We start from the raw sequence: 72,089 nt of genomic DNA, 5'->3' as shown, positions 1-72,089 counted from the left end.
GGTAGGTAATTCATATCTGAGTAGTTAACACATTGTTAGCTAAGAACATAAAAGTTTTCCATCAGTAGAACAATTGACTGGTGGTGGACACCATACATAAATAATGTAAAAGAAAATACAAAATGAAACTGCTTCTTCAACCTTCCTCCTTTTCAGTCTAATGAAAAATGTCAAATGAACAGCATGTGCCCTTCAAATTTAGTATTTTTTTGCCATTCTTTTCTTCATTAAAGTGTGTGTCACAAATTTTCACTTTCCAATCTCTGTGTTAACCTTTTCTGTGATATCAACTCTTTTTCTTTTTCTTTTCCCTTATATTGACCAGCATGCTGACTTGATGTTCTAGTTTATGTGGTATGGCTTAATTTTAATTTTCAAAATGTTCATTACTGCTTCATTATTGTAAATATGATAGTATCTCGATATACCATAGGTGGAAAGTATCAGTAAATCTATCTTATTTTGTTTGGTTTAAACTCCCACACAACATTTTACTTTCTTTTTGACTCATTTATTGAAATATGTATATATGTATATGACAATCTCATTTATAAATTTTTTAGAAGCAGATGGAATTTAAAAATGAAGTTGAGGCTTAAATGATGAGAGTATCTAAGTTTTCTCAGTATTCTAGCATTTAATCAATATTGGTACTACTGCCATTTCTCTTCTGTTTTGTAATTTACTGTTAATTTCTGTCTCTTGGTGATATTTGGTGATAACTTTTACCTTCCCTTGTGATGTACTTCACATTTTTATTTATTAAATCTTTGTAAACTCTTGTTCACTGTGTGTCAGAGTTCTCTAAGCTCTTCCTTAACTTTAAAAAATATATTTAATATATTAACATATCATGTTACAAATAGTTTCTAATTTCTACTATATGTGTAGACAGATTCTTCTTAAGAAGTCAATAATTAGGCAATAAAAATTATCATTTTCTTTTGGTACTGGGTATCGAACCCAGGACCCTATGCTTGTGAAGCAGGCACAGTGCCACTGAACTAAATCCCTGGGCTCTAAAATTGATCACAATTTTGTTTCAGATCTTTTTTATTTTCCTTCTTCATTCTGTCTCTGTGCTTCAATATGTCTCATCATCAAAAATTTGGGCAATAAAATTCTTTTTCCAGGAAACAATTACTAATTTCTAATTATGTTGAAATGAATATAATTTAAGTCAAGTCATCATGGGCTTTAGATTTCAGTCAAGAAAATATGGATAAATGAATAAATGGAGCAGAAATATAATGGATATATACATGAAACTGAATGGTGAAAGTCAATCACTTAAATATCCACCTATTAAACAATACATGAAAGGATTTTCCGAGAAGAAGGAGCAAAATAATTTTAAGGAAAATGGATTATCTAAATTACTTTTCCATCAAAGGGACAAAATACCCAACACTTACAACTTAAAGGAGGAAAAATTTATATTGTCTTGTGATTTCAATCCATGGTCAGCTGGCTCTAAAGCAGAAACACCACGATGGAAGAGCATGGCAGAAGAAAGCTATTCAATCCAAGTCAGCCCAGAGTCAGAAGTGGAAGGGAGGAGCCTACAACAAGAATACAGTTGTAAGGTCGTGCCCCCATTGACCACCTCTGACCAAGGTCCACTTCCTAACAGCACATTCAGGCAATTATCTAATCAATGGATGAATCCACTGATGAGTATAGTAAGTATCTTATGATCCAATCAAATTCCAAGCACATGAGATTTTTAGGGGACGTTTTAGATGTAAATCATAACATGCATTAGTAAATACATTAGTCTATAGTATAAGACTAGTCTATAGTAAAAGGAAAGGAAGTGTGTATGTAATGTGGCACACAGGTTAGGTCTGCTGTTTCATGACTATAAGCTCATATTTTATAAAAGGACAGAGGAAGTTTTTGAAGAGTATAAATCTGAGACAAAGGCAGATCACATCTAGGTTTTATCAGATTAAATTTTATTTCTCTACTTTTAATTTAAGAAGGTATTCCATTTTGTCCATTTTTACTCTTTTTTGACTTTGATGTCACTGAATAAAATAGCTTTACTGTGCACAGCCACTTTAAATGCCGTGATACTGTTCTGGCATTTGCTGTCGTTTATTATTAACATACTATTATTTCTTTTCTAAACTTAAGATGAACATCTTTTCTGGTTTTCCTAAGCCTTTAAGAAAATCTTGAATACACTTTAATTATTTGATTTTCAGTCTTATAACATTTCAATTTTCAATATATTTCACACATGATCTCCATCTCTATCTCTCTCTTCTCCTCTCTCATTGCCCTTGTTTCCTGTCCTCGCTTTTCTGACTTTGTACCTCATTGACAAATGCTAAAGTTTAGGGCTGGACACATTACCTCTCTCGTGTTTGTTTCTCAGTAACATCTTGAATTTTCAACCACCTGTTGTAAATTGATTTTAACTGATAGTGGTTTATTTAAAAAAGTATAATGTATTAGATCAGTTTGATTCAAGGGCAATTGATTTATATACAGCTCAGATTTTAAGTTTTATTTTTCAGTGGTACATTAGCAATTACATTAATTGCCACCAGAGATAATTTTTCTAAATAATGTAGATTTCAACTTTAGATCATTTAAAGTAGATACCTTAAAAAATCTTGTATGATATAATTAGTGGGAATATATCCCCCTTATTATCTGAATTTTCAGAATTATGGTATTAATAATACTTTCAGATTTAATTCATAGTATTAAATCAATCACATATTTATTCATAAAATGACTCGTGAAATGTACTTTTATTCTAAGAAAAGCCAGAGTATATAAATAAATTTTTATTTCTTTTATAATTAGATAGCTAAGTTGGGAGATTTTTTATACTTTATTTCTTGAGCAAAGGATTTACCATGTTAGGTAAAAAGTGTAAAACAGAATCTGGGTGTAATTTTAGTGTTCCTGAGGATAAGAAACATATTGCAGCTAAGATAACACCTTTAAAAATCTTTATCTACTAAACATCCTAGAAAAATGACAGGTAAAGCAGGTTCTTTATCCTATGCCGAATTGTTACTTGAAGTGAAATTAGAGTAGAACTCTTTTAGTAGTCATGTAGTGTGAAAAAAACAATTTGGGTATTTTAATATACATGTACTTTGATACCTCGATGCTATGCAAATAAGGCAAACAAATACGAAGAAGTAATTAGTATAATATATTGCAAAGAAGTTCAGGGTTGATTATGAAAATCATTATCCTTACTTATTCATCATGTAATGTACAGTATTGTCCTAAGATGAAAAACTACCCATTGTAGTTTGCAGCTCAATGTGTTTCATGTCAAGGACCTTGAATTTGATACACTATGATCAAGTATGAACATAAGTCACTAATTATAATGGTATGAAGTAGATCATATGTTTCAAAATAGATGTATTGATCAAGGTGTATACATGGTGAAGAGTCAGAATTCCTTATATAATAATTGGTAGATTTACATGTTATTTTGAAATATGAAACATTTTTATGATAAGCTGATGACAAGCTACCATTTTGAAAAATTGTGTAATATTCAGTAAATTCTTGAATATAATGAAGATCAACATATGATAAGTTACTGGAAGCTTATTTTACTGGAAGGTATAAAAAAGCATCACTGAAATTTGTCTTGAGTAAAATATGAAAACAATGATTAAAAATTTTTAAAAAATTATTAATGGGGTATGATATATTTTCAAAATTATATTAATTTAATTGTTTAATAAGTAATTTGATGCTTCATTAGTATTGGAGATGAATATAAGGAAAAAAGAGAAAAAATTTAAAAGTGAAAATTCTAAAATATGTACTGTGTGGATGTCATTTTGAAACAGGGAGAGAGGAGACCTAAAATAAATTGTAACATTACTGTTTTTTTACTGGGTTCTCAGTTGTTTCTTTGAGATAAAGATATAAGCATTAACATTGAAATTACAAGTTACTGGAAGAGTTTTCGTAATCTATTTAAGAGTTGTGGCATGAAGAAAATCCAAGTAATCAGAAGCAGGAGATTAAGAACTTTTGAACACATATTTTAATTTCTTCTGAAAGACTCTTGGATACAACAGAAGAGTCTTTACATTGTAGAAATTTGCACCAGCAGGCAGTATATCTTCAAATAAAAAACAAAATACAGAAAACAACACATGGACAAAGGAAAATAATAAACATGAAAATTAGAAAAATATGCATTTAAAACTTCAACAGACAATTGTCTAAGTACATCAGATATAACTGTGAAAGACAGATACACAGGTAGGTGTATTGATAGTTCATTTAGATCACAATGATGGACATGTATATATTCTCAAAGGAATATCTATAAGACTACAGAAATATTACAAAATATAATGTTAGTGACCAAGCATCCATATTATTGAATTTAAAAGAAATAACACCTACCATTCTTGAGTTGATACTTGAAAAAATTAATTATCATTTTTCAGATGAATAAATTACAGATTCTTGGAAATTGTTTAACCATATTGAGATAAAAATCTATGTTGATAATGAGTACAATGTTATTTTACTAATATGAGAAAAATGTGACATATGCAAAGCACTTCTATGGGACATGACAACAGATAAAAATGATTTCAAGATGTTTGTAAAAATTGCCATCTTATGGTTGGTGTACATGTGCTGTGGCCAAAATTCAAGCTTGTGTGTTCCAATTTTACACATATCACCAAATCAATAATCTTATAACCAAGTTCAAAGGTTTCTTACATCATTTACATTAAGAACATGCCTATATATATATATATATATATATATATATATATAAAGAGAACATGCCTATATGCTTTGAGTTCAGTGAAGTATAATCAGCCAGAAAATCCCTTTTAGAAATAATATATGTAATTGGAATTTTGCAGGGTTATTCTATTTTGTTGTTTAGTTTCAGTTGATGCTCTGTATATTTGAATAAGATTTGCTTAATTATTACTCTTTTCAATATTATTTTTCTAAGGATTTGATTACTGAAGTACATTGTTATGTACAGAATTGTATCTACCCAAAATATGTATGTTGAAACCAAATACTTTAGAATGTGACCACATTAAGAGACAGAGTCTGTAAAGATTTAATTTAGGTAAATGAGGTCGAACGGGTGGGTGCTAAGCCAATATGACGGGTGTCCTCAAAGCGAGAACAATTGAGAGTCACATGCACAGAGAGAAAACCATTTAAAGAGTGAGAAGTCAGCTGTCTATAGGACCAGAGGAGAGTCCCCAGAAGAAATCCACCTTGCAACCTGTTGACCTAACACTTCTGTCCTCCAGACTTGTGGCAAAAGAAATTTCTGTTGTTTAAGCCATCCAATCTGTGAATTTTTTTATGCCAGCCATAGAGAACTAATACAGACGTCTGACTTGTTGAAAAACCACAGTTTGGTTTTTCTTATTTTTTTAAATTTATGTTTATTTATTTTTTTTTTATTGAGGCAAGGTCTCATTATGTAGTGCAGGCTGCCCTTAAACTCACTGTGTAGCCCAAGCTGGCCTCAAATTCATGCCAATCCTCCTCCCTCAGCCTCCCTAGTGCTGGGATGACAAGTGTGTGCTACCATAGCCGGGGAAAAGAATAAGAAAATATAATTGTGTCACTTTCTATGTGATCTTAAGAAATACGAACCACTTTAATTTTCTTTCTTTCACAAATATTTTATTTTGTGCTTGGATACTGTGAGCATTATTTTTCCCCCTTCAATCTTTAAAGTCAAATCATTTTGCTAAAAACACTGGGGCATGTTTCCTGGGCAATTTCCCCTGGTAACAAAAGATTGTTTCCATATGAAGATTCTTGTCTCTTATCTTTTTTTTTTTCTAGAGAAGTATTTTGAATTAAAATTCTAAATGTTCTGTTTCTTTGTTTTAACTTTTTGCTCTATAGATATTAATTATTCATATCCTAGGAGTTCTTTGTGTATGTTTCACTTTAACTATTTTTTCCTTGACCCATTTTTCATTTTCTTTGATCTCTTTTTGATATATTAGCTAGCTGGCTTCCTGCTTTTCATTAAAGCCCTTGAACATATTGTTACTTCAATTTATTCTCTCTGCAAATTTTTAAAATTTAAGTTTCATTAAAAATATTAAAAATTCAAACGTGTTCATTTCTATCCTGGTTTCAGTCAACTTTTGTTTTAGTTGGTCTTTACTTGTTTTGTCGGTTTCTCTAAATTTTATTAATTCTTACTTCAGGAGTCATTCTCACTATTCCTGTCTCCAAGTGCTTGTTTAAATAGATTTGATACAGTTTGAACTGTTACGATTTAGTTTCTTCAACTTCATGTTCTGCATCTTAATAAAAATTTCATCAGATGAAATGGAATGATTATTGTTTTCTACTTTGGTTCCATAGTTTTAGTTTTTGTAGTAATACTTTAATACAAAAATGGCTTTTATCTTTTCCTATTCCTTTTGCATGCACAGTTCTTAGATGATGTATTCTGTTCTGCCAATTTCTATGTAATTTTTCGGGAGAATCTATTGGTGATGGGGAATGACATAGATAGTTAGCATGTCATATCTCCTTTGGTTTTACTGTGATGTCTCCAAAATTTGTGTTTCCTAAATCAAATATTCAATTCTTCTTTCAATATAATGCTTATACTACTCACAGTGTTACTTACATATTCCTTCCCCTGTGAGTCAAATGCAGACTTTTTCACTCTTAATAATCTTACTGTTTGGGGGAAGTTATATGGGAGATATTTGAAATTCAGGACCCATTATTGTCTTGCAAATTACACTCATTCAGAATTTTAAAAAATTATTTTTGTACACTCTAGTTATTTTATAGTTTGTGTCACCAGAATGACATGTTTGTTTTGCTATCTGTGTTCAGTAGTTCTAATATTCATTTCTGTGATTTTCTTTTCCTGCTGTTTTTACAGTATACTACATAAATTTTTTTTGTGCCTGGTTGTCTTTGACAAAATCTCATAGTTACCATTGAAATTTCACTTGTGAAAAATTTTTTAAAAACCCAAAGATGAAGGATTCCTGTTCTCAATTACTGCCCACATCTACTTTTATTTGATAATTTAGGACACTATCACTTTAATATAAACTAACAGCATTTTATTTTCTTATGACCTTGTCATTTATTCAGGGTCTACAGTTTGTATAAGGACCAATCTATTGTCATTAATTCTGAATATGTGTTAAGTGGTATCTATTATTACTATTATTTATCTTTTCTTGTTGTCCTGTTTGATCAGTGCCAGAGAAAAATTTGCCCAAATCTTTAAAAAATTGTAAGGATCAGGGATTTTGGAGGTGAATTTACCTCTAATTTACCTTATCACAAGGTGTTGCCCTTTATGTCCCAGCTTAATATAAGAAGGATTTCTTTTACAATTCCTCACCTTAACTTGGCCTAAATTTAAATAATATTTCTCTTTGTAGACTTATGAATTAAAGTCTAAGTCTTCTGGTTTGATATGTCTTGCAAGATAAAATAAACATTTGTACACTCAATTATGTTGTTTACATGGGATGCTTCAGGTTTTCCTCAGAATTTGTTTTGGTGTTTCCTAATATGTTACCAGCTCTGCTGTGCAATTGGGTCACTAAACATATTTATCCAGCATTTTTCTGTTTTTCTTTGAGATGTTTATTTCTAATACAGAATTTAATCTGAGTTGTTAGAAGTACACGTCCTCCTGTGTAAACCTGTAGTAATTTGTAGAGTGCTTGACTCAAATTAAACACTTCAAATTGAAAGCTGAATTGTTAAGGAGTGATTTTATCAATGACTTTTGAGGTTGGATCACAAACTACACAGTACATCACTGAATAAATTTAAAATCAAGTTATTCCTGAAATTCTGAAAATGAGTAGGTCCTAAGAAAACAGGCATTTTTTTTGTCTCTAGTGAAATTTTTAAACCAAAAATATTATGTTCACTTTTTGAGCAATTTTCACATGGCTAAATGTTGCCAATATGAAGCATTCTAAAGGTAACTTCCATAACTCTTACTAGTACACATCAACTGGAATTTAGATGTCCTAGTATTATAACTTACTTGACAGAGTTTATTATTTATATATGAAAATAATTAATGTTTGAACTGAATGAAGTGTATTGCTTTAGTGTTAACAGTTCTCTTGAATGGTAGCAATAATTATCCTTAATGGTAAAACATGATAAAAATATATTGCAGTTTAATGTAATTTTCCTCATTTGACTCTTCTTAGGGTTAAATGAAGCATTTGATTTTTGTCATTGTGATTCATTTTAGTAATTTGTTTAAATGGACAAAACCAGACAACATGTGAAGTTGTGAGAGTCCTTAAAGATTTTAAATGTTTACATTTGGTGTGTTACATAAATACTGTTTCTATTAAAATACAATATTTTGATTCTATTAAAATAGTATGATTATATTAAAATAAAACGTTATTATTCTATTGAAATTTCATAGACTGTTACAGAATCTGATAGGTAAAAATATATCAAGTAGCTGATTTCAGCAGTTGTAGACAACATGGATACTTATTGAGAATTTTGTGATGTATATATCATACATATATATCATATGTATATGTGTGTGTGTGTGTATATATATATATTCCCATGTGGGGAATATCCCTGAGGATAACTTCTTTGATCTTCCGTGACCTGGTATAGGAATTTCTAGGTGTGAGAGTGTGTAGGGAATATTTATTACTTGCACCAAACCAATAAAATTTGTCCTTAAATAGTAATGTTATACAGCGAAAGTGAAAGGATGTTATAGATATAATTACAATCTCTAATCAATCTGTAATCTAACAAGATGAGGGTTTGGTATCTGTGATAATTTCTCTGTGTTTCCCTTGAATTTGTTTTGAAGTAAAAAAGTCAATCCGTTTTTGAAAATAATCTTTGTTCAAATGTTAGTGTACAATAGGATAAAAAAATGGTCTATTTCAAGGTATTTTATATCACTTAAGAGTTTTCTTCCTTTGGATATTCAAAATAGAAATAATATGCAGTACTCTTTAAAATATACCCCCAAATTTGGCCAAATTCAATGACTATATTATTTATTCATTTGGAAAGGGATGTATTTTTTTTTTTAAGCCAGAATCTCACTATATATTCCAGGCTCGCCTTGAACTCACTATGTAGCCTTTTGCCTCAGCCTCCAGAGTGCTGAGATTATAGCTGTGCAGCAGCATGCCTAGCAAGAAGGTTGAATTTTGATGTATTTTCATATAGCATTGGAGTTAGAAGTTTTATTACTGATTCATTTTTGTCCAAATGCCATCTGTACTTTATGTGTACTTAATTGTACACCATCATTTCTAATGGAATCACTCATAATTCATTGGTAAACACTCTTATGTATCTATATCATTACATAACATTTTATAGATTATTATTGTTCTTGGAGAAATTTTATGTGCATTTCTCATGATGATACCTCATTTTTAATTATTAGTTTATTATTTATTTTTGCACGGTCTATTTTTGTTGCTGCGTCTGGCCTCAAATTTCATTTTCAAATCATCCTCCTGGCTCAGCCTCCCAAGTAGCTGGAGATACAAGTCTGCACCACCATGCACAGTTCAGCTATATTGTTTTCATTTGAGGTTGTTCAGTTAAACATATGTCAGTCAGATTCTAAACCAAAATCGTTTGTGTAATCTTTCAGTACTGATCACAGATAATCACAGAGTTTTACCTTGAAGGGCAAAGGTTCTGTCTTCATGCCAGAATTGGAAGATAATCACGACATCATCATAGTATGTGGAAAGAATGAAAATCAAGGACTATCGTCTCTCCCAACCGGTTATCCCAAAACTGTATTCTTATCAAGTGAAGGCATCTCCTTCTGGAAAACTCTTCATCAGTTGCTCAGTGCTTTTCCACTTCGACCACCTCTTGGGTTTCCTGCTCCAAAGTGCCCCAGATCCATAGAATGAGAGCAATCTTCTGTTGAGGACTCAAAGAATGAACAGTCCTTCCATTTGCAGAGCTTCCCCTGACCTCCAAGTGCATTCCCTGGAGAGATAAAAGCACTGAGAAGCCCACAAATATTTTTATTTCTTGCTTATAGAATTGTCTTCATTGTTATTTTCAGTTTGGCTCATTATCCTAATTAATCACTTTGACACATGAGAGCTCAACAGTATAATTAGAACACAAAGTGATAAATAAAACATAGCTCTCATTTTCAAGGAACTCACTATTTAGCGTTTGCTTTTATAAACACCAAATTTTAAGTAGAATTGAATAAAAAGTTTTCTGTATTTTAAGTGTTTAAAATCATTTTTTTGTGCGTAGGCAACATATATATATCTAAGTATAAAATATTTTCCTCAGCATAATATAGATAACAGAGTACATGATTATTATTATTATTTATTAGGAATATTAGCAATCTTTTTTTTATGAATACTACAATCTATGTTCTATGGTCAATAATAGTTTTTAAAAATTACATCTAGATAATTTAGATTTTATATTAGTAAAAATCCCCAAAGGACCAGGTGAGTGGTATATTGATTATAAAAATGTATTAAAATTATGAAATATCTTTTAGAACTTTAGAAGAACTAGTTTTGTCATTATTTATAACAATCTGTGGGAAAAAGATATAGACATTGGTCACTAACAAAAATATGTCTATGGGCTGGGGATTTACCTCAGTGGTTCTGGTGCCTGCCTCGTAAGCACAAGGTCCTGAGTTCGATCCCGGGTACCAAAAAAAAAAAAAAAAAAAATGTCTAGAACTTTCCCTTTGAATTCAAACAAATTCATATCATCAAATTGTTGAATAAAAACAATCCGAGAAAGCAATAAATGAATTATATATATAACAAAAGGGATAATACTAGTAAATCATTGAATGATTTGTAAATTAAATAAGCCACACCAGTTTTCTGGGAGTAGAAATCAGCTGCCATCAAGCCTAACTATCTTTGCAGCCTTCAAGATCACCCTTTTCTGGGGAGACACTTAACTCTTCTGTATTAATCTGTCACTTCTCAAAGTTTTGGGAGTCGGCAAAGCTTCACATCTTTGCTATTGTTGCTGTTTTGTTTTGGTTTTGTTCTTTGTTTTTTAAATTTTATTTTATTGGTACAATTCAGGTATACAACATAATGACATTCATCATTGGAAATTTGTACCTTTACATAATCTCTCTTGGTTCTTATTTTTCCCCCTTCCCCTGCCCTCCCTTCAACCACCCCATCTCTTCCTATTTACAAAGACTTTGTTTCCATTTTTTCATTTTCTCATATTAATTCCATTCCTTTAATTCCTTTCCCCTACCCCTCCCACTTCCCCTTCCCCTTTGCCCCTTTTCTTCCTATTTCATGTTATCTATTACACCATTTAGTCCTTATTTACACTGTCAGGTTCTCACACTAAAGATACTATTTGGTATTTACACATGTGTGTCCTGTTTATTTCACTAATGAGTATCACCTCAATGTGCATCCATTTAGCTATAAATGTCTCTAATTTCTCATCTTCTATGGCTGAGTAGTATTCCATTTTATACAAAAACCACATTTTCTTTATCCAGTCTCTAGTTGATGGGCATTTGGGCTACTTCCAAGTTTTAGCTATTAAAAATTGTGCTGCTATGAACATGGGTACACATATATCACTGTGGTATGATTCTTTTAATTATTTGGGGAAGATACCCAGGAGGGGAAGAGCTGGGTCAAATGGGACTTCCAGTCCTAGTTCTTTGAGGTATCTCCATACTGATGTCCACAGTGGTTGCACCAGTCTACACTCCCAGCACCAGTGGAGCAGGGTTCCTCTTTCCCCACAGCCCCGCCAGCATATGTTATTGCTTGATTTCATGATAGCAGCCATTCTTTCTGGAGTGAGGTGGAATCTCAGCATTGTTTGTATTTGCATCTCTCAAATAACCAGTGATGTTGAACAGTTTTTTAATGCTTATTTGCTCTTTCTACTTCTCTGTCTGAGAAATGTCTGTTCATTTCAGATGCAGATTTTTGGATTGGGTCTTTAAATTTGAGAGGTCTGATTTTTTAAAGTTTTTATAGATTCAAGATAGTAGACCTTTGTCTGAGGAACAGGGGGCGAAGATTTTTTCCCACATTGTGGGTTGTCTCTTCACACTGCTGGTGGTTTCTCTTGCTGTGCAGAAGCTGTTTAATAAGAAGAGATCTCACTTGTTGATTGTTTGTGCTAGTTCATGGGCAACTGAGGTATTGTTCATAAAATCTTTTCCTACACCAATGTCTTCAAGAGTTCTACCTAACCTATGTTCCAGTGATTCAGCATTTCTATTTAAATATTTAGATCCTTAATCCATTTCTATTTCAGTTTAGTGCATGTTGAGAGATATAGGTCTAGTTTTAATCTTCGACAAGTTGAAACCCAATTTTTCCAGCACTGTTTATTAAAGAGGCTATCTTTCCTCCAGTGAAGCCTCCTTTATCAAAGGTGAGATGGCTGAGTGTGTCTGGAGTTGTTTTAGCATCTTCTAATCTGTTCCACAGGTCCTCAGGTCTGTTTCTTTGACAGTACCATGCTGTTTTTATCACACTAGTTTTGTACTATAGTTTCAAGTTGGAGATTGTGATACCCCCTGCCATGTCTCTATTACCTAGAATTGCTTTTGCTATTCTGGTTCTCTTCTTGTTCCAAATGAATTTTTGGATAGCTTTTTCAAGGTACATGAAGTATGCTGCTAGGATTTCAATTGAGATTGCAATGAATCTATATAGCAATTTTGGAAGTATGGCCATTTTCACTATATTGATCCTTCCTACCCAGGAGCAGGAGATGTCTTTCCATTTTCTGATATCATCTTCAATCTCTCTTTTCAGAGTGCTATAGTTTTTAAAGAAGAGGTCTTTGATTTATTTTGTTAGGTTGATTCCTAGGTATTTCAGGTTTTTGGATGCTATTATGAAAGGAATAGTTTGCACTTTTTCTCTCTCAGTGAGTCTATTATTCATGTAGAGGAAAGCTATTGATTTTTGTGTGTTGATCTTGTATCCACCTACTCTATTGATTTTGGTTTTTAAGTCCAGAAATCTTTTGGTGGAGTTCTTGTGGTCTTGTTTATAGAGTATCATGTCATCTGCAAATAATGACAATTTGACTTCTTCATTTCCTATCTTTATTCCTTTTATTTCTTTTTCTTGTCTAATTGCTCTGGCTAATATTTCCAATACTATATTGAACAGGAGTGGTGATAGTGGATATCCTTGTCTTGCTCCTGATTTTAGTGTGAAGGATTTCAGTTTTAACCATTTAGTATGATATTGGCTGTTGGTTTTTCATAGATGGCATTTATCAGATTGAGGTTGAGACTGTCTATTCCAATTTTTCATGGAGTTTTTATCATAAATGCATGTTGGATTTTGTCAAATGCTTTTTCTGCATCTATAGAGACATTCATACTGTTTTTGTCCTTGGCTCTATTAAAATAGTGTATTACATTGATTGATTTGCATATGTTAAATCATCCCTGGATTCCTGGGATGAATCCCACTTGGTCAGGGTGTATAATCTTCTTGAGGTTCTTCTGCATTCTATTTGCCAGTATCTTATTAAGGATTTTTGCATCTACATTCATTAGTGATATTGGCCTATAGTTCTCTTTTTCAGTTGGGTCTTTCTCTGCTTTGGGAATCAATGTGATGCTTCCTTCCAGTAATCAATTCAGGAGTATTGCTTCCCTTTCAATTTGGTTGAAGAGTTTAAACAGTAGTTGTAGTAGTTCCCCTCTAAATGTCTTGTAGAATTCAGCTGTGAAGTCACCAGGACCTGGGCTTTTCTTAGTTGGTAAGCTTTTAATTATGTTTTCAATTTCATTGTTTGATATTGGGTTGTTTATAGTTTTTAGTTCATCTTTGTTCAACTTTGGTAATTCATACATATCAAAGAATCCGTCCATTTCTTTTGTGCTTTCCATCTTATTGGAGTATATGTTCACAAAGTAGGTATTGATGATCTTCTAGAATTCTGCGAGTCTGTTGTAATTTCACCCTTTTCATTCCTAATTGCATGGATTGTGGCCTTTTCTTTCCTTTTTCTGGTAAGTTTGGCTAAAGGATTGACAATTTTGTTTATTCTTTTGAAGAAGCAACTCTTGGCTTCATTAATTTTTTTGCATCATTCTCTTAGTCTCCATTGAATACAAACCAGCACTCTAAAAAATTTTAGGTAATATCCTAGGAACAGACAATGAGGATCACAACCCCAGGAAGCACAGGAGAATGAATCCATCAGGAGTGACAAGAAATTAAATGTAAGAGGGGAGAATCCAACAAAAAGAAAAAGTCATGACAATGATAAGTCAGTACGTGTCAGTTATAATGATCAATGTTAATGGTCTCAATTCACCAATCAAAAGAAATAGACTGGCAGAATGTGTCAAGAAGTGAAATCCAACCATATTCTGGATACAAGCAACACACTTAAGTCAAAAAGAAACTCATAGACTGAAAGTTAAAGGGTGAAAAACAACACTCCATGCGACGGTAACCCTAAAAAAAGCAGGAGTAGCTATCCTCTTTGCAGATCAAGTGGATTTCAAACAACACTGATTAAGAGAGACAAAAAAGGACATTATATCCTTGTAAAGGGAAAAATCCAACAGCAAGAGATGACAATCATAAATATCTATGCAACAAACACTAGTTTGCCCAACTATATAAAACAAATACTAATGAACATGAAAAGTCATATATGCACTAATACAATTGTAGTGGTGGACATCAATACCCCACTGTCACAAATAGATAGATGAACTAGACAAAAAATAAGTAATGAAATACTAGAACTCAATCGAACTCTTGAACAAATTAACTTAACAGATGCTTACAGAGTGTTTCACCCCGCAAAATCAGAATACACATTCTTTTCGGCTGCACACAGGTCATTCTCCAAAATAGACAACATACTCACTCATAGAATGTGTTTAAGTAAGTTCAAAGGAATTGACTTTATCCCTTGTATATTATTAGACTATAGTGTGATGAAATTGGAGATCAATAGCAAAAGAAACCACAAAAATTACATAAGCATATGGAAGTTGAACAGCACACTTCTGAATAACCAATGAGTCACGAGGAAATTAAAGAAGAAATCAGACGGTTCCTTCAATTAAATGACAATGACAATACAACATATCAGAATCTATGGGACACAATGAAAGCAGTCTTATGAGGGAAATTCATAGCAGTGAGTACACATATTAGGAAAACTGAGCGAGCCCAATTAAACAACCTGATGCTGAACCTCAAGCTTCTAGAAAAAGCAGAGCAGGACAAACCCAAACCTCATACAAGGGAGGAAATTATAAAGATCAGAGCAGAAATCAATTCAACAGAGACTTATTTTGGTCTTTTTGAGACAGGGTCTTGCTATGTAGTTCAGACCAGTCTTGAACAAACTATGTAGCTGAGGCTGGCCTTGAACTCTTGGTGATCCTCTTGCTCAGACTCACAAGTGCTAGGATCACAGGCATTTCCCACCATACCTGGCTCACATCTTTAAAACCTATTGAGTGTTAAGAAGCTTCCTGATCATGATAATGTCAGGACGTACAAAAATATCCTCTTCCATAAAGCAAGGTGAAAACTGGCAAAAATTGTCAAAATCAATTAACGCAGAACTCTGAAAACCAATAATAATAATATTTCTGGGAAAATGACCAAGTTTTAGTATCAGCACTGAAATTTGTGATGTTTTGGCTGCCTTCTATCCCAGCATCTTCAGCCCAGCTCTGCAGAACCCTCAAAAACTCACACTCTCACAACAGTAGCTCCTTGAAAAAGACATCCTCAGTTGTAACTTCAGTAATATTTTTCAAAACTACATCTAATATGAGACTTCATATCTCACTACAAATGTGTTTAAGTAATTATTGTTAGTAAATGATATATGCTACTGAGATTGTATAATTTAAGGGAAAAATAGACTTTTCAGTCAGACATTTTTATTTACCCATCATAACACACTAAATATTGTATGCATAAGAATAATTTACATATTGGTGGCTTAATTTGTCCTATAAGTGTATGTTTATAGAACTAGGTGATCAGTTTATTTTGTTAGCGTCCTTGCTGACTCTGCACTGAAAATGCATTATATTCATTGTCCTTATTTTATTCTTTATGTGCTTGTGATAGTTCATTTAATATAATCAAGAGTTCATAAAACAGAAACATTAGCAGAATTAGATAATTAAATAGTAGTTGTTAATATAAAATTGTTACTTGCATATAGTTCATACAAAATTCTGGTTAATATTGGAAGAGTAAACTCTTCGGCCAAAAATAGGCATTACAAAATTCAGCCTCTTGTGGCCAAAAGCACTGTATAAATTGGAAAAGAGCTGACAAATTTACCACAAACAACAATAACCCTCAAACTTAACATTTAGATTGAATTAATGTTAAAATGAGGTAAATAAATCAAAGCTACTAATTAAAAATAGAATAAACATACTTGATCGTGAAATGATTCTATTGAGATTACCTTATCATGACTCTTTTGTTTGGTATTTCAGTTTTTAGGTATGATGTTTTCAAATTCACATACACATTTTTCTTTAGAAAATTAAATTGACCTAAAATTTGGTCACAAAGTCAGTATATAACCTCTGGTGCTTGCCTGCAAAGAATATATGATATAATTTAAGGCCAAAAGAGACCCAGGCAAATGAAGTTTGAGAGAATTTTAAGTAATTAAACAATGCCAGGTTTTTGTACAAACAATGAAGTAAAAAGTTGGGTATAAGGGGCAAGGGACTACTACAGAAGTAGAAGCCAATTACTTGCAGGAATAACATTTGACTAAGGAAGTAAGGATAGTGTTATGTTTGTGCAAACCAAAAACAGTCTTGATCTATCTTTCTTTCTTTCTCTTTCTTTTTTCTTTCTTTCTCTTTCTTGCTTTCTTCCTTTCTTCTTTCTTTCTCAATAGCTGAAAAAACTTTAAGGCAAAATTTATGAGGATTTTATTCTAGTTCCATATTTTATATTAGGCAAGATATAAAAATATTTTATAAAAATTTTTTATAAAAATTTTATGATTTAGGGTAGGGGTTTTGAATTAATGTACATACACAAAGTATAAAGAAAATGTTAAATTTCATTCTGTAAATTCAATTTAAAATTGTTATCTTTGCCTTATAGTCTGCTGATGTTTATTTTAGGACATCTGATTAACTATGTAGTAGAGATACCCATCCCGATACTTAAAAATTATTATGATGAGAAAACATGGCTACTAGTTAAAATCAATGTAGTTATACAATCATATACTACTTTTCATTGCTAAAAATTAATTCTAACTACAGTAGCAAAAGACATATAACTAATGTTTTTCACCTATAATGCCTTTATTGAAAGTAGAGATGTAAAAGTACACAACTTTTATTGAATTTTAAGGGTGCTAAACTTTCATAAACCCAGAAAGTTCAGGCTTTTAGAAACATTGTTACTATATTTTTCTCTTATTTCTAAAGAAGTGGATGTTAATTAAAAGTGCTGCAGGCAGAACTTAATTCTATGTTTTCCTATGCTCTGAAATTATAGGCACTTCCACTCTTGCATGCTGTTTACTTATGACTACTATTTAAATTTTCTGAACTTAATATTAAGAATCTTTTATTCAATGAATTATTAATAATAGAAATTAGAAAAGTGAAAATTGCAAGTCTGTTATTTTAAATTATTAAATTAGAAGTTCAATTCTTATTAAATATGCACAGTTAAATTATTAACATATTGTTTAATTGAACATCTAATCAAGATCAAATTCTAAATAAACACAGATATAAATACCGTCTTGAAAAACACATGTTAATCATGGGCAAAGCACATGTTTATCAGTACCCAATAATGTTTAAGGGATGTGGTGGCTTCCTCCTGAGATATCACAACACAAACATGTTGAATGGATTTAGCTCTTTTGCAAAGAGTACGTATGTGTACTTTGATAAATAAGTAGACTTTAAAAATGCCCCAACTCTGAAATTGTATAATGCCAATTTTCTTTTATATTCTATTACTATAAATGATTACCAAAGGTTGAAACAAAATATAAGGAATATTAACAATGAACTTGGTTTGAATTATGTTGCTGCTGACCTTTGGGTTTTGAATGTTTTAGATGCAGTTTTTACATGAGCCAGACACAAATTTATGTATTTATTTGATAGTCACTTTTCTGAATTGTACCCACTGTATCATTTGGCAGAGGTAAAAGTGGAACAAAGGAGACATTGAACTGAAAGCCAAGGATTTGTAAGTTAAAGAGCAGCTTGGAGAATTCTCAGCAGATGTAAGATATGGATGCTATCAGAATCATTTATACATATTCTATGAGTCATTCTTATGGATCAAATTTATTTTTAGAAATATATAAAATACAATAAATATTTTAAGAACACTATGTAATACATATGGTATGTCACGAATATGTTATTAATATAATACATATTTATTTATTTATTTTCAGTACTGGAGATCAAAGGCAGGAATGCTCTACTACTGAGCTACATGTCTAGTTAGCCCTTGTTTTCTTTTTTGTTTTGAGATAAGGTTTTACTAAGTTTCTCAAGAGGGACTCACACATGCAGTCCTGTCCCTTTGGCCTCCCTCAACCCTGGGATTACAGGTGTGCACCATGATACTCAATATTTAAGAATAATATAAATATTACACTATGAATAAAAATTTCAAATGATCATATTTGGAATGGAAAGCAACAGTCAGAATCCAAACCTAATAAAAATCAAAGATCTAAAATTGTCCCTGAAGTTTATTCTAAAACAAAGCAAAACAATGACAATAACAACAAAATGGAGATGCATCTTTACAGGCAGTGACATGTCATCCCAGGTCAGACCCTTCTCTAAATGCAGACTATGTACAGGATGTCACCAACAATTTTATCTTCTCTGTTTTCAACCTTTTTGAACCTGAAAAATGTCCATTAAAACTAAAAATGGATTTTCAATGTTGAAAATTACATTGAAATGAAAGAACAAAGTTTTGCAGACATTTGATTTCAATTTCTTGATTGTGAACAGATTATAACCACAAAACGTACTGTCTGTTTTAACTAAAATTCAATTTTGTTAACAAAGGTTTAAAACCAAATTATTCATGTGAAGTAGGTACAGAAAAGTTGGTACTGTTAAAACACTTTGGTTTCCAAAGAAATAAAATGTATATACTTAGAAAATATTTTATTTTTGTTAATAAAGTTTATTTTGTTGTAATGCACTGAGATGAAATAACCAAAGCTAGTAATCAGAGGGGGAAAGGAAAACAATGATCAGCTGCAGAAAACCATGACAAAGTAGATCCTGAAACTAGGCATATTTATCTTCTACCATTTTTTTTTTGATAATGTAAATGCTAAAAAGTCTTCTCAATGTTTTGGCAAAATAGTCATTATTCACTAGTTATTAAGGAAGTAAATATGCAAATTAATGCCAAGTGTACTTAATTTACAAAGATTTCTCAAAAAAAAATTTATGATGCTGGGGATTGAAACCAGGTCCTTTGCACTGAGCTATATCCCCAGACCTTTATATTTTGAGGCATGACCTTGCTAAATGTCTTAATCACTTTCTTGTTGCTGAGGCAAAATACTCAACTCCACAAGTTAAAGGAGGAAAGGTTTATTTCAGGTCACAGTTTGTAGAAGTTTCAGTGTATAATTGGCTACTGGAAAGCAGGGTGGCATGACAAAAGGATATGGCAGAGTAGAAAAATTGTCCAGGGCCTGGCTGACAAAAGGCTTCAAAGCAGCAGCAGCAGCACCAAGCCTGTCTTCCCTGTCTCCTTTTATATTCCATGTAGATAATAAGACTATTGAGTGGTACCACCAACACACAGGGTGGGGCTTCCATTACCCACACCCAGAACTGTGCTAATTCCAATCAGTGCACTAATTTAGTACCACACACCCTTAATTCCAATATCACATGCCGTAGATCCAGCCAGCTTCAAAAAGGTCTACCTATGAGTACATGAGGTTTTGGCAGACATCTAGATACAAGCCATAGCACTAAGTCATTATGCTGCTCATATCAAGATTAAACTTGTGGTCCTTCTGACTCAGCCTCCCAAATTGCTGGGATAACAGGCCTATGCCACCATGCCTGGCTACTACTCCAAGAAATTCATATGCATTTAGTTTGAAACTGCAAGACAAGAGATTACTTTAAGATAATATATTCAGTCTATTTTAGCAGATTTGCAAACTTAATGAAAGAAAAGCAAATATATAAGAATTTTATAATCAAATTTTATTATTGAATCTTACTTTGATTCTTTTCTGTGCAAGGATTCCTCTGATACTATCGTCTTCTTGAGTTCAGAGGGCTGGAACAGGTTATTATATAAGATGCAGTTTAAATAAATGAGAAAAGTTTTATTTGAAGAACAGTGTGGCTTCTCTTATATGAAAAATCCAATGTATAAAGAGAAAAATAAAAAATAGAAAATAGGAAGTAAGGAGATAGATTCTTCTCAAAGGGGAAAAGGCGGAGGGAGGGAGGAAGGGAGCAGTGATGGCGAAACTTTTAGAGGTTTCAATGATACAAACAGCCTGCTGTGGCACGAGTTCCATAGGCTTCCCACTACTGGAGAAGAGGATGTATGAAAGAAGGAATTAAATGTGTAATGTACATCTACCGACTCCGCATGAGGAATGTAAACATGTACTGCAAATATATACAGAAAAAGAAGCAAAACAAAAAAAAATCAATGATAATGGTATGTCTAACTCAAGGATCCACAAATATTTAAAATAAGTGTCTTATGTTTAACATAACATCACTCATTTTAAGTGATGTTTGCTTAGCAAATACATTCAAATAACATCAATCATTAACAGGTTCTTTGGCTGGATTCAGACGAAAATCATGAGTCAGCAAAGTTTGGCTTCTTTTGAAGTTCCATGCTTGAAGAGCCAGTGGATCTCTGCCTTTAGGGTTACACTCTAGGTTCTTAACACCCTATCAGCTCCTGAGCAGCTACCTTTGACTACTGCTGGGGCTCTCTCAGCAGCTTCTGCGGGTCTCCAAGGACCTCTATCCACCGAACTGGTCAGTGGTGGCAGGACTGACACCACTCAGTGCTGGCGGTGGCCAGTTGATTCTGCAGGTCACCACCAAATGCTACCGCCAGATGCTGCTGCTGGTTGATGCTGGCTAACCCCTTTTGTGGCCAGTTGATGTCACCAGACATTGATGCTCTCTGCAGACTGTTGCTGAATCTTCTGCTGGTCTTTGGAATTCTTCAGTGCTACCAACTCTTAGTGTTTATGGCTTTTTGAGAAAAAAACTATTCGTTCTGTGCAACACAATTTGTAGTAAGAATCAGGAACAGGTTTATCAAAGTGAGGCTTTATTTAGACTTGTTCTACAGTAGAATGTGTCAGTACAACATTCCTTCTGCATGAAGTAGATGGGTCTGAGGGGAGCACTGCTGATATAGAGAGGGAGAGGGGGCAGAGTTGTCTGGGTCCAAGTTCAAGGCAGCTGATTGGTCCAAATTCAAGTGTGCTCCGGTTGGACAAGCCATCTTTTAGAGGGAGTGACCTGTGTGCACTCCCTAGAGTTGTAGCTGCCAATTAAACCAGGCCCCCTTACTGTTATCCGGGGAAGGGTAAGCGAATTGCCAGGCCATTTTGTGATCTATATCACAAAGTTCCTCTAATCTTTCCTACATCTTTTCCATGCATTACATACAGGAAGAGAATGAACTTGTGAGAGTATCAAAAACTAAGATTTAGAATTTTCTATTTTTTTATTTTTTATTTATTTTTTGGTACCGGGGATAGAACTCTGGTCCTTGCACTTGCGCAGCAGGCGGTGAAACCACTGAGCTAAATTCTAGCTCAGATTTAGAATTTTCATATCCCAGAATGCAGGAGGAATTGAATATTGAGACTATCTGAATTAGATTGCTCAAAATGCAAATAAAGTGTCGTCTGAAATTAGTTCAGATATACTCTGCACCTTAAAACTTCCTGCCCCATTTTTACAAGACTTTCAAAATAATAATATTTCAAAGAAATACACTCTGGACATCTGTTTCTCCTCTTCATGGACATGCATTTTAAAATCAACCAAAAATGTTGTGATGACAGAATAATTGTTTCACCTTCATATTCCTTTAAAAACAAATTATCAAAATTTATCTGTATAAAAAGTTAGTAAGAAATAGGAGCAAAATGATGGTAGAATACATTTATTTTATTCCAAATTATTTCCTGTAGGGAGGATAAATGAGATATTATCTGGAAATATTGAATTTCAGATATAAAATTTCTCTCTTTACCGTTCTGTTAATGGTATAATAGATCCTATACTTAAGAATTTTGAGTACATAAAAAGATATACAAAATACCAAGTCTACACAATGGGTTCCAATGTATCAGCTCAGCAATTCATCTACCGAAATATGTAATAGTTGGTATCGTGTCATTTTAGAGTAATAATATTTTGGAATCTTATCATTTTACAAGGGGAGAAGAGAATGGGTTTAACAGATCAGAACAGATCTGATTGGGTTCCATGCAGCCAAATTTGAGGAAAACATTTGCAATTGGCCTAAGAATTGCCTGTCTTTTGTCACCTCAGGTCTTTAAGCTAGTGGAGTGCATGTCCAGAATCCAGTTAAACAGAGAACAGAGCCAAAGGCAATCTGAATCCTCACCTTATATTGCTTTATTCAAAGATATGAGATGTCAACCAACATGAGATCAAATCAAACAAAAATGAAAATGGGGAAAAAAAAAGAAATAGAATCCTCTTTTGAAAGTCTATGAGGAAATACACCAGAAAATTTCTTAATTCTAATACATGGGTCATAAGAAATTATTTGAAAACTTTCAACCGCTCAAAGTGAGAAAGTATGAATGTGAACTAATCACAGAATGTTTCAAAACATTAACAACCAATCTAAAAGGAGCAGAAAAAATGTACAAGGCTCACGTGTTGATAAATGCAAAAGTGATAAAATATTTAAAACCAAATATAGAAAGCAAATTGAGTGTGAAAGAAATTAAAGAATATGAAGAGAAAATTATGAAAATTTCTCACTATGTAGAATAAAATAACAAATGAAAATACACAGATAAGATGCTATGATGTAAGAAGCAGTAGAAAAGAAAAAGAAAAGTGCCTACTAAATAAACTATCTCTGAGTTGTAGACAAAAAAGTGAAAACATCAAAAGAGGTCACATTATATTATAGAAAAATGAAATTTAAAAAAAACAAGTTAACTTATTGTACAATATTTTAAATTAAAATTATGAATTAAAAATAATACAGACACCAAGCCATTTGGGTAACATTGCTTTATAAAGAATAAAATTTTAGGGCCAGGGATTTAGCTCAGTGGTTCCAGTGCCTGCCTCACAAATCCAAGAACCTGAGTTCAATCCCTGTACCAAAATAAAAAAATGAATGAATGAATAAATAAATAAATAAATAAATAAATAAAATTCAGCCTGTCTGACATTCCCAGGAAGATTTCCATGGCACAGCCTTAAAAAAAAAAGAATAAAATTTTTATTTTGATTAATCCCAAATTAATCAAGATTTCCTTTTGTTTCAATTGAGAATTGTTTTGTGCATTCATTTGTATTTGTTCATGATGCCCATTGTGTCTTTGAATATTTTGAAGCATTTGGTATATTTACAATAGATGCTTATATGACCTTGTCTTCTAACCTCACTGTTTTCTATTTATTCCTTTTGTTGTGTGTGATCTCAAAATACAAATTGTTTTAAAAATTATATAATAATTTCCATTTGAGATGGAATTTAGCTTTACACATTCTTGAATGCAGGATTTTGTTATATTTTTTAAATGATGTAGTTTGTTTTACCCATAAGTAATAATATCAACTCGATTTCTTTTTATTTATATATATATATATATTTATTGGTACATTTTAGGTATAAAACACATTTACATTTATCATTGGGTGTTTGTACCAGAACATGATGTATCTTGGTTCTTATTTTTCCCCCATTCCCTGTCTTCCCTTCACCCCCTCCTCCGCCCTTCCCTATTTACACAGAGTTTGATTCTATTTTTTTTCTTTCTCATAATTTTTCTTTCCCTTCTTCCCTTTTCCCTTCCCCTCCCACCATCCTCAAACCCTTGGACCCTTTCTTATTTCGAATTATCAAATATTCATTTTAATCATTTTCATCCTTATTTACACTTTCAATTTCTCACACTAGAGAAACTATTCTGTATTTACACATGTATCAACTCTATTTCAATGAAATGTCATGAAATCTTTCTTCTCTGAGAGTGTAGAGTAAAATTTCTACTTGTGAAGCATTTTAGTATTTTCAAAATTTGTGTATGTTTTTCATGCTATCATGTAAAATCTCATATGAAAAATGTATAAATGCATAAAATTATCTTTAGTTCTTCTGCCAGGTAAAATCATTTCTTCATGGAATAATAGCATATTAATTCTAAAAAAAAATCTGAAGTCAACCAAATACACTCCTATAGTTTGAAAATCAAGACTTAGAAGCAACATACACATAAAGAATTCCATCACACATGTATAGAATTAATAGACTTGGAGCGTAGAACTAAAATGTCCAAACCTTTCCATCACGTCTTTCAATGATATGAAATTCTTTCATAATGATATAGGTTTATTCTTCCTAATCCAGAAAGATTTTGATTAGATTGTCACAAAGTCTCTTTACGGACTACGTATTCTAAATGTTTAAGGTTTGCTAAAAGACATAGAAGAAAGTAGATCATAGATAAATTTTAAAATTTAGATAACAGTTTGGGTGTGGGGGCGTACACCTGTAGCCCCAGCACTTAAGAGGCTGAGTCAGGAGGATTGCCAGGAGTTGCAGGTCAGCCTGGTCTACTTAGTGAGTTCAAAGCCAGCCTAGAATACATAGTGAGACCCTGTGTCAAATAAATAAATAAATAAATAAATAAATAAATAAACAAATATGTAGGTAACAAGTGAAGTATTTTCTTGGTTTTTAAATAAGTGACTGCTTTTGTTTATTTGGGTTTTTTCTCTCCTTTCCTCTTTGAAAGTGTGGGCCATGAGTAGTTACAAGGGTATGATAATCTTGTTATTGATTTTGATTGAAATATTTCTAGAGGTATAGTAATATTTTAGATCAAATTTACAAAATCAAATTTAAGTACACTAATTACCCTACTTACAAATGAGTTCTCTTCTGGGAGAATATTCACAAGTCAGATTTGCTTGGAAATCTGTCAAAGTGAGTCTTATACACCTTTGTCACAAATGTACAGCGTGAAGCATAAAAGCATCAAATGTGCCGTCCCTTCTGTCATCGAAAGTTCAGAACTCGAATGTTCTAAGTCACAGACGAACTGTAGTTAACTCTACACACAGACACATTCTCTTCCCTGACAATCCATTAGCAAATAATCACAGATAAAAATAAAATTAGACTGACTTTGCAACCTGAAACTATAGAATATCATAATAAGATTAAAATACGTACCTAAAACTTAAACAAATTAAGGTATTAGTTGATGACTCTCTTTCTAGAACATGTATTTTGTTATTTAATCATTAGCTAACAGTCTGAGTAATTCAATAAAAATTACATATTTAATAAAAGTCAATAATGAAGAGGGAGTTGCTTTTAAACAGTTGTCTACAATTATTTAATGATTACTCATCAGGCTTCTGTTTCAAAACATAATCATTTGAATAGGGTATCAGTATAAATATATTAAATGAGAATAATATTTTATATAAAGTGTGGCTTATGTTCTTTTTTACTAAGCCATAGTACATGCATTAAATTCTTAAAAATAATAAGCAAGGGTATTTGTGTTTCACCTACAGTTCTGTGATAATTGTGTGAACTTAGGTCTTCAGATGATTGGCCTATATGACAAGATTTTAATCTGCAGAATGTCTTTGAGTAACTGTTAGAATGAAGGACGTATATCAGAAATGAATTTTTTATTTCTAAGATTAGATTATTTACTGAAATTATCTGATTCATGCAAAGTTTTATATTTTCTACATATCACAATTTGTATACATTTGAAAGGCCTAAAAACAAAATCCAACAGATTTCAAGTGAATTGTGTTAGAAGAGTAAATTGATCTCAACACAAACCATAGCGGATTCAAAAACATTACAGATAACAGAAAACAGGCAATAAATACAAGAACAGCAATTTGCACAATGTAGAACATTAAAAATTTTTAAAGTTTATATTCTAGGCATGTATCAAACTGTAGGTGCTATGTAAAATATATTCACTGATGGAGATCACATGTCTCACAGAACGATCTTCTAAGCAAACTTCCAAGGTGATGAGCCATAATAATAAATCAGCCAAATGATCCTCCTCTCTGGCAGATGAAAGAAAATTTTCCTTAAGATCAATCATTGTGAACAACCTGACAGTGAAGTAGCCTTGCTGCTCATCTTGTGCCAACCTATTTGGAAGGTTTCACACATCCTTCAAAGGCAGCTAGTGAAAAAACTGCACAGGTCTCTTACAGACAATTTTGTTCTTGGAAAAAGAAAAAAGAATGAGGTAGCATTTTGACCCCTGAAAGCAAGAGCATAAAGCGCTGCAAGGGAGAGGGGTTTTTTGTTTTGTTTTTCGCTTGTTTTTTTTTTTTTTTTGTCTTGTTGGTTTATTTTATCCCTTAGGAAGGGATTTAGAGACAAAAGTGGAAACAGGTTCAGTAAAGAACGAGCAAAGGTAGCACAGCTCCAAGTTCTGATAGACCCTCCTCAACTGAGCTCAGCTCTCACTTTGGAAGAGTTCACTGTAACCCAGAAGTGACTGCAACCATCCAATCCCCCTAGAATTTTCATCAGCAGTTCCCCTATGCTCATTGGTTAGAATGGGAAGTCTACAGCTTCCTACTCTTGTATAAATTGATATGGATAATGAATCTCAAGCCTTCCTCACAAACAGATTATAGCACTTAAATCTCTTGCTTTATGTAGACATTCCAATACACTAATACATTTTTAATTTAAAACAATAATTTAGTAGGCAATTCTCAGGGCAGAAAGTAAAGTTTTGTCCTTGTTTTTGCTGGAATCACAGGAAAGATACATGGCTTTACCCGTAATTTAAAAACGTGTTTAGGTTAAGTATAGCAATGCATTCTGAATGAATATTATTGAGTGTCAATGTAAAGAAATCTGTGAATGCTCAGAAAGGGTTATGATACGAGTCAGCAGTGGGAATAATATTGATTAGTTCTACAGACAGACCAGAGTTTTACTTTTGTATCTGTTTACTAACTAGCTCTTGGACTTTCATTAAATAATTTAATCATGTTTACCTCAAGTTTCTTAGCTTCACAAAGAGAGTCTAATAAAACCTAAAGTTCCATTATCAAATGTTTAAAATATACTTTCTTATATTCCCACTTAATGAAATATATTGATTATTATCATACATCTTGCCAAGGACTATATTATGTCATTTTGTACGATATGATTAAATCATACAAAAGACTAGATGAATTTTTCTTATACAGCTGAATTTCAATGTCTCTTAAATATCTGTGAAGTTGGTAGTTAATTGGATTCAGATTCTAAATTATTATTACACATTCTCCTAAAAACCATCCAATATCTTTGCATCCAATCCCTTCAAGTATTAATTTGTAAATATTTCTGACTCATTTATTTTTTTAAAAATTCAACTTTGCTCTTATTTCATAGTCAAAAATCTTTTAGAAAATCTAGAAACTATACTACAAAGATTTTAAACAAATATGAGTACAGTTATTTTTTGAAAGATTTGAAGGTCAAAACTGCTACCAAAAATCTTCAGGTTTGTCATATTAATGCTTTCATTAATGAATAAAACATGGCATATTTTCAAAACTATGATTTATTGAGTGTGAAAACTTTCTAATATTATAGGTATTTTAATTTCCTTTCCTCATAATGGGCATTACTGAAACAAATCAAGAACAAGGAGAAAGAGAATTGATGAAGGAAGTGCGTGTATAAAATGAAAAACTTCCTTGGTAGAGATTAACTGATCACAGTAAGAAAATAATTATATGATAATTTTCAGTCCCACTATATATATCCTGTTTGATATCTGCTGCTGGGATATATTTTTTATGATAATTTTATTTTCTTTCTCTGAAAACATTTTCTATATGAGGGCGATTTTAGAATTTCTTTTTCAAATGTCATGATGACAATAGAACAGTCTCTCTGAAATTAAACACACATTGTATACCACTTTCTTTCATCTGGAAATCACTGCTTCTGTTGTTAGCAATCACATATTCATGGAGGAAAAGAGATGACTGACCTTGTGGAATATTTCTTTTTTTCTTTGTTTAAGGTCCAAAGAGATCTATCTGAGGGATTATAGATTCCAACATATGTGGTTTAAGTAGCATCATTGTGCTGTCTTTCTGAGTAGGACAAAATCTTAGAGTGTGCAATTCAGTCTTATAATAGTCTCTTGATGCTGCTAGTAAGACAGTTATGGTAGACTGAAAGCATGGAGACTTGGTGATAAATCAGGCTCAAGTATTATAATAAAGTTTATAGATGCTATATCAACAGTATATACTGTGTGTAGGAGGAACTGCTTTTGTCCTCTTCCTGAATTCTTATCTTTCTTAGTGTAGTAAAAACTTATGAATTATTGCAAGGTTTGTGTCTAAGCCTCTCAACCAATCCTCGTAAAGGAAGAGTAATGATGTTTTTGGTGAAGAAGGAAAAAAAAGACAGCTGAGTATTATAGCTTAGTCCTTCTGATCTGTTTTTTTTTAAGATTAGTATGTACCTAGCGTGTCTATTTTTGCTTCCTTGTAGTAAAAAAAAATATGAACAGAGTACTTTCTACATAGGGACAAATGTGAAGGTGTATCTGTGTGCTTCTTTCTGTCTGTTTCACACACACATACACACACTTCTCCCCTTGTCTTTTAAATTAAGAAATTAATGCATTAACATTTATAATGTCCTCAGATATGAGACTTACTCTAACTTATCCTTATCTGCATATACATTTCAAATGTTACAAGGTAATGCTTGTCAGCATCAAAAAATATGGTAACATACCTTTTACCCAAATCCTGTGTTTTAAAATTCATGGATTAATTCATGACAATAGCTGAACAGAGAAGAAAGGGAACAAAACAAGGAGTGAGGGAGAGAATAGAATCATTTAAGAACATAAAAATTTGACAATGAAATGCTTAGTTTAAAAAAAAAAATTACAAGCTCCATGTAAGAGATCAGTTGATCTTCATCTTTTGGCTCATCTAAAGTGGAAAGTGTCAAGGCATGCAGGCCCCAGGCAAATGCCCACCAGGAAAATAGCTACACAGGTTGGAAGTCCTTAGCCAGAGTCCAACCCAGATAACAGAGTCAGGTGCATGCAGGCCCCAGCTAGAACCCCTCCCAGACAAAGGCCCAGCTCAGGGTTACAGAAGGCCATCATTCTGAACCCAGGAATTGGTGGAGTGGTGAGCAGCAGACAGAAGGCCTCTCTGAGACTTTTTCAGAACTGAAGCCCACTGGGTGAGCAGAATCACAACAACAAAGGCACAGCAGACTACAGCAGTTGAAATGAGAAGACACCTAAACAAGAGCCAATACCAGAATTCCAGATCACCAATGACAATGGCAAGAGACAAGGAGACGGGGAAATCTGAAACTCAACCACCAGGACTCTCTGAACTAGCAATGAAAGGGGATATGGAAAAAATAAAATCAAAAATAATTTCTCAGATAACAACAAAGATTGTGTCCATAATGAAAGACATGATTAATAACTCTAGAGTAGAAACCAATAAAAAAATAGAGGAGCTGAGGAACATGATAGAATCCCAGCACAGAAAACAGATGGAATTTATAAAACAGAAGGAAACAGTTTTCCAGGATATTAAAAATTCCATTGAAAGTTACACAGAATGAGCTAATGTGAGGACAGAATATCAAATAAAGAAGATAAGATTGTGATTAGGGACCAGGAAAAGAAAGATTACTTTAAAAAAGCAAGGGATGGGCCAGGGATTTAGCTCACTGGCACCCCACCTGCCCTGTAAGCACAAGGTAATGAGTTTGATCCCTGATCCCTGGTACCAAAAAAACAAACAAGGGACCATGAAAATTCAATTCAGCAGCTGGTAGATATTGCAAAGAAGAATAACATAAGACTGATCAGAGTCAATGAAGAAACAGGAGATATTGCAAACAACACACACAGACACATACACACACAGACACACACACACACACACACACACACACACACACACACACACAGGCACCAAAAACAAAACAAAAAAACTGTTCACAGAATTAATGATAGAAAACTTCCCAAACAGAGGAATAGAATTTGACGTACAGATAAGTGAGGTTTATAGGACTCCAACTAGCCATGATAAAAAAAAAAAAATCTATACCTAGATATATAAGATCCCAGAAACCCAACAGAAGAAAAATACTACAAGCACTTAGAGAAAAGAAACAAATCACATACAAAGGAAAGCTGATCGGAATCACAGCAGACTGCTTAACACAAACCCTCAAGTCAAGGAGAACCTGGAGTGAGGTATTTCAAACCCTAAAAGAAAACAACCTCCAACCTAGACTGATGTATCCTACAAAATTATCTTTCAAAATTGATAGGGAAATAAGATACTTCCATGAAAAAGAACACCTGAGAAACTTCATGAATACCAAACCAGCACTTGAAACACTTTTTTAAAATATCCTAGAAAAAGACAATGAAGTTCAAAATTCCATGAGGCCCAACAGAGCAAATCCAAAATATTTCATCAGGCAAGGAAAGAAATTAAATGGAGAGGGGAAAAAATAAAAAATAGACAATGACAGGAAAATAACATGACAATGATAAGTCAATACAATACATATCAGTTATAACCATCAATGTTAATGTCCTCAATTAACCAATCAAATGAAACAGACTGGCAGAATGGATAAGAAGCAAAGTCCAACAATATGCTGTATACAAGAAATGCACCTAGTTCAAAAAGAAACTCATAGACTGAAAGTAAAAGGATGGAAAACAGTTCTCCATGAGACAGGAACCCAGAAAAAAGCAGGGGTAGTTATCTTATTTGCAGACAAAGTAAATTTCAAACCAATACTAATTAGGAGAGACAAAGAAGGCCACTACATCCTTGTAAAGGGAACAATTCAAGAGGATGAGATGACAAAAATAACTATATATGCATGAAATACTAATGCCCCCAACTATATAAAACAAATATTAAGGGACATGAAAAACCAAATAAGCACTAATGCAATTGTAATGGGGGACCTCAATACCCCACTGTCACAAATAGACAGATCATCTACATAAAAAATCAACAACAAAATACTAGAAATAAACCAAGCTTTTGAACAAATGGTCTTAATAGATGTCCATAGACTACTCCACTCCACAAAAACAGAATACATATCCTTTTCAGCTGCACATGGATCATTCTCCAAAATAGACTATATACTAGTTCATAGAATTTGTTTAAGTAAATGCAAAGGAATTGAAGTTATCTTGTGTATATTATCGGACCATGGTGTGACAAAATTGGAGATCAATAGCATAAGAAACCACAAGAACTTCACAAACACATGGAAATTGAATAACACTCTCCTGAATAACCAATGAGTCACAGAAAACATTAAAGAGGAAATTGGACAGTTTTTACAATTTAATAATAATAACAGTACAACATATAGGAATTTATGGGACACCATGTAAGCAGTTCTACATGGGAAACTCATAGCAGTGAATGCCCACACTAGGAAAACAGAGCAAGCTGAAATAAACAACCTAATGCTGAATCTTAATCTGCTATAAAAAGAAGAGCAAGAGAAACCCAAAGCTCATACAAGGGAGGAAATTACAAGATTAGAGAAGAAATCAGTGCAATGGTTACCAAGAGAACAATACAAAAATCAACAAATCCAAGAGTGGGTTTTTTGAAAGAATAAATAAAATCAATAAACCCTTAGCCAACCTTATCAAAAAAAGGAAAGAAAGGGCTAAAATCCATGCAATTATCAATGAAAAGGGTGAAGTCACAACAGAGCAAGCAGAAATCCAGGGGATCATCAATATCTATTTTGAGAACCCGTACTCTTATAAAATGGAAAACACAGATGAAATGGACAAATTTCTCAATACATGTGAATTACCAAAGTTGAACAAAGAAGACATAAAAAGTCTAAACCCCCCAATTGTCATCAGTGAAATTGAAAATGTAATAAAAAATTTACCAGCAAATAAAATCCCAGGGCCTGATGGCTTCACGGCTGAATTCTACAAGACATTTAGAGAAGAACTCTTGCCACTACTCTTTAAGCTTTTCAATGAAATTGAAAGGGAAGCAATACTTCCAAATTCATTCCTGGAAGCAAGTGTTACTTTGATTCCAAAACCAGCAAAAGACCCAACCAAAGAAAATGAACTACAGGCCAATCTCCCTAATGAACATAGATGTAAAAATCTTCAATAAGATACTGGCAAACAGAATACAGAGGGTCATCAAGAAGATCATACACCCTGACCAAGTTGTATTTATCCCAGAGATCCAAGGATGGTTCAACATACATAAATCTATAAATGTAATAACACTATATTAACAGAGACAAGGACAAAAACCATATGATCTCAATAGATGCAGAAAAAGCACTCAACAAAATTCAACACACATTCATGATAAAAAACCCTTCAGAAAATTGGAGCAAATGGTCTTTTTCTCAAATTGATAAAGGCTATCTATGAAAACCCAACAGCCAACATCATACTAAATGGTCAAAAACTGAAAACTTTCACACTAAAATCAGTAACAAGACAAGGATGTGCATTATCACCACTCTTGTTCAATATAATTTTGGAAACATTAGACATAGCAATGAGAAAAGAGAAAGAAATAAAAGCAATAAAGATAGGAAACCAAGAGGTTAAACTGTCATTATTTGCTGAGAATATGATACTCTACATAAAGGCCCAAAAAACTCTTTCAAAATACTTCTAGACTTAATTGACAGATTCAGGAGAGTGGCTGTATGTAAGTAAGCGTTCAAAAATCAACAGCCTTCTTGTACACAAATAACAGACTCCCTGAGAGAGAAATTGGGGAAACAAGCCCTTTCACAATAGCATCCAAAAAAATGAAATATCTAAGAATCAATCTAATGAAGGAAGCAAAAGACCTGTACATTGAGAACTGTGACACTCTGAAAAAGGTGATCAAAGAGGATATAAGGAAATGGAAAGACATCTCCTGCTCCTGTGTAGGAAGTGAAAATGGCCATACTTCCAAAACTGCTATACAGATTCAATGCAATCCCAATTGAAATCCCAACAGTATATTTCACAGAAGGAGAGAAAACAATCCAAAAATTCATTTGGAATCAGAAGAGACCTAGAACACCAAAAGCATTTCTAGGCAACAGTGAGATGGCAGGGGGTATCACAATCCCCAACTTGAAACTATAATACAAAACCACTGTGATAAAAACAACATGGTGCTGGCAAAGAAAAAGACAGAAGGATCAGTGGAATAAATTAGAAGATACAGAAACAACTCCAGACATACTCAGCCACCTTATTGTGACAAAGGAGCCAACCATCCTCATTGGAGGAAAGCTAGCCTCTTTAATAAATGGTGTTGGAAAAACTGGATGTTAACTTCCCAAAGATTAAAATTAGACCCCTGTGCACCATGCACTAAACTAAATCCAAGTGGATTAAAGATCTAAATATTAAACAGAAACACTACACTTGCTGGAAGATATGTTAGGTAGAACTCTTGAAGATATTGGCATAGGAAAAGACTTCATGAATAAATCCTCAGTAGCATGGAAACTAGAACAAAGAATCAACAGCTTGGATCTCATCTTCTCACAAAGCTTCTGTGCTGCAAGAGAAACCACCAACAGAGCTAAGCTGTGGGAAAAAGTTTTTACCAGCTGTTCCTCAGACACAGGTCTACTATCAAGAATATATAAAGAACTCAAAAAAATCAGACACCCCCCCAATAGAAAGACCCAATTCAAAAATAGGCATCTGTAATGAACAGAAACATTTATCAGACAAAGAAATAAAAGCAGCAAATAAACATATGAAAAAATGTTCAATATCACTGGTCATTCGAGAGACGCAGATGAAAATAACACTGAAATTCCCCCTCACCCCAGAAAGAATGGCTGCTATCAAGAAACCAACCAATAACAAATGCTGGTGGGGGTGTGGCGAGAAAGGAACCCCCTCTTCATTGTTGGTGGGAGTGCAAACTGGTGCAACCACTATGGAAATCAATATGGAGATAACTCAAACAACTAGGATTAGAAGTTCCATTTGACCCAGCTATTCCTCTGCTGGGTATCTCCCCAGAAGATTTTTAAAAAATCATATCACAGTGATATATGCTTACCCATGTTTATAGTGGCACAGCTTGTAATAGCTAAAACTTGGAAACAACCCAATTGCCCATCAGCTGGAGACTGGAAAAAGAAGATGTGTTTTTTTTTTTAAATAAAATGCTCAGCCATAAAGAATGAGAAACTAGAGCTAAATGGATGCACATTGAGGCCATACTCTTATGTGAAATTAATAGGACACACATGTAGATACTGAATAGTTTCTCTGGTGTGAAAAACTAAAACAGTATATAAGGATCAAAATGTAAAATTGATATTGTGTAATAGGAAGAATGTCTAAAGGAGTAGGGCAAGTGTGAGGGGTAGATGAAAGGAAAGAAGGGAAAAGAAAAATATGAGAAAAGGATAAAATGAAAGCAAAGTCTTTGTAAATAGGGAAGGTTGGAGGGGGTGAAGGGAAGGCAGGGGAATGGCGAAAAAAAAAAAAGAACCATGATATATCATGTAAAGGTACAAATTACCAATGATGAGTATATATTTGAAATGTACTAATAAACTTAATGAAAAGAAAAAAAAAGTGGAAAGTGTCATGGATTGAATCTATATTTTAAGTCTTATATCATGTTACCCTTTTCCTGTAGGATTTATAACAGAACTCTGGCAACTTCCTTTCTGGTATGACCCAATGGCCTTTGTATTCAAAATACAGATTTCATTACCTTGTGTCCAATTTATCATAACAGTATGTTGCTATATATAGCATAATGATGTATCAGATAGCATTGGAGAAAATGTTGGCCATGCAAGCTTATTCACCAGCATGATTTTATTTTGACTCATTAAAACATATGTTATTAATCTAAGTAACTATATGGTGGCAGAACATGTTCAACCAAAAGGCATGATCTCTTCCATAGTTTGGGAACACAAATGTTATGTATATAATTTCCTATTTGGTTTCTAAGTGCAAAACAATCAGCTGAAACCATTTTCAGTGGGCCAGGAATCAACTGAACTCTATCAAGGTAGTCCACAAGAGGAAACACAAGAACTAGAAGAACGGTCATGAGTTCTACCCATGGAATAGAGTGACCAGATCTACAGTCATTCCTGATCACATTCTGTTTTAACACTGCCAAAGTCTCTGAGCCACACCAGGTATCAGTCTAACTGAATGTTCAGTGAAGCAGGCCCAGCCATTTGGTTTCTTCCGTCAGTTGAGGGACCCACTTATCCAGCAGCTTTGCTTCAGAAGGTTGAATAGGAGATGCAGTTTTTTCCTATGGGACAATTGTCAGAATATCATAGGGATCAGCCTGGGTTCATTTTAAATATCTCACTTAAATTTTAAATGGACAATTTGTGATGCCTTTTTACCTTTCTAATCATGAAGATTTGACTTACCCTCAAAATATATCAAACCAGAGAATTACAAGTTCTTCATAGATTAGATGTTTTGTTTTGTCAAGAATTTACTCTTAAATTAATAGTTGCTATTCTAAATGAGTGTATGTGGTAGCTATATTCCCAGCCATGTGGAAAGAACACAGTCCAAAACCCTTGAGGACCACTTCAAAATGAAGCAGACTCTTTTTGCCAGAGGCTCCAATTAGTAAAACTACTAAAAAGACTTGTAGCTGAAAAAGTTCACTAGATTGAAGGGGCTCCCAAAATATTGACACTTGCTTAAATACACTTTTATAGTTTGGAAAATGCCCCCTGGCACTTATGGGTTGGGAAATAAATCATAAATCCCTACTATACATCCGGATGCAAAAATAACAATGCAGATGGCTTCTAATTTAGGAAGGTTTAACTTATATTTTTCAACTTTTTTATCGTGTGAATCCAATATACATACAGTAGAAACTGTACTTCAAATTTTGAATTTTGACTTTTACCATGTTAGTAATATGTGTTATAGTACCCTCTCCTGATGCAGTAGTATACTGTGTTACTAAGTGAGGATATTTCGTCAGCTAGGTGTATTAATTGCACCTCTACTTATACAATATTTCAAATTATGAAGGATTTAATGGGTTCTAACTCCTCATAATGAAAGAAATACCTCTACATTTAATTTAATGGAATATTCTTCATGTTAGCTACCCTTTCTGGCTGCAAACTCTACCCCAAATCCATTAGCTACATTACTTCTCCCTCCTGATATAGTGGAATGATGATTTGATTGCCCCTATTAAATGGAATCTAAAAGTTTTTTTACTTCTTTCTCTCCCTTAAGTTCCTCTGTATACTTGTAGCAGATCTATATTTCCTTGATGTCCTTTAGTTTCTGAGGAAGACTGACCCTATCCCTAATTTCTTTGTTCTTTTAAGAAGTTGAGGTTGTGACAAGATTGTTTGAAGGATATGTTAGTCCATTTTCTATCACTGTGACAAAATACCTGATATAAACAACTTAAAGGAAAAAAAAATTTTTGGCTTACAGGTTCAGAAGTTTTAGTCCGTGGATGTTGGGCTGCACTGCTTTGAGCCTGAGGCAAGGCAAGACTACTACTGAGTCAGGAGCACATGTCGGAGGAGGCTGCTCACTTCATTGCTGCAAGGGAAAAGAGAGAAAGGAAGGGCAGAGGGAGGAGAGAGGAGAGAGGAGAGAGGCAACAGAAGAAGAGAGGTGGCACTGGGGACAAGATATAGCATTTGCTGGTTTTGTTTTGTTTTTGAGACAAAATCTAGCTGTGCAGTTTAGGTTGGCCTTGAACAATGCTGGCCTTGAATTCAAAGTGATCTGTTTGTGTGTGTGACCACGCCCTGCATAACTGGACATGCCATTTAGAGACACATCTCAGTGATCTTTTTCCCCTGTTAGGTTCCTTTTTCTAATAGCCTATGAAGCTCAGAATACATCCGTGGACGAATCCACTGATGAGAGCAGCACTCCATGATCTAATCATCTCTTAAATTCTATCTCTAAAGATTGATGCACTGGCCTTTGGCTGGCTATTTAGCTCAGTGGCACTATCTCCTGCTTCACAAGCACAAGGTCCTGAGTTCGATCCCAGGTACAAAAAAAAAAAATTGATCCACTAGGGATCAAGTTTTCAACAGGGTTCCTTCAGTCTCAAACCATAACAGAGAGAAAGAATGTCTATGTTTGACTAAATTCAATTTTGAATTGAATTTTTTTTTGAGCAGTGCAGTGATTGCTTCTATGGAAAGAACAAACATATACTAATTTTCCATCCAAGTCTCTTCCATTATTAAGTTTACCATTATTGTCATATTTTTCACTTTGAGAACCTCACAATTGAATACTGTAATCACCCATTGCCATATTTCTTTCCAGACATGTCTGTTAAGCTTGCAACATACTCATTTAAGAAATCCACCAGAAGCCAAGGCATGTGCTGTCCCGTTGTTAGCACAAATTTCTTTTGTTATCATGTAGTTTGCAATAAGAGGGCCAGGTGAGATTTCAAGATGGCAGCGTTGACAGCAAGAACCTATGTAGAATTATGAGTCACATTCTCATTCTCCAGTGTGTCGGCCTCCTGAGCACTGTAACCCTAAATTGGGACAGAGAGATACACATCCTGACTAATGCCTCTGTCCTTTCCCAGAGGAGCTGTCTGTTTCTTAAAAAGATGAGGAATCCGTTAGAGCAGCAAAAATCTAAGGCAAAACAAACAAAAGCAACCCTAAAATCCTTTATTACTCTCTTTAAATAGATATGATTGGCATGGTAGAAAACAAGAGGGGACTGAGAAGGCAAAATGACTGAACCGCTGTCATTCTTTGTATCAAAACCATGTGCTCTGCTCTTCTCCCTCATTTTCCAAAAGGACTCCTCAAAGTTGGAATGATTTTTGTCTTCTGTTTGTGCTCTGTGTACGTCATAATTTTCCTCCTTTCACACTCAGTGAATGTGCATGTCTCTCTATTCTCTGAAATAGGGTAAAACTTTCTGTCCACCAAGAAAGAATGTTACTATTAGTTGTTTTAAAGGGGCACACCTGATTCTCATCAGCAGATCCACAGCAAGGCCATCAGACTGGCTATGCTCAGCCCAGAGTACAGTTAAAACAAACAAGGAAACAATCTAGGCAACTCTCTTTGAACATTTTTCTAATTAATCAGCTATAAATTTGGAGATTTCTTGCTGCTTTAGAGACTATATTAGTTTTCAAGGCTCCCATAACAAAATATCACATGATGTGTAGCTTACAAAGGAAATATTTTCTCTCAGGTTTAGATGTTGAACATCCAAAATTGAGGTATCAACAAGGTTGCTCTCTTTAGCTTGCAGACAGTTACTATTCTTTGCTGTTGATTTGTATTGCTGTGATGCCCCTTTTTGTCCATTATGTTTTCTTCCTGCAGGGACAGGAGTCAGATTAGGTTAAGGATCACTTGTATGACCTCATTTAACTTTAATCACAGCTTTAAAGACTTTAGCATCAAATATATTCATATATTAAAGTATTAGAAGTTAGGACTTCTTGCTGGTAAAAATTCAGTCCAAAAATTTGAACATTACAGTTAGTATATATTTTCAATATTATATTTGTGGATAAAAGTCATGTCATTTTGAATATCTCATGTTTTTATTTTTTAAAAACTGTTAAGAAACTGATATTTTACCTTACTTGTAACCTAACAAATTATCTTGTGATATTTTATAGCTGTTGGCAGAGACACAAGATACCTGGGTCAGAGGCAAAAGACTTTATTACTCATAATAATAGCAGTAGCTGAGGTATTAGTGATTTTTTGGTGACAGTTCTTAAAATTCCAGTTCCCAGGAGACAGGGAGGAGACTTGAGGATTGCTGTATACGAAGGGGTTGTGCTAAGAAGGAGGGACCCTAAACTTAGAGAAACCCAAATCTCTGCTGCTGCTACTAAGTAGCCTGGTAAGTAGGCCTGCCTCTTGCTTTGAATGCAGTTATTGTCTCTGTATACATGCCTGAAACTATACTTTGAAACCAAGTCAGTGCCTTTATTTACCGGATGTATATAAACATGAAAGACACATGGAGACATGACCCCAGTGTAGTTTTATAGAAAAACAATGAGTTAAACAACTAAATATATGGCCTAAGTCATTTGAGAAAAGTTTTAATTGATAAAAATTAAAAAATAAAAAATTGAAAAAAACTGAAAACAAGGACTTTTGAATTCTCATTGACTAGAGAAATCTGTATTGATTTTTTAAAAAGCATTAGCCTTGGAATCCAACTGTTTTCTACCAAAATATTTTATCGAATATAAAAATATATTTTGCCAAGAAGTTAACTAAATGAAGTTTGTAATGATTTATTGAACAAATTCCTGCAAGAAAATTAAAACTCTAAAACTAGAAATTTTCATTCACTACTTTAAATGCATGAAAGTAATGATAAGGATTTATTTCCCAAAAACATTTTATTTAATGTTAATTCAGCTGTTGAAAATATAGATCCTTATCACAGAAAGAAATTGCTCCTGTGCTACCTGGTAAATATGATAAGAACAATGTTATAAAAACTCAAGTTTTGGCTTGTGAAGCAAAGTTGATGTGATTCAAAAGCAGCATGAAAATAAGATATGAGCAATACAGTCTGTGTACTGGGAATTTGGCAAGAATATTTGCTAAGTGTTAAGACAAAAGTGAAATTTTGGAATCCCTGACTGAAGTAAACTCATAGCATTTTTAAAGGATTCAAAACTGTGCCTAATGTTAACAGATAAAATTGTTTACATTTACCATGTATAATATGATTTCTGGTGTGAATATACATATTTGTACACAGTGAGTACAAATAATATTATCTGTCAATAAAAAAATGTCTCTTGGGCTGAGAGTGTAGTTCAGTGATAGAGCAATTGCCTAACATGTTTGGGGCGTAGAATTAACTCCTCAGCACTACAAAAAAATGAATAAAAAAAAAACCTACCATGAGTAGCAAAGTTTTTAACTACTATGTTAAAAAATATCAAAGGAAAAAGTAAGGCATGAAAATTAAGTTTATAAAAGGCTATTTTGGGCCCCATATTCTCTGGTAGAAGTGAAACCCATGTTAATTATGTGCGAAACTCTGCGGTGAAATGGAACATGTTTCGCTCTCTCATTGACTTCTTGTCTCTTCTCTCCTAATTGTCTTCACTCACCTGCTTCTGTCTTTTCATCCTCACACTCACTCATCATTGGTCTGACCATGAAACACTTAGTGCGATGAATAAGTGTGTACAAGAAATTAAAGAACTATAAGAAGTGGATAGGGTAAATCTGAAGAGGAATCTTAGGTTCCCAAATTAGGATGTATTTTTATGTAGCTGGTTTTAGGATACAAATGTTTGGTTGCAAAGAACTTAAAACTTGATTAACAGTAATAAATACATCAAAGTTTTGTTTCAGGTTCCCCAAAAGCAAATTTTGAGATGAGTATTTGTGTGAAAGATATTTCACGAAGATGACTCCCAGAAAAATCCAGTGAGGATGTGAAAGGAACAACATAAGTAAGATAAAGATGCCAGGCAAAGTGAATTTTCAGATAAATTTCTAGCCTCTGTCTGAACTCACAAGGGAACTTTGCAAAAGGAACTACTCAAGATGTTTGCCACAGTTCAGAGCAATAGTGTTAAAATTTCCTGTACTCACTGCTAGTATTACTATAGTCCAAAAGGCTGGGTAAGTGAGGATGAGAGAGGAGTAGATGTATAGTCTAAGGCATTTCTATTTCTTTGCACAAACAGAAAATCAGATTTAGAAAGCTGAAAAAGTACTTCTTACACAATTCTAGGTATGGGCCCTTAGAAGAAGAAGACATCAAGATTTTTGTTGGATTTTATTGTCAGCACTGGGAAGAAAACCCAGTGCATCTCCTGCACTAGGAAAGAACTCTACCATGGAACTACCTCCCCAGCCCTAGAAGCTGAGAAGAGAGGCACAAAATTGGTATGCAAAATTTTACAGTGTTTGCTGAGGTCTACTCTTTTCACCGCCCAAATCTGTGTCCATCTCCCAATAATCTTTCTTCCTTTGATAATGCCTTTTTCCAAATTGTGACTGGGAATAATTCCTGGCACAATAAATATACAGAAGGGTTTAGTGGATAGGGTTACTGTTGTAGTACATTTACCCTTGTATCACCCATTTTACTCTACTGCAGTTTGTTCTTCTTACATACGGGAGTTTATTGGTTCAATAATCCTGTCATCCTTATGGGATCTGAATCTATACTTACCTAATTGGCTCAGAGAATCCACTAAATGATGAACATATCCCCCTCCCCATTACATAGCTGTATCAACCCAGCCTCATGATGACCAAATATATTAGCCCTTCCAGTATGGAATATCCTTTACCTATGAGTCTGCATGGTCTCAACTACATGAAGACCATAAATGAGCAGGCCACAGCTTTAGCCTCAGATTGATTCTCCTCTTGGGGAATTATTTACTTTGGAAAACTAGAACCTCTGAGCTTACAATCCCAACATCAACAAGGATTGGAAGCAGTATTTCCACAACTATGTCACTGGAAAACATTGAGAACAAATTGCTTCTTTCACCTCCATTTCCCTGACCCATTTGTAGAACACATTTTATAATGGTTGCTGTATAAGTTTCTAATCACTAAACAATGGTCAAGCTTTGAAGGAGCCAACCTTCATGTTGCTGTGGCCATAATTAAAGCTAGACAAGGGTATCCCAGTGGTGTATTCCACCAAAAGATTGTGAGTGATGCAGGAATGGAAGTGTCAGTATATTCCATGCTAATATTCTTACTAGTGTAATTAACTTGCCATAAAATTTCCTTGTTTTGTAGTGACATTTTTAGGGTAGTATGCAAGAACATTACACATATATTAACCACTTGAAAAGAGGTATCTGCTAATGTACTACAAGCAGAAATTTTAAAAAATATCTTTGAATAACTGTCACTAGCTTTCTTAAATTCTTGGGATCAATGTAATCAACTATTTACAGATACTGGTTCTGTCCTCTCTTACTTAGAGGTCTCTTCTGAGGTTCTAGGCTCTAGGGTCTCGACATAACAGCCCTTTTTTGCTCTCAGCCTTCCTCAGTACTAACAGGCTTGCAAGTCAACTTATAATAAGTTGTAGTATTATTTCCAAGGTATGTGCCACCTGAATATATGCTACTTATAAACCTGAGAAGACCTGAAAGTCATGCAGCTTTTTCCTGAGTTATACAATGTGAAATATTTTGTTTTCTTGGAGTGGCTCCCTCTTCATGTTCCAAATGACCAGATTTATAAAACCTTTGCCAGTATTGTAGGCCCTGTCATTTTATAGAGTTGTATCCCTTTAAATAATTGAATAATTTTTACAGAGTATTCATAACTCTTATTTCATCTTTCTTATAATGTCCAAATAACATGATTTAGTCAATTTAGGATACACTATTATATTCTAGAAAATCTAAAAATCAAAATTCTTCAACATTTATGTGGCAGGAGAGAGAAAGCTATAACATGTCTCTTGTGAAGTCAAACTAGTTCTGTTTCTCCTGAGGGAACAATTGAGATGGATGCATTCACAAAATCAATAACTGGATCGTATATATTACAGGCTGTGTTTTTCTGTCCTTTGAGAAGATAGTACAGGTGATGGAGCAGCATAATTGAGGCCACCACTTAAATATGTTCCCAGTAGCCCATTAACTGCTATCCTGATTACTCTTGCTTTTGCACAGTCAAACCTGGTCAAGTAAATGATCATCTATGGAGGACCACCCCCTCATTATCCTTTAAATCTTCCACAGTTAAACCAGCCTTGGGCATTTTACAATCAGAGTTCATTACTTCATATTTTTCTTTTTGGTTGAGTTGTAGGGAGATAGTTTTTAGGGCATTCTTTGGTCTTTCTTTCTATTATAGTTCTTATGCTGCAGAAAAATATCAATAATAACATACTCTAAAAATTTTATCAGATGTTATTATTCCATCTGAATAACCCTTTTGGGAATTTTTTAAATAGTCATCAGAGAATCAAGGGGTTCAAATCCACTGTGAATTGAGTTTGGTCCAAGATTCAACTTATCATCTGGTTTGAACATGTCATTTATCATGGTGTGGATTAGGTCCCTGAGTATTCCACTTACTCCAGTATGCAGATCCTTGGGTAACTGGTCATCAGATATTTTAGGCAAAGCTTTAAGTGAGTAAACTTTTTTGGTTTACTTGCTTACGAAACTCAGAGTACATATCTAGGGTGATTCAAATTCTCTATCAACACATATGTTATGGGTCTTAAAATTGACTGAGTTTAAGACCAATGAAAGGTGTTATTTCATTCCACTGGAGTGCCTACCCACAGGCTATGGTCTGCCATTAATATCTCATTTCCCTAACTTTATAACTAAACTCTTTTCTGTATGTACATGCATATACATGTTCTATTATATTATATTTAAATATTAATGTGTTTTACATGTTTTTTTCCCTCATTGGGGATTGAACTCAACACCTTGCGCTTGCAAGGCAGGCACTGAGCTAAATCCCCGGGCCTAATATTATGTGTTTTAAATGTAGTTTGTTACAGTTAAAATAATTTATACTTTTAAATGCTGTAGTTAACATACATTTCCATTACAGAGCAAACCATATCAACTGAACATACTGGTTAATGTGTTTGCTACACCTGGAAGGAGACAATGTACATTTGAACTTGGCACTACAATTTATTAGATGGGGCAACTTACATAACATCTTTCTTATTCAGTTTCCTTATTAGTAAAAATGGATAAATAATACTATGCATCTTAGAATTGATTAATGAATTACTGAAAAATATTTGGAAAACTTCCCACTAAGTGCTGAATGCTATGAGATTTACCTATATCCACCTAATTATGAATTTTAATTGTCTACTCTTACATGTTTTAATTAATTTAATTCTACTCCTATAATGGACATAATAAAATACAAATCATTTCTTAAAATTTCAGTTCTTTCTTTAGCACAGGTTTCTTTTTTTTTTTCCTTAAATTCTTTTATTTGTACATTTTAGATATACAATAAGTTTATATTTATCACTGGGTGCTTATACCTGTACATGATATCTTGTACATCTATCTTGGTTCTTATTTTTTCCCCATTGCCTGTGCACACTTCACCCCCTCCAACCCTCCCTATTTACATAGACTTTGCTTCCATTTTTTTCTTTTCTTATATATTTTCCTTTCTCCTTCCCCTCCCACTTCCCCTACCCCTTTGGACCCTTTCTTCCTATTTCAAATTATCAATTATTCGTTTTAATTGTTTTAATCCTTATTTACACTTTCAGTTTCTCACACTAGCAGAACTATTCGGTATTTACATATGTGTGTCCTATTTATTTCACTTAAGAGTATGGCCTCAATATGCATCCATTTAGCTATAAATGCCTCTAGTTTGTCATTCTTTAGAAATAGATCACACTGAAGAGTTCATTTAGGCCTAAGGTTTACTATATTTGGGCTATCCATATACTATAAACAAATATTTTTTATACTTCATAGGCCCACAGTACATCCTGTCTTACTTGTAAGCTTACTTAAAACAAAACATCATTTTGGGGTGAGGAAATTTTAACTAATAAACCATGTGTCATATATTGTAGAAAGGCAATCATATTTGGAAAGATTAATCAACCTAAGATTATAGTAGATATAAGAATCTCTCTCTCTCTCTCTCACACACATACACACACAAAATTTTGAGGCTTAGCTGTATTTTGAAACTACCACATCAGATTTTTATATATTTTATGTGATCTCAGTAAGGAAACATTAAAATCTTCACAAATTAAACCATAGTTGTTAATTTTAAATTGGTACTGATAAATTCTAAGACAGGCTATTCTTAATCATATTTTCTAAAAGTAAGCTTAAAGTTTTCTAAAATACTATGCGCTAAATTTACCTGATTTGAATATATTAAATTTTATAAAATTATAAGAATTACATATATATGTACGGATTTATCTATTTCTGATTGTTTATATTATGAAAAATACTTTAAATTAAATTTGACTTATAGGAAAATTCTCTAGCATTCAAAACAATGTGATGAAATATTAGAAGAGAGATCAAATTGACTATAATGCTAAAACAAAACTCTAATGAGAAGGCTAAAATATTAACAAAAAAATAATCATTGCAAATGATAGGAAAGCAAAAACTACAATGAAGATTAATCGTTACACCATAATCCACGTGCAAGAAGATAAAACAACAACTGAAAGACTTAAAGCTTTCAGTATTATAATAGATCTATTTCTGAATACTTTTTTCTCATTCTTAATTTTAAAAGTTCTAACAGTACTATAAGTTTATGAAATACATTGGACTCAATTTTTTTGCTTGTAGCATCTCCATGTATTATTATGGTAGCAAAAATGATAATTGAATATGTCTAAAATGTGTTAATTTTATTAACATCTCTCATCAAGGAAAGTACAGTGAGCACATGGATTTCAGTACGTATCATGAACTGAACTGTCTTGCAAGGCTGTCCTCAATCATTAATAGCAATTTTGTGCATGACTAACTTTGGACCATAGGTTTAATGTCAGAGGACACACTATACACCTACTTAGTTCCTCAACTTCCAATAGGGAGGTGTCTGACAAAATTTCTGCTAAAACACACTTTTGCCAAATGCTAGTGCTTTTAAGTGTTTTGGGAAGCAGCAGACATTAAAAGCTTTTATAATGCAAGTGATTTTTTTATTCTACTTACTTATTTTTTACATTCTCAATTAACATACTGAATTTTGAAGGTCAAAGTTGAAATCAGAGTTTCAGCTTGGGGTTTATGCCTCAAGATACAGCCATGTGCACATGGTCCGACTGAATAAAGACCATAGTGAATGCCTAGACTTGTAAGAAAAAGTGGTTTTAGAATACTGTGCTCTTTATTTAATTATTTTCAATGTAAATTGAGGAAGGAGAAGCCTCCTTAGATATGAGGAAAAGATTTAAGGGTTTGAAGGTCATTTTCCTATAAAAATGTCTCATTTAGAGCCTTCTATATTCAGAGTAGGGAATTAGATACTGTTATCTTGACAGATTTCACACAATGACCTTCATGACCTTCAAAGCAACAAGCAAATTCGTAACAGCATTTTTAGGAGACATATAAAAATAGTCTGAGAAATATTACAAATGGCATCAATTCTTTTTTCACTGTGTAATGCAGCAAAATGTATATTATGGAAGTTACTGTGTAGTTTACTTTCATTGTTCATGAATTCATTTGGGATTGTGTTTCTGTAAGGACTACATATTTATAATTTACATTTAAAATATTCTTCCAGTGTTTTACCTTCATCATTTACAACTGCTGCAGAGATTACTGAATATATCACAATCCTAGAGAGAAGGAAGAAACTTTTTACCTACTATTATGTTTGAAAACAACAGTAAAGGAAGAAAAAGGAAAAGTCTGTTGAATGAAGGTAGCGGAAATTTTTTAGAAAAGGAGACTCAACTGCACGATGTGGCTCTGTAGTATTTCTTCTGCTATTGGATTAGCATTTCTAACCTGTAGAAAGAAAATAGATGAAGGCATTTTACTGCTTTTTGAAACTTGGAGAGTAAGAAAATTTGTATTTTAAATAAAGATTTCAATTCCTGACCTCACCAGCCTACTCTGCAATTGAAACAAAGTTATTAATTTTTAGCCTCAAGTAAATGAGAATTCAGAATTTTAGCTCTGCATGTGAAAGCCCAGTAAAATGGGCCATGGCCAGTAAGTAGAACCACTGCGTATGCAAATTCAGGGCACATTAGGGGTAGATTCATTTCACAATGTCATAGTAAGTCACTATAATAGGGATCTATCATGAATTTGTCAAAAAAATTCACGTTCTTAAACCATTCTATACTGAAGTTCAGGAGAGGTTTTGCTTCCTAAGACACTTAGTGTTTGAAAGTTTAGATTTTTAGATGCCTTTCAAATTTCTGGACCCTGATGAACATTTTTGATGCCTCTTATTTTCAAATTATTTCATTATTGTCAAATTACTTCTTAGGATACGGGAATGTAGTGTGACTTAGAAAACATGGTTTCTACCCCAGCTTTATCCCTAGCCAACTGATTCTGAGCAAGTCCCTCAAGCTATTTGGCACAATTACAATTTGCAGAATCATCAAGTAAACACATAAATAAACTAAAAGTCAGGAATCAGTGTCTACAATTACAATGACAACTAACTTGATTTTTTTTCTTTTGTTTCCGATTCATCTGGCATCCGTAATCTAGTGGATGAAATGGTTTCATAACAGAAAAACTTACTGATATTCCAGTTTCTAAAATTGTGTATCTCTTCACAGATATTTCAGCTTCAGTGATGGCAAAATTGTGACACAACTGGAGCACCAAGTTGTGGAAATAACTTAACTCTCTAAACCCCACAACCCTTTCTGTGATCTTTAGCATTTCTTTTGATGTTTTCTTTAGGATCTGCAGTTAAATTAAAAGGGGGATTTTCTGCTACATGATTACAGCTGAGAACCTCTTAACATGAGTCTACTTTATTCCAGAATATCCTCAGTGGCTTTTGATGGTACCAGTGGCTGCTCTGGTAATGGAGATGCTAGAGAGGGAAAATGATTGTCCCTGCCTAGCACATTTGCCTTCAGTGGCAGATTTGAAGACACTGCACTAGCACTGTGTATAGTTAAATGGACAAGGCCACCAGACATACGGTCACTACTTTGTACTTCTGGGCCCAATTTATAGTAAGTCTTCTCACAAAACATTTGATGACGGATTTGTAAATATATACACATTTTACTCCAAGTTTAATGATTTTGCAATCTTCAGCCGTAATACACCCAGTTTTACTAAACTGATAGAAGAGAGACACTGTTTATACACACATTTTTAGTAAGTGACTGTAGACCCGTGGTTTTGGGAAGTAAAACTCTATAGTTATAAAGGTATATTATATGTTTTCAAGGTTGCTAATTATTTTTTTCATTAATTTTATTGGTACATTTTAGGTATACAATATGATGATATTCACCATTGGGAATTTGTACCTTTGCATGATATATCTTGGTTCTTATTTTTTTCCCCATTCCTCTGCCCTCCCTTCAAGCCCTCTACCCTTCCCTCTTTACAAATACTTTGTTTCCATTATTTCCTTTTCTCATATTTATTCCTTTCCCTTCTTTCCTTTCCCCTACCCCTGCAACTTCCCCTTGCCCTTTGGACCTTTTCTTAGATTACTAGTTTTTAAATCTACGTTTTGAACACATTATTTAAAAAATCTTCCATCAAATTAGTGACATATTAGTATTGATTTTTAATAATATTCAAGGAATAGCCAGGTATGTTATCATCTCAAAATGTTAATTTCTTAATTATATTCTGAAAAGATTTCATAGGAGACCAATCAGGATATTTTCTTTCAGCTTTGGGGGTAAAGAAAGACCATTTCCTCTCACTGTTTTTTTTTTTTTAGCTTTTGTTATTCATTATGTATGTTAAAGTTGTTTCTATTGAAAAATTATTATTTTGTTTTTATATAGTCATTATCTTATTTATTTTCTGAACTTTTTTATTATGTTTCCAACTTCTTATTCACTAACAAAAGCTGTAACATGTATGCACAATAAATATTTATTAAGTATGGCATATTTTAAAAATTATAAAATCTAACATTTACTAGAGCTTGATGAATTAATTTTACTTTTATTTAAGAAACAAAAATGATAGATTTTTTTTCTCTTTTAGACAAGGTGGAGGAATGAGGGAATGGATTTGATTCAAATTTTAAATTCACAAAATGCAAAAATATATGAAAATATGAAATGAACATACCTGTGTAGCTATACCACATTTCTGATAAAGAACACTATCATCCCCCTGGATGACTTACTGTGTGTCTTTCCTAGTAAAAACATATTCATTAAGTTAAATAGTAGTTCCACTTTTATCAGCATTGAATAGCTTTTCCAGTTAAAATTTATTTCAATGAGAACAAAATACGTACCACTATGCATCTGATTTATTTTATTCCATGTTTGTGAAGATTAGTCATGTTATCTGTACCTGAAGCTCAATTGCTTCCCTCTTGTTTAGTATTCCACAACTGCATATCACTTAAATCATTTATAAATTCTACTGTAATTCACATTTGGCAGGTTTCCCACTTTGAGGTACTAAAAATAATGCTACTACAAACATTTTTGCCTATGCCATTTTGTGCAGTATAGACAAATTTACACTGAAGTTATATATAGGAATGAAATTAGAGTCAGTTTGAAAATGTGTTCAGCTTAGTCCATACTGTAAAGTTTATATTATAAGCAATTTCCAAAATGATTACAGCAAATTATGCTCTTTGCAGTAGTATGTAATTTGATGTTTCTTCATATCATCACAAAAATATAGCATTGATAATTTATTTTGGTGTTTAATTATGATTTTAGTTTTCATTTCCCTGATGATTTAATGAATCAAGAAAGTTTTTATAAACTTATTAAGCACTTGTATATACATTGTGTATTTTATTTTAGTCTTTTGTATTTTATTATGGCAGATTAAGCCCACTAATAAGATATGCAAATGATATTTTTTTTTACTTTTTTTAATAGCACAACATTTATTGGTACATTCTAGGCATGCATAATGATAACATTCATCAGGGGGAATTTGCATCTGTACATGGTATAATCTGCCCCTTTTTTCCCTATGCCCCCCTTCAAGTACCGTTTAGAATATTCCTTTTTAACTCAATGAAAATGAAATTATGAAAAAATTTATTCACAGTAGCTTCAAGGAAAATGAAATACCTAGGAAATAATCTAACCTAACCAAGGAAGTGAATGACTCCTAAAAAAATACATTGTTCTGAAAAAAGAGATTGAAGAAAAGATAAAAAATTGGAAAGATGTCCCCTGCTCCTGGATAGGCAGAACCAATATTGTAAAAATTCCAAACTTCCAAAACTGTTATACAAATGCAATGCAGTTCCAATCAAAATACCAACAGCATACTTTACACAGCTGGAGAAAACAATCCTAAAGTTAATATGGAACCAGAAGAGACCCATAGTAGCAAAGACAATTTTGGGCAACAAAACAGAGGAGGAAGCCTTGCAATGCCTGACTTCAAGCTATATTACAAAGCAATACTGATAAAAATGGCATGTTACTGGAACAAAACCAGATACATGGATAAATGGAGCAGAATAAAGGAAACAGGAACCTCCTCAGACGCATTCATCTACTTGATGTAAGAGACTAAATCTTACAAACTAGTTAACTGTGTGCAGAAGAGTGAAACTGGACCCTTATCTCTCATCATATACTAAGTAATAATCAAAATGGATCAAAGATCTAAACATTAGAATAGGAATGCCAAACCTACTGGAAGATAAACTAGGTAAAACTTTTGAAGAAATAAGTGTAAGAAAGTATTTTTTTAAACAGAACCTCAATTGCACAAGAAGTAACAGCACAAATCAACAAATGGGATTGTTTCAGATTAAAAAGCTTCTGTATAGCAAAAGAATCAATTAACAGAGTAAAGAGACAACCAAAGGAGTGGGAAAATATTGCCAGCTATTCCTTGGACAGAGGACAAATATCTAAAATATATAAAGATCTAAAAAATTAAATTTAAAATTAAAGACCAACTCAAGAAATGGGCCAGAAAAATGAATAGACACTTCACAGAAGAAGAAACATAAATGATCAACAAATATACTAAAAAAGTTCAACATCTCTGGACACTAGAGAAATGTAAATTAAAATAACACCAAGATTCTTTTACTCCAGAAAAAAATGGCAATCATTAAGAAATCAACAAGAACAAGTACTGGCATGGCTGTGGTGAGTAAAAAGCACTCGCTTATTGTTGGTGGGAAAGCAAACTAGTAAAACCATTATGGAAATCAGTAAGGAAATTTCTCAAAGAACTGAAATTAGAAGTTCCATATGACCTAGCTATATTCCTGCAAGTGTCATTCCCAAAAAGTATAAGACGTCATTCTACAGTGATACATGGGTACCAATGTTTATAGCAGCACAAGTTGTAATAGCTAAATCCTGGAAACAGCCTATGTATTATTTATCTACAGATAATTGGATAAAGGAAATGTTATATCTATATATAATGGAGTACTCCTCAGCTGTAAAAAATGACAAATTGAGGCATTTGTAGGAAAATAGATGCACCTAAAAAATATAATGTTGAGTGAAATAAATCAGACTCACAATCTTAAATACCATATGATATCTGTCATTTGAGTGAGGCAAAGTACAAAGAGAATGATAAAGGATAAACAAAAAGGGACAAGGAGATGAATTGCTTGCAGTAGGGAAGTGGTCCAGGGAAACAAGGGTGAGGGGTGAGGAGGAAGGAAAAATGAAATAAGTAGAATAAGGCTATGCCATCTACAGGAACATAATAATCTCAATGAATGTAAATATTATATGCTATAACATGAGATTATTAACATTGATAATACCAATAAGATTGAAAATCAGGATGAGGGACTTAGAGAAAAAGGAAAGAGGGAAGAAAAAGGGAAGAGGATTATAAAAAAGAAACAATCTGTAGCATGGTCGTATACTCATTCCCTGAGATGATTGTAAACTGCATGTACGGCAAATATATACTTATAAAAGAGTTAAAAAAGAATATACATTTTTTAAAAATTGGCATTGTCTTCTTGCTTTCTTTACGTATGTACACTCATATGTATCTATATATATATATGCAAATATACACACAAACAATAAAGTGAATCTTTTTGTTAGTTATACTGTAAATGTAAATTTTATATAATTTTTATCTATCTTTGGAAAATTATTTTACATTTTCAATCAATTTAATAATGTTGAAAATGTATTATTGTGTGCCTCTGTGTGTGTGTGTGTGTGTGTGTGTGTGTGTGTATGTGTGTGTGTGTAATACTGGGGACTAAGTCCAGGTCTTTCCTCTAAACTATTTTTAAAATTTTATTTTAGGACAGGATGTAGCTAAGATGATGGATTGCCTAAGTGTGCCTCAAACTTATAATCATCCCCCCCAGCCTCCCGAGGTACTTGGATCACAGACCTGTGTGAGAATGCCTAGTTTAGAATATATTTTTAATTTTAATTACACAAAATATAGGGTGTTCCAGGTTTGATGTAAAAATTGAAGTATTTTTTACTAATGTCCTGGGATATTTTTAATAATAATAATAATAATAATGCATTTATGATGATCTCTTAAATTTACCTTTGTTTATGGGTGTAGTAGGTTTCATAGTTTATTCTTTTCATTATGGATGTTGTGGTAAACCCTATGATGCTCAGCTTACTCCCTTTTGTCAGTTACATAGTTATTCCAAAAGCTCCCTAAGGTTCTGCCTGAAGATGGCCTAGGGTACAAATACTTCAGCAGATTGCTTGATCTACTTCCCAGAATTCTGAAAGTCATATAGCAGAGTTGGGCATATCCTTCATTAAAATCAAACTATGGTTAGTTTCTATGTCAAATCGTACTGCCTATCTTCTGCATAGTCAGATATAATAGCAAAAAGATGTCTTCTCTTTATTTCTAAACCTCTGTAGTATCTCTATTAATGTCCTTTTTATTCCATACTGACTTCTAAATTTTTTTGTCTGTATGGGTTTCATATCTTTTTCTTAGTCTTTGCAAAGATTCACTATTTTACTTTATTAAAGTTATTCTAAATATGTCTTTCTGTTGTGAAATTTTCTATTACTTAATCTTTTCTGTCTTTTCAGGATTTTTCTAGCTTTTTGAGCTTGATAACCAAATCATTATGTATAATCTAATATTCAATGCCTAATTATTTTAAATGAAAGACAACATGATATATGGTCTACCCTGATGAATAGACACTTGAAAATAGTGAGTATTCTGTTCCCTCTGGGTGAAGTGCTCTATAAATTTCAGTTAGTCCTACTTGATTAGTAATTGTACTCACATGATCTATTTATTTCCTGATCTCTTTATCCAGTGGTTCTCTCATTTGCTAAGAGTGGAAACTTAAATTCAACTAAGGTCATGGAAATTCTACTTCTCTTTTTGGATTAGAATATATTTCTCCTTTTGTTCTTTTTTTATCAGACACTCATCTATTTGCTTCTTTTGATGTTTTTAGAATAAATCAAATATATTTATTTTACATTTATCTTTATTATTAATCTGTTAATTGTGTATTTTTATGTTTAGAGGCCAGACTGAAGATTATAGTATACATCTTTGACACAATAAAATCTAATCCAAATTATTGAGTATTCTCATATTCTCAGTTATGCTGAAATAAGCACATTGTAGCTCCTTTGACCTCTACATGATTTTATGTGATTGTGATCATTCATATGATTTCTACATTTGAACATCATAAAATTATTTTTCTTTTTTTAAGTAATTTTCACTTAAATTTAACAACATATAATCTCTTTTCTTTGGTTTCCACTAATTTTTGTTTTCATCTAAAATGAAATCCTTAAATTTTATTTGTTTATTTGTGCATTTATACTTCATTTTTGAAGGCCTGGGAGACGTTTCCAGATATTGCTAGTAAATTTTTCACTATGTTAAGCTTTTTTGTTGTCTTTCCTTATTTTTTTAAAGTTGGCAATTAGTCTTACTAATTAATATGGCTTAAAGATAATGGTTCTCCAGTTCCCTAATACAAATATTTTATTTTTTCATAACTTTGAACAATTTTACTACAATAATCTGGTTTGAAGGTGTAGAGGTATATGCATTCAATTTGTAACTATATAATTTTACCAAGTTTAAAAAATTCAAGACTAGTATTGTCATGAATATTACTTTTTCTCCACTGACTCTTCTTTTTCAGGGACTGCAATTGGATGTATTCAGATATCTGTTGAATTTTTACACTGTTTTCTGGAATTTTTATGCTTTTTGTATTTATGCTTCTATATAAACCCCTCTTTTTGTCTTCCATATAACCTAATGCATCTCTCTACCACTCAATAAAAATTCAGAAGTATACCAAAAGTACAAAGATGCAATGAACTTACATCTTTCCTCCATCCATTTACCTTCAAGATTTTGGTTCATGAAGTCCTTGATTTTATTGTTACACTACAATGGATTTCCTGTGTCCTTCTAAAATTCATACATTGAGACCATAATTCCCAAAATGTTGGAGATTGGAGATGGATCATTTGTGAAGAGACTAGAATGTGAGAAACAGAACACTCATGAAAGATGTTAGTGTACTTGTAGGATGAACCCAGAGAAATAGCTAGTGCTTTTCTCATCATTCATGAATACTTCAGTTTTCAGCCTGCAACTGAGAAGGTCTCACCAAAAGCCAACCAGGCTAGCATTATAATCTAAGATTTGCAGCCTCTATAGTTATACAAGATAAATTTCATGTATTTTATGGTAGCCCAAACTAAGACATTCTCAAACAGCTTAAAGTGCTGTTTATCCAGGTCTCAAACTATGCAATCCAGGAAGTAATTTTGATATAATTTCATTTATTATGGCTGGAACATTTTACATTTTACTGTAAATTTTATCATATTATTAAAATACAATAATGATTGGGACATAAGAGATGCTAAATATTTATTAAATAAGGAAACGTAACAGGCATACCCTTTTTTAAAAATAGAAAAATTTATCTAATCTTACAATTATGCTTTTTAAAATGGCTTTTCCAGAGTATCTGGAACAAATATTTGACATTCTTTTTTAGTACCAAGAAACCATAATTTCTCTATTTAGCAATTACCTCCAGAAAAAAAGTAACATGGTGTTTTGTAGGTTTTATTTATGTACTAAATATAATTTATCCTCTTCCAAAAACCTGTAAGATAGATGAACATAAAATGTATTAGTGTTATTAATCACTTTACAAAATATATGCAAAATATATTCTCAATTATGATAGAATCTATTAATATAGGGGATCTTTCAGGGGATGACATCGACAATAAATGTAAAAGGATTAAAGTAATTTGCTAAAAGATTAAGATACACTATTGGTTAGAAAGGAGTTTCACGCAGAGTGGTATTTTATTCTATATCAATTTCCCATTTTCATTATCTATGCATTTCTGTTGATGGACATATAGGGTGCTTCCAAGAGTTAGCTATTATAAATTGTGCTGCTATAAACATGGATATGCATGTATCACTGTAATATGGTGTCCTTAACTGTTTTTGTGACGCTAACTAGGAGGGGAATAGCTAGGTTGAATGGAATATTTATTTTTAGTTTTTTGAGTAATTTCAACTTGATGTCCACAATGATTGTACTAGTTTACATGTACTAATACAAAACTGAAAAGAAGTACCAAATAGAAAAGTAGTGAAGTATAAAAAACAAAACCAAAGAAAATGAAAAAAGAAAAAAAAAGAGCCACAGATGTAACACACACTGAAGGGGATAAGGATTATGCAGTGAATATGGACTCCCAGCAGAGGGGATCATGCATGCCATCCCAGGGATTATTATTTCTGTGTATTATAATTGGCAACTTTAAAAGAGTAAAGCAGTAAATACAGACCTATTAATAAGAAAACACCCTTCTTATATTTTTCTCTTGAACTTGGAATAGGAAAGAATTTTGCCTACAAAATCTCCAAATCTTAAAGTATTTATATTAGAAAAGGTATTAGAAAACAGTTAGGCATGGTGATACATACTTGCCATCTTAGCACTCTGGAAGGCCAAGGCAGGAGGATTACAAGTTCAACCTCAGCCTCATCAATTTAGAGACTTAATGACCCTGTCTCAAAATAATAAATTATATAGCTCACTGTGAAAGCCCTGTATTTAGTTTAATCCCATCTAATACTTGAAAGATAGAATGAAAGAGAGAGAGAAGAAAGAAAGAAAGAAAGAAAGAAAGAAAGAAAGAAAGAAAGAAAGAAAGAGATAAAAGAGAAAGAAAGACTCACCACAAATCTGAGGAGGAAAGTTTTATTTTGGCTCACATTTGTAGAGATTTCAGTCCCTAGTGAACCAGCTCCAAGGCAGGACAACTTGGCAGAGGGTCATGGCAGAGGAGAAAGAGCTAATGGCATGACAGTGGGAAGCAAAGAGACATCAAGGGAGGAAAGAGAGAGATACAACCTTCCAGGCTACTACCACAGTGACCCACCTTCTCCAACCAGGCTTTATCTTCCAACATTCCATTTAGCTGTAAATGCATCAGTGATCTAATCCAAGAAAGAAAGAAAGAAAGAAAGAAAGAAAGAAAGAAAGAAAGAAAGAAAGAAAGAAAGAAAGAAGAGAGAGAAAGGAAAAAAAAAAGGAAGGAAGGACAGATGAAAGGCAGGCAAGTAGGAAATTTAGGGTACATAAGAAAAATCTTACATTTAAAATCTTCCTCAAATTTCACAGTACATAAACTAGAAAATGGAGAAATAATAAAATACCTCTGTCAAACTCAGTGTCAACCATCACTGCTACTTTCCACTGTGTACTAGTGATCCAAGTCAACTGAGTAAGAAATAAAAGAGAAAATGTCCATTATAGGAAGTGAAATTAATTTATCACTTATCTCACATGATGTGATCTTTTGCTAGATGTATGAAAGAAAACCTAAAAAATTATAAATTATCAATACATTTTAATATAAACCAGTATATAAAAACCATTAGAAAATTTAGATATCATAAACTATCAATTATAAAAGTTAATTTAAAAACATAATTTGAAACAGTAACAAAAAATTAAGGTTTTAAAAATAAACTTTTACAGTTTTTTTCAGAATTTAGAGAGAATTATATTTCTTAAAATGCATAACCATATTTATACAAAAAGTGGTCTATAAGCACCAAATCACATTTCTCCCTCCAAAATTTGTAATTCCAGTAAAATTGATCCAAAAGTTTGTATTAAAGACTATATATATATTTGAAAAGGAAAAAGTAAAAGCCAACATCTATTATAATAGATAAAAATAATTATTACAAAATACTAATTAAAACCCTATGATAATGACATAAGGATATAAAAAGAATTGATGAAAATTCAGAAACAAACAAAAAAAGTTATATACAAATTGGCATTTGGAATACAGGAAAGATATCAACAAAAAAAATGGGCAAGGGCCAGGGATTTAACTCAGTGGTGCGGCTGCCTGCCTCACAAGCACAAGGTCCTGAGTTTGAACCCCGGTACCAAAAAAATCAATGGGCAAAAGGTAGACTCTATCTGGTTATATGGCTATATATTATTTCTAATGTATTATAGTATGAATCTTTAAATATACAAATATTTGTTATCAATGTATAATAACATTAATAGGTCATATATGTAATATTTTCATGTAGCTACATACACAAATAGATGCATATATTCAGTGTGGCAATTATATCATTTACTAAATAGTGATTTAGGTGTTTGTGATATTATTCCCTGCCCTATTCTGAATGTTAAAATTATTTAATAATTAAATATTTTATTTTATCTTTAGGATATATGATATGAGAAATAAAGCATAAGAAATAAAATATTCTGGCCTTTTACGGTGGTTCTTTCATAGGTAAGTGCCACGACAGACATAGACTTCTTCGATCTTCAGCATGCAGTGCACTAATAATTTACACCATAAAAGCATTAATTGAATTTTTGTAAAATCAAGAAAATTGTTACTTTTTCTTCTTTCATTCTATACTCATTTTTCAAATCTTGTACAAAATGTCAAATGAATATTCTTTTGTGCTTTTACCTCATGACTCTTAGCACAATTATATATATTTTTGCTATAATGATGGAATTTTTATTCTGGAAATCACTTTTGAGATTAGAGGAAGAAAAGAGTTAAAACACTGAAATCCCCCACTATAGTCTCTATGACTTCAGCCAAATCAGGTAATTCAGTGATAAATCACCACCTTTATACTCCAGGTAACAGAGGATGAGCAGATCCCCACCATCTGTAGCTAATTTTATTTTCTGCTGATATGAAGAGTCATTTCTAACCATCTCTTGAGCTGTAATTCCCACTCTGAAATGGAATAAAACATACCACAGCTACAAAGCAAATGGACCTATGCAGGTGATTCTGAGGACACTTGGCATCTTTTCCTCTCTCACGTTCCCCTGCTGTCCTCTGCCCTCTTTTTGATCCATTCCAGTTTCTGAGCCAGCCATTACTCCCATGCATAGGACACTTTTGGCAGCTAGAAGAGTCATCAGAACACTGGCCAGCCCTGGCTGGTTATGCAGCAGATGTTTGTGAAGTCACATTTTTTAAAAATTGTATTCTCTGTAGAGAAAACAGGGTTTAAAAAATATTTTTTCTATATTACACTTTCTTCTATATGAATAGTTCAGTACTTGAAAGGCAATTTTTGGAGATAAATCATAATATCTGCACATTTTCTGCTGATATGAATAGGTATTTATTTGATAAACAGAAAGTCACAAGAGTTTAAAGTCTAACAGGAAATCATATTTCCATGTAGATAATCAGAACAAGATACTGAACCACACCAAGTTTTTACTGAGTAAAAATTAGAAAAATATGATTTAACATCATATTATGAAAAATTAAGATGTTATCTACACATCCTCCATGATGAATGTAATCATTATGTACTACAAACATGTACTAATAAAAAATAAAATGAATAAATTATTTGGTCACATATTTAAAAGTGATATTTTCCCTTAGCATTTAGCCTTTGTGACTTGGCGAGTCAGTCTCTTGAGGGGTTGCTTTATATACATTTGTTTATATCATATGTGAAGAAAAAGAGTTAATATTCACTACATAAGAGCAGTAAATTAAATTAAATACCTCTAGTGTTCTTTACAAACCCCAAATTTTGTTATTTTGGTTATTAATAAATATTTCTTTTTGTATGAGCATAGTAATGTCTGAGGAACTCACTTACCAATATATTTATACAGTACAATAAAACAAGAAAAAAAACTCTATGAAATCATGATATGATGAATATCCAAATAATATTTTTAAAAGCTCCTAGAACTGATGGATTTTGTAAGGTTAATGGCTATAGTGTTATTATACAGAAATAAGTTGTGTTTCATTCAAATAAGCAATTGTATGTTGAAATTCAGAAGACACAAACATGTTCAAGGCATCAAATGAGTAAAATACTCAGGTATAACTATAAAAAATTGCAGAATTTGTATGCCCTAACTATAAAATACAGATGAGAAGAATTTTTAATAATACAAGTAAGTGAATAAATATACTTTGTTCAAGGATTAAAAAGTCAATGTTGTTAAAGATCTAGAAAAACTGATTACAAATATTTCTATCATAAACAAATGTTTCAAATGTTAGATATGTTCACATGTATATGAACATTACACAATGTATACATATGTGTATCTAAACATCACATGATACTCTATTAATATGTACAATTTTGTGTCTATCAATGAATAAAACAAAGCATGTATACATCTATATGTATAAGGCTGTCCATTCTTTCTATATTACTCTACAGTACAAGTCAGCAGAACATGACAAATGGGCCATATGTAGTTAATGTCGTATTCTTGTACAGTCCACAACTAGATTTTGTTTTGCATTTTTAAAGCTGTACAAAAACTTAAAAGATAATTATACAACAGAATGTATATGCCAGAAATATAAAATATTTGCAGTCTAGTTCATTACTGAACAAGTTTGTTAATCATAAATTATATAACCAGTAGATACAATCAAAATCCTAGCAGGTATTGTGTATATACCAAAGACTGGACCCTAAAGCTTATATGAAAAGAAATGAACAGCAATAACTATATTTTCCAACTTTGATGTATGATAAAGCTATTATAATCAAGATACTATGGTATTGGCAAAAAACATACTCAGGTATCAATGAGAGAACTAGGGTCCAGAAGTTGACGTGTACAAAAAGTCAAATGGCTTTGTGATAAAGACATAATAATTCAATGACTGATTCAATGGTTAATCCATTCAACAAATAGTGCTAGAAAAATTAGATATATGATATCTATATAGATATCTATATCTATGTATATATCTATATCTACATAGATATATGTTAAACCATGTCAGAAAACCTTGATCCATACCTCACACCTTATATAAAAATTAATTCAAGATGAATCCTAGATATAAAAGTATGAAAAAATATAAAATTTGTATAAAAAACAGATGAAAATCCTTGTTATATTAAGCATAGTTATTTACAGTATCAAAAGAATGATACATAAATGAAAACAAAAGCTATGTCATGGTTTCAGAGCCTTTCAGTCCAGGGTTGGCTGGCTCGAAGGCAAAAACATCATGATAGAAGGGCATGGGACAACAAATCTCTTCAGTTCATGATTGGAAGCAGAGCAGGAGAAGATACTACAGGGAAGGACCATGTATAGGTATACTTTCCATGATTCACCCAGACAAACTCAGAAGTGTACTTCACTAATCCTTTAAGTAGCTCCCAAGCTAATTGAGTTGACACAGTTAAGCTTAACTCCTACAAATTAGTAGAATAGATTTTTCAAATTTTTTCTTCTCTTTTTTTTTTCTGGTGCTTGGAATTGAATTTAGAACATTGTGCTTGCCAGGCAGGTGTTGTGCCACTGAGCTAAATCCCCGGCCCCCCAAATTTTAATACTAAGCTCTGGCTAGGATCCTATGCCATTAGAACCCTCATATACTTCTGGAATAAATATCTTATATTGCAGTACTAACAGTTTGACAGCTTAAAAAATTCAATATACTATTTTCATATGAATCAGTAATTTCACTCAAGAGAAATGAAAAATTTCATTCAATGGAAACAAAACACCTGGAAAAATCCTAGGTACTTTTGATCAGGGTAATGAATGCACTATAATGCACCAATACAATGAAATACAACTCAGAAAAAAATACTATCGATTCACACAAAGATATAGTTGAAGATTATAAGGGTTCACCTGTAAAAGAAAAAGAGCCAAACACCTAAAGCTAATCTTCTGTGATTCCAACTATATAACTTCACAGAAATATAAAATTGTGGAGGTGGAAACAGATCAGTAATATCCAAGCACACCTACCCAGCTCTTAGTTTCTAAATACCATTCATAGGGTTCCTTGAAGAAGTCCTTGATCTCAAGATTGAAGTGTACACAAAACCTGTGAGATGAAAAGAGAAGGGAATTTGCACAGAATGATGGAATCATGTAAAGCAAAACCCAACCAAACCAAACCAAACAAAAATACACACACAAAAAACCCAACCCCCCAAAAAATCCCAGGAACTAAATAGCTAATTATAGAAGTCAACCTGAAAAAGTTTCCGAAGAGTAAACCTCAAACTATTTGAGGAACTATGTAAATATGAATTTTTATTACAGCTCATAGATTTTAAAAATGCACCAAGTATTAATACATATATATAATTAATAATTAAATAAATGAGAAGGCTTAGCTATCATTTAGAGAACCATTCCAATTAATAAATATTTTAGACATGAAGACAGTAGAGAAGTACCTCTGAAATGTTAGTATTGTACTTTCAGGCAAAATTCACCAATGTATTCTTAAATCAATTTGACCTGAGTTGTGATATTTGCATATTCTCAAAGTATTATTCTCATGATACTTATTTCAATGATGAAAATCATAAACTTAGAGTAGAGAAATTTAGAATATACCACCTTACCCAAGGAATGAAGGTTACAAGCAATTAAAAGGATACAGGGAAATCACGGTCCTTCTGATGCAAGAACACAAAAGTGCAAAGATTTAATATAATCATGAGATCCTTCTGAAAAACCAAAATTGAGGGCTTTTATAGGAAATGATTGCCCAATTCTCTTGAAAAATGTCAAGGTCATAGAAGTCAAGGAAAGACTGAGGAATTCTAACAGACTGAAGAAGAAAGGACAGCTAAATAACAAGTGTGAATCTAAAGCAAAATGCTCCTCATAGAAAAACTTATAAAATCCACATAAAACCTCTATCCTAACAAGTATTATGCAGAAATCATAATTTCCAAATTTTGGTCATGGTGCCATGGTCATGTAAAATGTTAAAATTAGAAAAAAAATAGAGGACCGATATAGAGAAATTCTATTACTCTTGCAATTTTTATGTGTTTCTAAAATTATTTAAAAATGAAAATTTGAGAGTATACATTATACAATGCTCAAGGAGTAAGAAATATATTAGATACACTGCTTATATCCATCTATAAGCATATCTCCTGCATAACACATTACATTATGCTGCATATCTCTTGTTACTATACTCTACTAAAATAGATCATTGAAAGATATAGAGGTTGTAAATGATTTCTTGTTGCATAAACAGGTGGATTAACAACCAAATAAATGAATAGATTTATGTTACTGTGAGGATACAGATTGCTCTTAATATGTTATAATAATTTTAGCAGTCTGAAAAAGTGGAATTTAAAGAACCAAGCATCTTCAAGTAATTACCAGATGCACAGCATTGTACACATTCTATATAAATTCTGACTATAAAGCATAGCTACTTTACTCTTAAATGAAGAAATAACTTTTTCTGTAATGGAAATTTAAAGTAAGTTTAAAAATTGCAAGAGGAATGTATGTATCAGAGAGTTAAAGAGGGAAAAATGGCACCTGACTCACATGATAGCTGACCCAGCCTGGTCTTCTATAGGAGTGACAATTATTGTCCACTTAGCCAGAGGGGATCCTGAATGGAAGGGACAGTCATCATTCTCTTTCAGTCCTAGAGACAAAAAATGGAAAGTAAGAGGAAATAATGGAAAAGTGAAGTATAATTAAATATTGAGTGAGATTTTTGGTCAATTAAAGTTATTTGAATATAAAATGGCTGCCTCATCATATAACTGTACTCTCTTTTGTAGACTTGTTAAGGCAGACCAGATAACTGTTTCTAGAGTATTTCTGGATAAAATAATTGGTCAGATTTAATTTTCTATAAGGTCACCTTTAGATTCTGTGGCGTACATTATTAACTCATTGGCTGTGCTTTCCAAATAACTCATACCCTGGTGATGACTTATATAAAAAAAGAAGTATCTAAAATACAAATAGATAAAAATCTGAGGTGGAAATCAATGCTACTTGGATATACTGTGAGTATAGAACTTGTAGGAACACAGTTTGAAATTGAGACTTGATAATTTTGATTATTTTGTTGCTTATTTTATAACTTAGTAGTGATAGCTTTCTAAGGCCATGTTAGTTACCTCTGAATAAATCTGGAAGCTGGTGGGGAATCTATTTGAGATTCTCTAAACCCAATTGTTAAGTGAAAAAAAAAAAAGAAGGAAAGTGTTTCTTTTCATTTAAATGGATCGAATATGCCTATGTGAAAACACAGAATGTTGAGCAAGGCAAGAGGTGCCTCAGAGAGAATTGAATTGTACTGATTTGAACAAGATTACTCCCTTTCTTCAACTGCCAAAAACCCCAGATAATGTTTTTAGTACTTGATTGTATCTAACTTCAGGATCTAAGAGATTAAAGTAGATTTTATCATTATAGTCAAGATTATGTCAGCATTTCAATTATAACTGTATGCTGTTAATGGTTCACAATTTAGTCCTAAGGTGTCCTTTTCCTCTAAAGGGGAAAAAATAAAAAATTGATTGTAAGTTCCCAGAAGTAGAACAATTTTAAAAAGATGATTTTTAAAAGTTAGGTATTTTAAGTTCAATAAATATTTAAATAAATGTTTAGGGACCTTTTCTACTCTAGCATTCTAAAGGAATATTGGTTTGATATGCATTGAGCTTATATCCAATATTAATATTCCTTAATTTCTGATAATTGAACTTTAGAATCCTATTACAAAGATATTATCTGTGTAATAGTGTTAGTAATAAGTGAATTTGGGACCGAGGATTTAGCTCAGTTGTTTCGATGCCTGCTGTGGAAGCTCAAGGACCCAAGTTCGATCCCCAGGACCAAAAAAAAAAAAAAAAAGAAAAAGTAATAAGTGATTTTATACTTGCTAAGAATCAACCTAATATAAAACAAACTGGGAAAACCATTCAAAATTTAATTCTTAAACATTACACCTCAAATATCTATATTAAAGCCAGAAAATATCCTAATATTAATTTTTTTCATACATGTTAGTTTGATCACTTCAATAAAAATAAACATTTATAGAAAAGATTTTCACCTTGTGCAAAAAGAGGACTGAGTTTTGCTATCAAACTCTGGAAGGTAAATTTGAAGTTCCTGGAGTGGCCTGCCTGATATCCCTGTCTTTTCCTGGGTGCCTTGGCCTAATCAGATAAGTAACAGAGTAACTGACCTTGAAGTCTTTGGACCATACCAACCAGTGATGTGGGTTGGGGCCTTCGCTCCTGTGATATAAGTCCACTTCCAAAAGGCTGGAGAGTGAAGGCAGCCTGAAGAGCCACCACTCAAGCCTGTGTGAAGCACCAATCAAAGGTCTGAATGTCAAAGTGAGCTTCTGGTTGGTGATTCTCCGTATGTATTTTCATGCCAGGAAAAGAGAACTCAAAGCGGTATATTTGGTGCCCTATATTCATTGGCTGATTTTGATCTTATTTCCCTGTAATCTATTATATTTATGACTATTCTTTTAGTGAATTACTGAAAGAAAGTGGCATTGTAGTCAAAAATGATGTTGGTTTTTGGGCAGATTGCTCCGAATTTTTAAGTTGGCAAAAATCATCCAGACACAGGGGCGGGGATTTAGCTCAGTGATTCCACTGCCTGCCTAGCAAGGTCAAGGTCCTGAGTTTGATCCCTGGTACCAATAAATAAATAAATAAATAAATAAATAAATAAATAAATAAATAAAATTACTCAGACACTTCCAAATGTATTAATACTATATTAAAGCAAGTTTCTTCATAGTTCATGAATCCATAACTTGAAGAAAATAGAAATTTCTGAAAGTTTATAAAAAGAGTTTCATTTTCTTTTTTTTAACCCTATGTGATAAAACAGAACTTCCCAGACTTTGAAAATAATCTGTAGAAACAATACCAGTGGGGTATATCTTCAAGACCTGAGGCCCATTTGTTTTGGTATTTCAGTGGCTGAGCATAAGTGCACATAAAATAAAATTCCTCTGGATTTATGGCTGCCTAATTCTCAGTCTTCCAATTATCCCTTAGAAATTAAATTATTTATGGCTGTCAGTCATTAGAGAACTGTGCCTTCAAGAAATAAAGGTAGACCCATGAAATGATCTTGATTTTTTAAAAGGACCCCTGGACTATTTATCTACTCACTATACTTTAGAATAAACGAGATGTCATACTATTGTCTAACAACTTTTAAAGCTCTCCATAGAGATGCTTGCTCTGTCTGAGAATATTAATTTGCCCACATATTTTTCAGATGAGACTGGCAGCACTGTAGGATTTAAGAACTCTGCATTTCATCTTCATCTGATCAATGCCAAAGGTAATGTTGCAGACATTTTGTAAATATTTATTGAATGAGCTGAAGAACATGTTCATAACCTGAATGTCTCAACTACTGGTATATCTATTGAGTTTGAACAAATTCTAACTCATAAATTTTTGTATTGGTTGTACAAATTTGTTTTCTTTTTATTCACACATACACACACCAAACACAAATATGCACACGTATAAAAATCATGTGTACATGTTTTCTTCATGAAGACTATGCATATACTTAATCTATATATTTAATGTTCCTTGACTTGTTCTTTTCCTTGGCTATCTTCTCTACATTTATTATTATTTCTAAAGGAAAGTGGTATTGTTTAATCTGCCATTACTTTTGCTTCAAGTTAGTTTCTAGAAAATTAATTGCATCTATTTTTAATAACACAAAAAATATTAACATAAAATGAAGAAACTCACATTACTTCTTCTCCAGTATCCCAAGCAAACATCTGTTTCTTATTGTCGCGATGTATAATATATTAATATTATTTTATTTTTATGGTCTCATGTTTATGAATATAATTACTACAGGATATTATTAGGATGTTTTCTCTCTCCATAAATGCAAATATAATGTAAACCAGAAGCTTTCTAACACTTACTTTGTCTATGTGCTACTGTCAAAATTATCTCCCACTCCATTCACTTTGTTTCATTCTTTATGAAGAAATGCAAAAGGTTTCAGGTTAAAGTATCTACTTACTCATTTTTGTTCTCTTTTAGGAATTGTTTCTAAAATAAAGAATTTTTCCTAAGTAATTGGTTTTCAGCTGCATCTATTTCTTGATTTCCTTAATTTTCCCTCAGTTGTCAGTTGAAACTTCTTATATCTTGTATCTTGTTTGCATTTTTTTTTTTTTTTTTTTTTTTTTTACTAAGGATTGAAGCCAGGCCCTTCCTACTTAGCTATGTCTCAAACCCTCCTTTATCATCATCATCATCATCATTGTTATTTTTTGAGATAAAGTCTTACTCAGTTGCTAAATTAATCAGGCTGGGGTCAAACTTGGGATCATCTTGCCTTAGCCTCCCACAGTTTGGAGATTAGAGGTTTTGTACACCACACTGGACTTCTTACATCTTAGACTTAAGGTTCACTTACTGTGAATGCTCTCAAACCAAAAGAGATGGTATTTGACAAGTTTTTCTAAAATATGGATCTTTTGAGTCATTGTCTAACTATAAACACACAATTCACTTTTTTCTTAGTAATATAAACAAGTTGAGAAGAAACTATAGATACTACTTCAGCTCAATAAATATTACAATGGAACTTTTCAATAAATACATATACATTTATATATGTATGTGTATTTATAAATATATATGCTCATGCATACATTTTCCCCATTTCCTGAATGGGGTTTCTTCAAAGGTATATTTTCATAATTTTTTCCATTTAAGTATATTTGTTCATTTATTATTAAAGAAATATAATCATGGTATATAATTCCACAAATACTATTAAGTAAAATAACATCTATAATAAATTTATGTGGATGAGGAAAAAGAGAGGAATAAACAGAGAGAGAAAAAAGGAGAATTACTGGTTGTAAAAGTCACAAAGAAAATCTAATTGACTTGGAAAGGAAATTATAAGTCACGTGGAAACAAGAATAAATTGCTGTCAATGTATTGGACAATAAATTTTTATATTAATCAATTGGTACAGTAGTGCCCTCAGGGGATACTGCAGTGCTAAGATATGATGTTCAATAATTCCTTAGACTTGACAGTAATATTTGTCACTTATATATTAAAATCAAAGAAGTCAACACTTTTATTTCAATAAACCTTATTTTCTTATCTAAATTTTCTAGTCATTCATGTGTAAACGTTTTTATTTTGTGTGTATTAGATCATATAGAAAGAATCCCTGTGCATGCTACCCAAGTGTCCTACCACTTCGCTATTCTCCCACACTTAAATTTACTTTTAAAGTTCAGGAATACATGTATATATATTCTGTATATATAGAGAGAGCAAATATATATATATATGTGTATATATATACACATATATATATACATATACATATATATACATGTATACACACACATATATATAATATATATATATTATATATATATATATATATGTATATGATCCAGGAAACAAAAGATGAAAATGAGTCCATGCATATTTATTGTGTATTGTATATAGAAAGTGGGCTTAAATTATAAAATTTAAAAGATCTTAGAAATAAAATTATACAATTAAGATAGCTATTTTAAAGAATAAAATGTAAAATTCATAAAAAAATAAAGTTAGTTATGTGTAGAACAAATTTGAGAGGTTCTTTGTAGATTCACTGGGCCCAAAGAGGATAAAATAGTGAATATATAAAACATATATATATATATATATGTATTTAATTTAGGTAATATGCTACTAAATTAGATTCATATATATATTAGTTATATATTAGATTCATATAGATGTTTTAGATAATATGGTACTAAATTATATTCATGGGGAAGGGGACATTAAATAATTTAGTGACATTTAAAAGATAATTCTTTTTTCATAAATGTACTGCCTTTTCAAATAAGTAACTTGGAGACCACGCAGCTGGTGATGCATAATTAAATCTATGGACTATTTTAATCTGTTTTGCAGAATAAGTCAATTATTCTTAAAGTTTAATATAATGAGTTCACAAATAGAAGAAAAATATAAACTGATATCCACAACATACTTAGCTGAATGCCTTAATACTAACTTAATTGTGTTTATCCAATTGCCCCCTTATTATGAATCTCTCATATCTTTCACAGTTAGTGTTTAGTATAATCCTATTCAAGGGCACTTGTAGCAAGTAGAGCAATTAGATATGCAATGGCCTGAAGTATAATCCAGTAGAGCAAACATTTTAGTCACTTCTTTATACTGACTAATATTGTGGATGCTATGCTCATTAATTTGGTTTTTTTTGGTACCGGGGATCAACCTCCAGACCTTGTGCTTGCGAGGCAGGTGGGGAAACCACTGAGCTAAATCCCCAGCCATATGCTCATTAATTATTAAGTACCTCTTCTGGACCTGGCGCATCAGGCACAGTCACCTTGTGCAGTTGAGGAGTGATTCAAATCCTGGTCAAAGAGGCTCATGCTTTAAAATTTAAAACTGTGAAGTAAACTCAATTAATAAATGCTCAGCTCAATATAAGTACCTGAAGGGAGGAAGGTACAGAATACAGTGAAAAATTAGGAGAAACAGTATTCTGTCCTACCAGAATGAATGAATGCTCCACAAAAAAAGTGATATTCAAAGTGAGTGGTGCTGAATGGGTAAGATTTGGATAGATAGATACAGGAAATTTGCATTTTTGCTCTTGTGGAGTGCATTAAGAAGAGTTATATTATGACAATGTTTAAAAGAGGCCATATGTGAGTCTTTTAAAAAAGAGTTTATGTAGTAACGCAACAGAGTTGGAGCCAGATTGCATAGGACTGAATGCCAAGCTAAGAGGTCAACATTTATTTGGAATTTATGTACAAGTGGCAAACAAACACAGGAAAATTACTTTTTTATACCAATATTTGAATATGAATGCTCCCAAAACATCTCAATATAAATAATAAGAATATATAAAAGTAGAAAACATATTTTCTGTGGGAATTTTCAGAACAATTTATGTTAATTAATAGTGAGTGTTGTGATACTTGTTATTCTTTGTAAATTTTAAAAGCTCTTTGACACTTTCACATTAAATATCTAATGCTTTATGTTTACATTAAATGATTTATGTACCTAGATGAACTACTGTTTATAAGTGCTAACATTCAATTATCAATATTTTCATATGCACTTGCTGTCCTCTCTAATGCAGTCATACTCATCTCCTCAACTCTATTGCAGGCCTACTTATCCTCTGTAATCTCTTCTCTCTCTCTTGATACAGATGTAAATATAGAGAAAGAGATATATAGATATCAAAGGAACTATAAAGACATCTATGGTTGGAGGGATTAGTGACCAAAAAGGAGGAGAAATGAACTACTTTTAAGAAAGAAAAATTACAATAGAGAAATGGAGTGTAAATGAGAGTTCAGAAGAAGAAAAACAGATACAACTCTGTTGGTGAGAATCATCTATTTTCTCATTGATAAATATTATTCAATTGGTGGATCAAAGAGAATTGTGTGTTTAAAACACAACCTTGTATGCTATGCTGATTGAAATAGTTCAGAGACTTTAGTCCCCATCCATCAGTAATTATTTGAAAAATAAAACAAGGGAAAAAACACCTTAGGGACATAAATGACCTAGCGATTAGCTTTAGAATGCTAATTGGAAAAAATTCTATTTTGTTATCCACAACTCATAGAATGATCAATTAATAATAGAAGTCAGTGGTCATGTTATGATATATTACTCATAATATTAAAGACTACTTAAAAACATGTTGGTGAGCTTGTTCAGCCCTTGGAGAAACAATAAGCAATAAGATAAACTGTAGTTTAATTTAGTCAAATAGAATTGCTGGAAAGAGGAGTTAAATATGAAAAGGACTTCTTGGTAGTTATACCAAGTCAGGAAACATATCCTTAAATTTATTAGAAGTGCAACAAGTCTTCACATATCAGAATTTATGTAAGGACATATTCCAAAAGGAGAAACAACTCTGAGTTGTGCTATTGCTGATGTTTCTCAGTTTTTCTTTTTTTGCAATAGGTATCTTAGACAGCTTGGATTCTATAAAAATTACTATAGACTAGGTGGCTAAACCAACGGACATCTATTCTTATAGCTCTGGAGAAAGAGAATTCCAAGACCAAGGTACACATTGATTCACTTTCTGGCTAAAGCCTTCTTTCTATTGGAAACAGCACTATGGGTTCTTGTTGTGTCTTGTGTTTAGATGTCCCTCCTAAGCCTCATGCTTTTTAAGAAGTGGCTGAATCTAGAGTGTGTGATTGATTCATGGTGCCACTAGGCTCGAGGGCACCAAGATTAAGGGTATGAGTGCTACCCACCTTAAATAGCCTGAATAAGATAAAAGGGACAGAAAGATGCTGTCAAGGTCCCTTGTTGCTTTTGCTACTGTGTGGATGCCATGAACTATTTCTCCTCTGTGACACCTCTCTGCCTGCACCACTCTGCCTTGGAGCCAGCCAATTATGGATTTAAATGTCTACAAACTGTGAACTAAATAAATCCTTTTCCCTTCAGTGTTGGGTGTCAGTTATTTTGTCTCAACAACAAGGGAAAAGTAAATAATGCAGTTTTCTTCCTATTTTATAAGTATATTAATCCAACCATTTGTATCTCCAACCTAATATATTGACCTAAGTCTATTTGTTCCATAAATGTGCATCTCAAAATACTATCACATTAGTAGTTAGAATGTCAATATATGAATTTTCTAGGGAAAGAAACATCAATCTGTTATCACAGGTGAGAATGTTTGAAACATATATGTGTATAAATGTGCCACAAAATGAATTTTTAAAAGGTTACACACTATGAAAAACAGCACAGTTTGTAACAGCTAAAGCTTGGAAACAGCCCAAATGCCCATCAACTGGAAGCCGGATAAAGAAGATGTGGATTTTTTTTATAAAATGGAGTACTACTCAGCCATAAAGAACGAGAAACTAGAGACATAGCTAAATGGATGCATATTGAGGCCATACTCATAAGTGAAATAAATAGGACACATGTGTGAATAGCGAATAATTTCTCTACTGTGAGAAACTGTTAGTGAAAATAAGGATTAAAATGATTAAAATGAATAATTGATAATTTGAAATAGGAAGAAAAAGTCCAAAGGGGTAGGGGTGGTGGGAAGGGAAGGGGAAAGGAAAGAAGGGAAAGGAAAAAATTACGAGAAAAGAAAAAAAATGGAAATGAAGTCTGTGTAAATAGAGAAGGGTGGAGGGCGTGAAGGATGCACAGGTAATGGGGAAAAAATATAAGAACCAAGATTCATCATGTACAGATATAAGCATCCAATGATAAATGTAAATGTATTCTATACCAAAAATGTACCAATAAAATAATTTAAGAGAAAAAAAGAACAGTAACAAAAGCAAAAATTATTTTAGCTTTATCTTATTTTGTGTCTTCCTTTTTTATCTCTCAAATTATTATTATATTTGCATTTCCCTGGTACCAGCTTCAGTGCCTTGTGGATGCATATTCCTTAAATAAATATTATTCTAAATGAATGACTTATTTATTTAATAAACACATTCAGAAAATTAGAGGCAATAATTAATTAGATACCAGAGAAAGCAAAACACAGAAAGAAAAAGTATGAAGACAGGAAAAGACACTGGGCAAAGAAGAGAAGAGACAAGGGAAAAATAACTAATTAAAACATTTACAATGATTTAATTTTCAATCAAAGCTTGATGGCCATGCCAAAAATAATGTGAAATGA

General features: G+C 32.7%; 1 long non-coding RNA gene across 5 annotated transcripts; it reads right to left on the bottom strand.

Moving 5' to 3' along the window:
* Nucleotides 1-35,117: 35,117 nt before the first annotated feature.
* LOC110344641 (uncharacterized) lies at nucleotides 35,118-62,054 on the bottom strand. 5 transcript variants are annotated; one of them, XR_002387316.2, is made up of 10 exons: nucleotides 61,946-62,054; nucleotides 61,338-61,416; nucleotides 56,723-56,786; nucleotides 55,071-55,145; nucleotides 54,370-54,506; nucleotides 46,812-46,864; nucleotides 38,560-38,708; nucleotides 37,707-37,900; nucleotides 36,821-36,933; nucleotides 35,118-35,653 (listed from the first exon to the last, which is right to left on the bottom strand). It is a non-coding gene; the product is annotated as an uncharacterized LOC110344641 (long non-coding RNA). The 5 variants fall into 5 exon arrangements; XR_002387317.2 differs by adding an exon at nucleotides 49,151-49,220 and having other exon boundaries at nucleotides 35,121-35,653; nucleotides 37,707-38,708; nucleotides 61,946-62,053; XR_002387314.2 differs by adding an exon at nucleotides 58,321-58,560 and having other exon boundaries at nucleotides 35,121-35,653; nucleotides 37,707-38,708; nucleotides 61,946-62,052.
* Nucleotides 62,055-72,089: the final 10,035 nt, after the last annotated feature.

Source organism: Heterocephalus glaber, unplaced genomic scaffold, assembly GCF_053883595.1.
Source record: "Heterocephalus glaber isolate CG9 unplaced genomic scaffold, H.glaber_assembly_v1.0 deba00000331, whole genome shotgun sequence".
Taxonomy (NCBI): Eukaryota; Metazoa; Chordata; class Mammalia; order Rodentia; family Bathyergidae; genus Heterocephalus; species Heterocephalus glaber.
The sequence above is the reverse complement of the archived record's forward strand: the minus strand, read 5'-3'. Positions and strand labels throughout refer to the sequence as shown.